At 34.3% G+C, this 72,089-nt stretch overlaps 2 protein-coding genes across 3 annotated transcripts; both read left to right on the top strand.

Moving 5' to 3' along the window:
* The first annotated feature begins 20,064 nt into the window (after positions 1–20,064).
* LOC139894669 (receptor-like protein kinase HERK 1) lies at positions 20,065–29,169 on the top strand. Of its 2 annotated transcripts, XM_071878072.1 has the most exons (4): positions 20,065–21,173; positions 21,266–21,319; positions 28,566–28,842; positions 29,044–29,169. In XM_071878072.1, coding segments are annotated over exons 1-4 (1,293 nt in total). In that variant the 5' UTR covers positions 20,065–20,213; the 3' UTR covers positions 29,046–29,169. The 2 variants fall into 2 exon arrangements, with proteins under 2 accessions (XP_071734173.1, XP_071734172.1); XM_071878071.1 differs by having other exon boundaries at positions 28,566–29,108.
* On the top strand, positions 28,967–46,693 carry LOC139894668 (uncharacterized). Its single transcript, XM_071878070.1, has 7 exons — positions 28,967–29,573; positions 43,262–44,161; positions 44,285–44,434; positions 44,677–44,783; positions 44,898–45,270; positions 45,804–45,919; positions 46,043–46,693. The coding sequence occupies exons 1-7, from the start codon at positions 29,109–29,111 to the stop codon at positions 46,443–46,445; spliced, it is 2,514 nt and encodes an 837-aa protein (XP_071734171.1). The 5' UTR covers positions 28,967–29,108; the 3' UTR covers positions 46,446–46,693.
* Positions 46,694–72,089: the final 25,396 nt, after the last annotated feature.

Below are 72,089 nucleotides of genomic sequence, written 5' to 3'. Positions count from 1 at the left end.
AGCATAAACCCACGACAGGACTAGACGAATCACGAAACAAAAGACGGAACTACCCAAACACACCACGACAATATAACCAAAAAACTGACCTAAGATTTTCAAACAGACAACTACTAATGCTCGAAAAGAATCCCAAAAACAAGCCTACTATGTATCCGAGTCCGAGTCCGAGCATAAGCATGAGCAGTCTTCAAAATCCTCCTCGTCCACATCATGGTTTTTCATTAAATTATCGAGAATAGCCCGATCAAGCCAAACAATTTTCTCACGACATGTTTTACGTTTCAATTTTTTTCTTCCTATAATGAAATTAATAAAATGGTGTTTAATTAGAGGCCTAAAAATCCTTTTCTTACATCGAAAATGATACACAGAGCTAGGCCCAAATTAATTGGACTCTGTGACGACCGAGCCCAGGGAACACCTGGGTGCAACAGTCCAGCCACCCCGTAGCATGATATTGTCCGCTTTGCCCGCAGGCGCATGGATTTTTCTTGGTGACCAAACACGATGAGAACTTTTCCAGGAGGTCACCCATCCCGGTAGTGCTCTCGCCTGAGCACGCGTAACTGCAGAGTTCTCATAGGATATGCTGCGCTTGTGGTCCCAAAACGCGTCATGCTAGGAAAGGTCTCCACACTCTTATAAGGCATGCTTCGTTCCCCTCTCCAACCGATGTGGAACAGATGTAACACGGATGTTACATTCCTCCCCCTAATGGGACACAGGTCCTCGCTGTGCACGTTGGTCCGGGTCCTGGCTCTGATACCATCTGTGACTCAGTTGGGGACAACCACCGTCCCACCCAGTGCCTTAACTATCCGGCTACCACTGAGTGTACCTCAGATACTGATTTTAGGGCCCGCCTCTCGGATTCTTCCAACCCTCGTAATGGATGGTAAGGAGTAAGAGCCAATGCTTCGTCACAGGTCACACTGTGAGAACCTCCTTTACGACTAACCCGCACCAACAGAATTAAACCAGCTCTGATACCAACTGTAGGGGACCGTCCAAATCCACCTGGAGGAATACAATAACATCTGGTCTCATTGCAAGGTATTGACCTCTATATGATACGTTTTACAAACATTGCATTCTTTTAAAAGACAAACTCATTTCAAAATATAACCTTTCAATACAAATGATATATGATACCCATAATATGAATGACTAATCTGTCATAACAGTCTCTTTGAACTCAAACGACTTGAATGCAATGTCTTTTAAAATATGCATGAACGACTCCATGTAATATCTTTAAAATGAGCAAATGCACAGCGGAAACTTTCTTTAATACCTGAGAATAAACATGTTTAAAAGTGTCAACCAAAAGGTTGGTGAGTTCATAAGTTTATCATAAATAATAAAATTCGGTAATTTTGATAGACCACATGGTTTAAATGCAATGGCACAAATGGGTCCGTACCCTATACCCTCCTGTAAGTTACCTTGCGATTTTTAAATACAGTACACCTATCTCGTGTACACAACCATTTTTCATAATGCTTAGCAGAGGAGGGACGTACCCTTTTCTCCCCCGTAGGTTGCCTCACAAATTTTAAATAACCATATACCTATCTCGTGTACAAAAACATAAGCAGGAACACTCATTTGCTAAAATCATTCTCTCTGTATAACATTGCCTGGTAACAGACCTTAACATATAAAGCGCATCATGAATATCCCCAAAATAAACAGAACTCGTCTGTAATACAGTTAATCTCATCTGTATATATATAAATAAATCTCGAAGTACTAAAGCATCCGTAACCCGGATGAAGCTGGTCAGTACCCATAGATCTACCTTTAGGATTCGCGTCAATTAGGGTGTCGTTCCCTAATTTTTAGGTTACCAACCTATAATAAGCAGGGGTGATATTGAAATGTCCCATTCTTATTGATTAAAAACGTTCCATATTAATTGATTTCGTTGCGAGGTTTTGACCTCTATATGAGACGTTTTTCAAAGACTGCATTCATTTATAAAACAAACCATAACCTTTATTTCATAAATAAAGGTTTAAAAAGCTTTACGTAGATTAAATGATAATCTAAAATATCCTGTTTACACACGACCATTACATAATGGTTTACAATACAAATATGTTACATCGAAATCAGTTTCTTGAATGCAGTTTTTACACAATATCATACAAACATGGACTCCAAATCTTGTCCTTATTTTAGTATGCAACAGCGGAAGCTCTTAGTATTCACCTGAGAATAAACATGCTTTAAACGTCAACAAAAATGTTAGTAAGTTATAGGTTTAACCTATATATATCAAATCGTAACAATAGACCACAAGATTTCATATTTCAATACACATCCCATACATAGAGATAAAAATCATTCATATGGTGAACACCTGGTAACCGACATTAACAAGATGCATATATAAGAATATCCCCATCATTCCGGGACACCCTTCGGATATGATATAAATTTCGAAGTACTAAAGCATCCGGTACTTTGGATGGGGTTTGTTAGGCCCAATAGATCTATCTTTAGGATTCGCGTCAATTAGGGTGTCTGTTCCCTAATTCTTAGATTACCAGACTTAATAAAAAGGGGCATATTCGATTTCGATAATTCAACCATAGAATGTAGTTTCACGTACTTGTGTCTATTTTGTAAATCATTTATAAAACCTGCATGTATTCTCATCCCAAAAATATTAGATTTTAAAAGTGGGACTATAACTCACTTTCACAGATTTTTACTTCGTCGAGAAGTAAGACTTGGCCACTGGTTGATTCACGAACCTATAACAATATATACATATATATCAAAGTATGTTCAAAATATATTTACAACACTTTTAATATATTTTGATGTTTTAAGTTTATTAAGTCAGCTGTCCTCGTTAGTAACCTACAACTAGTTGTCCACAGTTAGATGTATAGAAATAAATCGATAAATATTATCTTGAATCAATCCACGACCCAGTGTATACGTATCTCAGTATTGATCACAACTCAAACTATATATATTTTGGAATCAACCTCAACCCTGTATAGCTAACTCCAACATTCACATATAGAGTGTCTATGGTTGTTCCGAAATATATATAGATGTGTCGACATGATAGGTCAAAACATTGTATACGTGTCTATGGTATCTCAAGATTACATAATATACAATACAAGTTGATTAAGTTATGGTTGGAATAGATTTGTTACCAATTTTCACGTAGCTAAAATGAGAAAAATTATCCAATCTTGTTTTACCCATAACTTCTTCATTTTAAATCCGTTTTGAGTGAATTAAATTGCTATGTTTCATATTGAACTCTATTTTATGAATCTAAACAGAAAAAGTATAGGTTTATAGTCAAAAATATAAGTTACAAGTCATTTTTGTAAAGGTAGTCATTTCAGTCGAAAGAACGACGTCTAGATGACCGTTTTAGAAAACATATTTCCACTTTGAGTTTAACCATGATTTTTGGATATAGTTTCATGTTCATAAGAAAAATCATTTTCCCATAATAATAACTTTTAAATCAAAGTTTATCATAGTTTTTAATTAACTAACCCAAAACAGCCCGCGGTGTTACTACGACGGCGTAAATCCGGTTTTACGGTGTTTTTCGTGTTTCCAGTTTTTAAATCATTAAGTTAGCATATCATATAGATATAGAACATGTGTTTAGTTGATTTTAAAAGTCAAGTTAAAAGGATTAACTTTTATTTGCGAACAAGTTTAGAATTAACTAAACTATGTTCTAGTGATTACAAGTTTAAACCTTCGAATAAGATAGCTTTATATGTATGAATCGAATGATGTTATGAACATCATTACTACCTCAAGTTCCTTGGATAAACCTAATGGAAATGAGAAAAATAGATCTAGCTTCAAAGGATCCTTGGATGGCTTGAAAGTTCTTGTAGCAGAATCATGACACGAAAACAATTTCAAGTAAGATTTCCACTCGAAATAAGATTGTTATAGTTATAGAAATTGAATTAAAGTTTGAATATGATTATTACCTTGTATTAGAAAGATAACCTACTGTAAGTAACAAAGGTTTCTTGATCTTGGATGATTACTTGGAATGGATTTAGAAAACTTGGAAGTAAACTTGCAATCTTGGAAGTATTCTTGATTTTATGAAACTAGAACTTTTGGAATTTATGAAGAACACTTAGAACTTGAAGATAGAACTTGAGAGAGATCAATTAGATGAAGAAAATTGAAGAATGAAAGTGTTTGTAGGTGTTTTTGGTCGTTGGTGTATGGATTAGATATAAAGGATATGTAATTTTGTTTTCATGTAAATAAGTCATGAATGATTACTCATATTTTTGTAATTTTATGAGATATTTCATGCTAGTTTCCAAATGATGGTTCCCACATGTGTTAGGTGACTCACATGGGCTGCTAAGAGCTAATTATTGGAGTGTATATACCAATAGTACATACATCTAAAAGCTGTGTATTGTACGAGTACGAATGCGGGTGCATACGAGTAGAATTGTTGATGAAACTGAACGAGGATGTAATTGTAAGCAATTTTGTTAAGTAGAAGTATTTTGATAAGTGTCTTGAAGTCTTTCAAAAGTGTATGAATACATATTAAAACACTACATGTATATACATTTTAACTGAGTCGTTAAGTCATCGTTAGTCGTTACATGTAAATGTTGTTTTGAAACCTTTAGGTTAACGATCTTGTTGAATGTTGTTAACCCATTGTTTATTATAACAAATGAGATGTTAAATTGTTATATTATCATGATATTATGATATATAATATATCTTAGTATGATGTATATATACAGTTAAATGTCGTTACAACGATAATCGTTACATATATGTCTCGTTTCGAAATCATTAAGTTAGTAGTCTTATTTTTACATATGTATTTCATTGTTAATACACTTAATAATATATTTACTTATCATTTAACATAATTAACCAAGTGTATCAATATCTTAATATGATTCATATGTACCTAGTAAGACGTTGTTATAACGATAATCGTTATATATATCGTTTTCGAGTTTCTTAAATTAATAGTCTCATTTTTTATGTATATAACTCATTGTTAAAATACCTAATGAGATACATACTTATAATAAAATCATGTTAACTATATATATAACCATATATATGTCATCGTATAGTTTTTACAAGTTTTAACGTTCGTGAATCACCGGTCAACTTGGGTGGTCAATTGTCTATATGAAACCTATTTCAATTAATCAAGTCTTAACAAGTTTGATTGCTTAACATGTTGGAAACACTTAATCATGTAAATAACAATTTCATTTAATATATATATAAACATGGAAAAGTTCGGGTCACTACAGTACCTACCCGTTAAATAAATTTCGTCCCGAAATTTTAAGCAGTTGGAGGTGTTGACGTATCTTCTGGAAATAAATGCGGGTATTTCTTCTTCATCTGATCTTCTCGTTCCCAGGTGAACTCGGGTCCTCTACGAGCATTCCATCGAACCTTAACAATTGGTATCTTGTTTTGCTTAAGTCTTTTAACCTCACGATCCATTATTTCGACGGGTTCTTCGATAAATTGAAGTTTTTCGTTGATTTAGATTTCATCTAACGGAATAGTGAGATCTTCTTTAGTAAAACATTTCTTCAAATTCGAGACGTGGAAAGTGTTATGTACAGCCGCGAGTTGTTGAGGTAACTCAAGTCGGTAAGCTACTGGTCCGACACGATCAATAATCTTGAATGGTCCAATATACCTTGGATTTAATTTCCCTCGTTTACCAAATCGAACAACGCCTTTCCAAGGTGCAACTTTAAGCATGACCATCTCTCCAATTTCAAATTCTATATCTTTTCTTTTAATGTCAGCGTAGCTCTTTTGTCGACTTTGGGCAGTTTTCAACCGTTGTTGAATTTGGATGATCTTCTCGGTAGTTTCTTGTATTATCTCTGGACCCGTAATCTGTCTATCCCCCACTTCACTCCAACAAATCGGAGACCTACACTTTCTACCATAAAGTGCTTCAAACGGCGCCATCTCAATGCTTGAATGGTAGCTGTTGTTGTAGGAAAATTCTGCTAACGGTAGATGTCGATCCCAACTGTTTCCGAAATCAATAACACATGCTCGTAGCATGTCTTCAAGCGTTTGTATCATCCTTTCACTCTGCCCATCAGTTTGTGGATGATAGGCAGTACTCATGTCTAGACGAGTTCCTAATGCTTGCTGTAATGTCTGCCAGAATCTTGAAATAAATCTGCCATCCCTATCAGAGATAATAAAGATTGGTATTCCATGTCTGGAGATGACTTCCTTCAAATAGTCGTGCTAACTTCTCCATCTTGTCATCTTCTCTTATTGGCAGGAAGTGTGCTGATTTGGTGAGACGATCAACTATTACCCAAATAGTATCAAAACCACTTGCAGTCCTTGGCAGTTTAGTGATGAAATCCATGGTAATGTTTTACCATTTCCATTCCGGGATTTCGGGTTGTTGAAGTAGACCTGATGGTTTCTGATGCTCAGCTTTGACCTTAGAACACGTCAAACATTCTCCTACATATTTAGCAACATCGGGTTCCATACCCAGCCACCAAAAATGTTTCTTGAGATCCTTGTACATCTTCCCCGTTCCAGGATGTATTGAGTATCTGGTTTTATGAGCTTCTCTAAGTACCATTTCTCTCATATCTCCAAATTTTGGTACCCAAATCCTTTCAGCCCTATACCGGGTTCCGTCTTCTCGAATATTAAGATGCTTCTCCGATCCTTTGGGTATTTCATCCTTTAAATTTCTCTCTTTTAAAACTCCTTGTTGCGCCTCCTTTATTTGAGTAGTAAGGTTATTGTGAATCATTATATTCATAGATTTTACTCGAATGGGTTCTCTGTCCTTCCTGATCAAGGCGTCGGCTACCACATTTGCCTTCCCCGGGTGGTAACGAATCTCAAAGTCGTAATCATTCAACAATTCAATCCACCTACGCTGCCTCATATTCAGTTGTTTCTGATTAAATATGTGTTGAAGACTTTTGTGGTCGGTATATATAATACTTTTGACCCCATATAAGTAGTGCCTCCAAGTCTTTAATGCAAAAACAACCGCGCCTAATTCCAAATTATGCGTCGTATAATTTTGTTCGTGAATCTTCAATTGTCTAGACGCATAAGCAATCACCTTTGTTCGTTGCATTAATACACAACCGAGACCTTGCTTTGATGTGTCACAATAAATCACAAAATCATCATTCCCTTCAGGCAATGACAATATAGGTGCCGTAGTTAGCTTTTTCTTCAATAACTGAAACGCTTTCTCTTGTTCATCCTTCCATTCAAATTTCTTCCCTTTATGCGTTAATGTAGTCAAGGGTTTTGCTATTCTGGAAAAGTCTTGGATGAACCTTCTGTAGTAACCAGCTAGTCCTAAAAACTGGCGTATGTGTTTCAGAATTTTCGGGGTTTCCCACTTTTCAACAGTTTCTATCTTTGCCGGATCCACCTTAATACCTTTTTTGTTCACTATGTAACCGAGGAATTAAACTTCTTCCAACCAAAATGCACACTTTGAAAACTTAGCGTACAGTTCTTCCTTCCTCAATACTTCTAACACCTTTCTCAAATGTTCACCGTGTTCTTGGTCATTCTTTGAGTAAATAAGTATGTCATCAATGAAAACAATGACAAACTTGTCAAGGTATGGTCCACACACTCGGTTCATAAGGTCCATGAACACAGCTGGTGCGTTAGTCAATCCAAACGGCATAACCATAAACTCGTAATGACCATAACGCGTCCTAAAAGCAGTCTTTGGAATATCATCTTCTTTCACCCGCATTTGATGATACCCGAAACGTAAGTCAATCTTTGAATAAACAGTCGAGCCTTGTAGTTGATCAAATAAGTCTTCGATTCTCGGTAGTGGGTAGCGGTTCTTGATGGTAAGTTTTTTCAACTCTCGGTAGTCGATACACAACCTGAATGTACCATCTTTCTTCTTGACAAACAAAACAGGAGCTCCCCACGGTGATGTGCTTGGTCGAATGAAACCACGCTCTAAAAGTTCTTGTAATTGGCTTTGCAGTTCTTTCATCTCGCTGGGTGCGAGTCTGTAAGGAGCACGAGCTATTGGTGCAGCTCCTGGTACAAGATCTATTTGAAATTCAACGGATCGATGTGGGGGTAATCCCGGTAATTCTTTCGGAAATACATCGGGAAATTCTTTTGCGACGGGAACATCATTGATGCTCTTTTCTTCAGTTTGTACTTTCTCGACGTGTGCTAGAATAGCATAGCAACCTTTTCTTATTAGTTTTTGTGCCTTCAAATTACTAATAAGATGTAGCTTTGTGTTGCCCTTTTCTCCGTACACCATTAAGGGTTTTCCTTTTTCTCGTATAATGCGAATTGCATTTTTGTAACAAACGATCTCTGCTTTCACTTCTTTCAACCAGTCCATACCGATTATCACATCAAAACTCCCTAACTCTACTGGTATCAAGTCAATCTTAAATGTTTCGCTAACCAGTTTAATTTCTCGATTCCGACATATATTATCTGCTGAAATTAATTTACCATTTGCTAATTCGAGTAAAAATTTACTATCCAATGGCGTCAATGGACAACTTAATTTAGCACAAAAATCTCTACTCATATAGCTTCTATCCGCACCCGAATCAAATAAAACGTAAGCAGATTTATTATCAATAAGAAACGTACCTGTAACAAGCTCCGGGTCTTCCTGTGCCTCTGCCGCTTTAATATTGAAAACTCTTCCGCGGCCTTGTCCATTCGTGTTCTCCTGGTTCGGGCAATTTCTAATAATGTGGCCCAGTTTTCCACATTTATAACAAACTACATTGGCATAACTTGCTCCGACACTACTTGCTCCGCCATTACTCGTTCTGACACCATTTGTTCCTTTCGTTCTGTTAACCCCTGGTCCGTAGACCTCACACTTCGCCGCGCTATGACCATTTCTTTTACACTTGTTGCAAAATTTGGTACAGAACCCCGAGTGATGCTTTTCACACCTTTGACATAGTTGCTTCTGATTGTTGTTGTTGTTGTTGCGGTTATTATTATTGTTGGGATGATTGTTGTAGTTGCTGTTGTTGTTGTTGTTGTTGTTGTTGTTGTTGTTGTTGTTGTTGTTGTTGTTGTTGTTGTTGTTGTTGTTGGGCCGTTTGTTGTAGTTGCGATTGATGTTGCGATTGTTGGGATAATTGTTGCGATTATTATTGTAATTGTGTTGTTGTTGTATTAGTGATTCTTATCACCGTTTTCCTCCCACTTTCTTTTGACTTGCTTCACATTGGCCTCTTCAGCCGTCTGTTCTTTAATTCTTTCCTCAATCTGGTTCACTAGTCTGTGAGCCATTCTACATGCCTGTTGTATAGAGGCGGGCTCATGTGAACTTATATCTTCTAAGATTCTTTCCGGTAATCCTTTCACAAACGCGTCGATCTTCTCTTCCTCATCTTCGAACGCTCCCGGACACAATAAGCAGAATTCTGTGAATCGTCTTTCGTACGTGGTAATATCAAATCCTTGGGTTCGTAACCCTCTATGTTCTGTCTTGAGCTTATTGACCTCGGTTCTGGGACGGTACTTCTCGTTCATCGAGTGCTTGAATGCTGACCACGGTAGTGCGTAGGCATCATCTTGTCCCACTTGCTCTAGATAGGTATTCCACCATGTTAACGCAGAACCTGTGAAGGTATGTGTAGCGTACTTCACTTTGTCCTCTTCAGTACACTTACTTATGGCAAACACTGATTCGACCTTCTCGGTCCACCGTTTCAATCCGATCGGTCCTTCGGTTCCATCAAATTCCAAAGGTTTGCAGGCAGTGAATTCTTTGTAGGTGCATCCTACATGATTTCCTGTACTGCTAGATCCAAGGTTATTGTTGGTATGTAGCGCAGCCTGTACTGCGGCTATGTTTGAAGCAAGAAAGGCACGAAATTCCTCTTCACTCATATTCAAGGTGTGTCGAGTAGTCGGTGCCATTTCCTTCAAAATAGTCAAATGAAACGAGTTAATCATATAGAATATCAAGAGTAGTCAATAGTATTTCGTAGCGTAATATGAACAGATTTATAAAAGCTCTTTCTTCATATTAGCATTTTATACTCTTTAATTCGGGTAGTACCTACCCCTTAAGTTCATACTTAGTAGCTAACATACCATTTCAACTACTACAATTCTATATGAAAAACTAATCACAAAAAAAAATATATATATATATATATATATATATATATATATATATATCATATTCAAACCTTTATACAATAACTTGCAAACTTACAATACCGCTATTTTACATATAGCATGAAATATAGCACATAAAACTTTGATACAAAGTAGTTGCGAAGATAATTCTAGTTAATAAATAAGGCGTTCAGCAAAGGCAACAAATACACGTAATTCATACGTCCAGAAACAAGTCATGCATTCTGGTTTTACTAGGACTACTTCCCATCCTTGGTCTTGTGGAACATAACCATTATGGCCGTTGGTAAGACAGCGTGTTGTAACGTCGTCAAAGGGACGAGGGTTACGTAATGACTAACAGTCTCGTAATAACCTAAAAACCTCATTTCTTACCCCAATTACCGACTCCGTCACTTGTGGGAACGTTTTGTTTAATAGTTGTAGCCCGATGCTCTTTTTCTCACTTTGGTGAGAAGCGAACATTACTAACCTGTAAGCATAGCATGCTTCTTTATGTTGCATGTTAGCCGCTTTTTCTAAATCATGAAGTCCTATATTCGGATACATTGAGTCAAAATAATTTCTTAACCCGTTGCGTAAAATAGCATTTGGGTTCCCCGCAATATATGCGTCAAAGTAAACACATCGTAACTTATGGGTTTCCCAATGTGATATCCCCCATCTTTCAAACGAAAGTCTCTTATAAACCAAGACATTTTTGGAACGTTCTTCGAATGTCTTACAAACTGATTTTGCCATAAATAGTTGTGCCGAGGAATTCTGACCGACTCTAGACAAGATTTCATCAATCATGTCTCCGGATAAGTCTTCTAAAATATTGGGTTGTCTATCCATTTTGTGTTTTTATACTGTAAAATAGACAAGAGTTAGATTCATAAAAGATACTTATTAATACAAGCAATTTTTACATATATCGTAAAGCATAAGCACACTATATTACATATATTACACCGCACATATACAACTATCTTATTCCGACTCACTCGTTTCTTATTTTACGAACTTGGTTCTTTTTGCTAAGTTTTTAGGGATATATGATGTTCCCCTAATACGAGCCGTCGTTTTCCACATTGGTCTAGAAAAACCTGATGGTTTAGAGGTTCCCGGGTCATTGTTACAACTTAAGGACTTCGGGGGTTGACGATACATATAAAGTTCATTGGGGTTGGAATTAGATTTCTCTATTTTTATGCCCTTTCCCTTATTATTTTCTTTTGCTTTTTTAAATTCAGTTGGGGTAATTTCTATAACATCATCGGAATTCTCGTCGGAATCCGATTCATCGGAGAATTGATAATCCTCCCAATATTTTGCTTCCTTGGCGGAAACACCATTGACCATAATTAACCTTGGTCGGTTGGTTGAGGATTTTCTTTTACTTAACCGTTTTATTATTTCCCCCACCGGTTCTATTTCCTCCTCCGGTTCCTCCTCTCCCGGTTCTGATTCTTCTTCCGGTTCTGATTCTTCTTCCGGTTCCTCTTCGGGAACTTGTGAATCAGTCCAATATATATTCGACTCTTCGTTATTATTAGGTGAGTCAATGGGATTTGTGCTAGAGGTATACATCTATAACACAATATCAAACATGTTAAGAGATTAATATATCACATAATATATACATGTTAATAATATATAGTTTCCAACAAAAATGTTAAGCAATCATTTTTAAAGAAAACACGGTCGAAGTCCAGACTCACTAATGCATCCTAACAAACTCGATAAGACACACTAATGCAAATTTTCTGGTTCTCTAAGACCAACGCTCGGATACGAACTGAAATGTCTCATTCTTATTGATTAAAAACGTTCCATATTAATTGATTTCGTTGCGAGCTTTTGACCTCTATATGAGACGTTTTTCAAAGACTGCATTCATTTTTAAAACAAACCATAACCTTTATTTCATAAATAAAGGTTTAAAAAGCTTTACGTAGATTAAATGATAATCTAAAATATCCTGTTTACACACGACCATTACATAATGGTTTACAATACAAATATGTTACATCGAAATCAGTTTCTTGAATGCAGTTTTTACACAATATCATACAAACATGGACTCCAAATCTTGTGCTTATTTTAGTATGCAACAGCGGAAGCTCTTAGTATTCACCTGAGAATAAACATGCTTTAAACGTCAACAAAAATGTTGGTGAGTTATAGGTTTAACCTATATATATCAAATCGTAACAATAGACCACAAGATTTCATATTTCAATACACATCCCATACATAGAGATAAAAATCATTCATATGGTGAACACCTGGTAACCGACATTAACAAGATGCATATATAAGAATATCCCCATCATTCCGGGACACCCTTCGGATATGATATAAATTTCGAAGTACTAAAGCATCCGGTACTTTGGATGGGGTTTGTTAGGCCCAATAGATCTATCTTTAGGATTCGCGTCAATTAGGGTGTCTGTTCCCTAATTCTTAGATTACCAGACTTAATAAAAAGGGGCATATTCGATTTCGATAATTCAACCATAGAATGTAGTTTCACGTACTTGTGTCTATTTTGTAAATCATTTATAAAACCTGCATGTATTCTCATCCCAAAAATATTAGATTTTAAAAGTGGGACTATAACTCACTTTCACAGATTTTTACTTCGTCGGGAAGTAAGACTTGGCCACTGGTTGATTCACGAACCTATAACAATGTATACATATATATCAAAGTATGTTCAAAATATATTTACAACACTTTTAATATATTTTGATGTTTTAAGTTTATTAAGTCAGCTGTCCTCGTTAGTAACCTACAACTAGTTGTCAACAGTTAGATGTACAGAAATAAATCGATAAATATTATCTTGAATTAATCCACGACCCAGTGTATACATATCTCAGTATTGATCACAACTCAAACTATATATATTTTGGAATCAACCTCAACCCTGTATAGTTAACTCCAACATTCACATATAGAGTGTCTATGGTTGTTCCGAAATATATATAGATGTGTCGACATGATAGGTCGAAACATTGTATACGTGTCTATGGTATCTCAAGATTACATAATATACAATACAAGTTGATTAAGTTATGGTTGGAATAGATTTGTTACCAATTTTCACGTAGCTAAAATGAGAAAAATTATCCAATCTTGTTTTACCCGTAACTTCTTCATTTTAAATCCGTTTTGAGTGAATCAAATTGCTATGGTTTCATATTGAACTCTATTTTATGAATCTAAACATAAAAAGTATTGGTTTATAGTCAGAAATATAAGTTACAAGTCATTTTTGTAAAGGTAGTCATTTCAGTCGAAAGAACGACTTCTAGATGATCGTTTTAGAAAACATATTTCCACTTTGAGTTTAGCCATGATTTTTGGATATAGTTTCATGTTCATAAGAAAAATCATTTTCCCAGAATAATAACTTTTAAATCAAAGTTTATCATAGTTTTTAATTAACTAACCCAAAACAGCCCGCGGTGTTACTACGACGGCGTAAATCCGGTTTTACGGTGTTTTTCGTGTTTCCAGTTTTTAAATCATTAAGTTAGCATATCATATAGATATAGAACATGTGTTTAGTTGATTTTAAAAGTCAAGTTAAAAGGATTAACTTTTATTTGCGAACAAGTTTAGAATTAACTAAACTATGTTCTAGTGATTACAAGTTTAAACCTTCGAATAAGATAGCTTTATATGTATGAATCGAATGATGTTATGAACATCATTACTACCTCAAGTTCCTTGGATAAACTTAATGGAAATGAGAAAAATAGATCTAGCTTCAAAGGATCCTTGGATGGCTTGAAAGTTCTTGTAGCAGAATCATGACACGAAAACAATTTCAAGTAAGATTTCCACTCGAAATAAGATTGTTATAGTTATAGAAATTGAATTAAAGTTTGAATATGATTATTACCTTGTATTAGAAAGATAACCTACTGTAAGTAACAAAGGTTTCTTGATCTTGGATGATTACTTGGAATGGATTTAGAAAACTTGGAAGTAAACTTGCAATCTTGGAAGTATTCTTGATTTTATGAAACTAGAACTTTTGGAATTTATGAAGAACACTTAGAACTTGAAGATAGAACTTGAGAGAGATCAATTAGATGAAGAAAATTGAAGAATTAAAGTGTTTGTAGGTGTTTTTGGTCGTTGGTGTATGGATTAGATATAAAGGATATGTAATTTTGTTTTCATGTAAATAAGTCATGAATGATTACTCATATTTTTGTAATTTTATGAGATATTTCATGCTAGTTGCCAAATGATGGTTCCCACATGTGTTAGGTGACTCACATGGGCTGCTAAGAGCTGATTATTGGAGTGTATATACCAATAGTACATACATCTAAAAGCTGTGTATTGTACGAGTACAAATACGGGTGCATACGAGTAGAATTGTTGATGAAACTGAACGAGGATGTAATTGTAAGCAATTTTGTTAAGTAGAAGTATTTTGATAAGTGTCTTGAAGTCTTTCAAAAGTGTATGAATACATATTAAAACACTACATGTATATACATTTTAACTGAGTCGTTAAGTCATCGTTAGTCGTTACATGTAAATGTTGTTTTGAAACCTTTAGGTTAACGATCTTGTTGAATGTTGTTAACCCATTGTTTATTATAACAAATGAGATGTTAAATTGTTATATTATCATGATATTATGATATATAATATATCTTAGTATGATGTATATACAGTTAAATGTCGTTACAACGATAATCGTTACATATATGTCTCGTTTCGAAATCATTAAGTTAGTAGTCTTATTTTTACATATGTATTTCATTGTTAATACACTTAATAATATATTTACTTATCATTTAACATAATTAACCAAGTGTATCAATATCTTAATATGATTCATATGTACCTAGTAAGACGTTGTTATAACGATAATCGTTATATATATCGTTTTCGAGTTTCTTAAATTAATAGTCTCATTTTTTATGTATATAACTCATTGTTAAAATACCTAATGAGATACATACTTATAATAAAATCATGTTAACTATATATATAACCATATATATGTCATCGTATAGTTTTTACAAGTTTTAACGTTCGTGAATCACCGGTCAACTTGGGTGGTCAATTGTCTATATGAAACCTATTTCAATTAATCAAGTCTTAACAAGTTTGATTGCTTAACATGTTGGAAACACTTAATCATGTAAATAACAATTTCATTTAATATATATATATAAACATGGAAAAGTTCGGGTCACTACAGATATTCGGTATAACAATTTCATTCGAAGAATGTTTTACTTGTGTCTATCGCGTCAAACATTTATAAAAGCATTTCATGTATTCTTAGTCCCAAAAATATAGATTGTAAAAAGTAAGTAAAAAGGAAGCAAATGAAACTCACGATACAATATTTTGTAGTAAAAATATGCATACGATGATACTGAACAATGCAGAGTTGGCCTCGGATTCACGAACCTATATCATTTTTATATATATTAACACATATAATCGTAATTGAACAATTTCATATATTATATCTTAAATTATATATTATATATATTTAATTTGTGTATATATTTAAAATGATTAATATTTATATAGGTATATTAATATATATATATATATATATATATATATATATATATATATATATATATATATATATATATATATATATGATTAGTATTATATAGGTATATTAATATATATATATATATATATATATATATATATATATATATATATATATATATATATATATATATATATATATATATATATATGATTAGTATTATATTAAAAATACCTAATTTTTTATATATGAATATTTATATAGAAATGTTAATATGATTAATACATACTTATCTGTAATATTACTATAAGTATATTTTTATATACATAATATTTATTTGGTAAAATAATATTAATAATAGTAATAAAAGTTGTATTTGATTATAATGATAATGATAATATTAATAATAAAAATACTAATAATGATAATCATATTAATGATAATATTAATAATAATACTTATGTTAATAAAGATAATAATAATAATAATACTATTAATTATAAAATGATACTAATACTAATAATAATGATAATAATAATAAATTCTTTATTTTCAATAATAATAATAATAATAATAATAATAATAATAATAATAATAATAATAATAATAATAATAATAATAATAATAATAATAATAATCATAATAATAATAATAATAATAATCATAATAATGATCATAATACCTATATTAATAATAAAATGATAAAATTAATAATAATAATAATAATAATAATAATAATACTAATACTTAATGATAATACTTAATAATAATAATAACAATAATGATAATAATATTAATTATGTTAATGATGGTAATAATCATAATTAACTTATCACTAATAACAATAATTAATAATAATAATAATAATAAAAATGATAATAATAATAATAATAATAATAATAATAATAATAATAATAATAATAATAATAATAATAATAATAATAAAAACTACCTTTAAAAGGTTAAATGAGCTTTCTGTAAAAAAATTGCCATAGCCCGGACTCGAACCCGAGCCCTCTCGTTAGAAACCTGAACAGGAACAAAAACATGAGTGTGTGTGAGTGATGGAGTTGATGTTGAAAAGAACCCATAACCGAAACAGTAGCCATTCAATACAATAGTTTCAAGGTGCGTGATGATGATTTTGGGTGATAGAATTGAAGGAAGCCGATGGTGTCTTCGGTTACAAGGATTAAGAGAGGGAGAAGGAAGATGAGTGAGATAGAGAGAGAGAGAGAGGATGTTGCTGTGATGATTGTTTTGTGTAGGTTGTGGTTTTATGTATCTGTATATGATTATATATATATATATATATATATATATATATATATATATATATATATATATATATATATATATATATATATATATATATATATATATATATATATATTCAACTAGTGGAAGAGAAGTGTCAATTAAGCATAGTAATATCATGTGAATGTGAATGTGAATGATATTGATTGTTATATGAAACGGAATTTAATCATGCAATTGTAAAGTAGATATATAATATTATGTAAAGTAATAATAATATAATAATAATATTTAATATTCAATTGACACTAAAACGTGTTCTACCAGATTGATTAAACAGAAATCTCAATTGTTAATATATGCCGACAGTTTTCTCGAATTGCTATATCGTGTCCCGTTGATAATCAGTGGCGGATAAAAGCATTCGGAAAACTATTATTTTATAAAAACGGTCATTAATTGTTTAAATTTTATTAAATAAAAATTAAATTAATTATTAGCGTTCGATCCCGGGTTAAATATAAAAAGTGTTAAAATTTAACAAATAGCTCCTAAATATACTTTTAATAAGCCTATAATTTATATAACTCATTTTCGGATCACCGTTTATTTTTAACATCATATAAGTTTGAATTTAACTTGCTTAAATAACCATTGAATGATGAACGAGTGCTACAATCGTTTACTAAATGAATTCGAAACCAAATATATATATTCAATATACTTATATATATATATATATATATATATATATATATATATATATATATATATATATATATATATATATATATATATATATATATATATATATATATATATATATATTTATTTATTTTAATAATAAATTTTATTTATTACTTATATCATTTTTCATATTTAATTCTAACAATTAAGTTGTATATTATTTCTAATTATATTTTAAATTATTATATATATATATATGTATATATTTAAATATATATGTATCTATTTACAAATAGTTGCTCGCGAATCGTCGAGAACAGTCGAAGGTCAAATGAATGTATAAAAATAGTTCAAAAATTTTGAGACTCAACATTACAGACTTTGCTTATCGTGTCAGAATTATGAAATCATTTATAGATTCGAGTTAAAAATAAGTCAAAATTTTCCGGGTCGTTACAGACTCCTTCTAATTAACAAAACCCGCCTCTGGAATACATCACTAGGCCCAAATGAATTGGACTCCTCATTAACAAGCCCACCATCAAAAGGGGAAAAAGGGGTTCATGGATCATCCCTTTCTTCATGAGGCCCCACTGGATTATAATTATCAATATTGTTATTTAATCCGTTCATATCCCCAACTCGATTTTGAAAACCAAAAGGACCCCTCAAATCAGCTGCACACGTGCTATCTTTAACCTTGGGAGCCACATGGCCGTCATTGGAATTCGCGTCATTAATGCTTGCATTGGAACCATTCAACTTTTGGATTGCCTTCATCTTCTTACCATCGTCATGAGACAACACCGGAGAAGAGGCCAATACCGGCGAATCGATACCAATACTATCGACGGCCGTCCGAACTTTGATCTCGTTATCAATTTGGTTCCGATTTCCTTCCAACACAAATGATCCCGTGGTTGAATCCATAATATTATTCATGTCAGACACTAATTTGGGTGCCGGAATAAACTCACCTTCTTCATAATCATTCGTCGGAGAAGAAGTCATCGAGACATTAGGTACTTTTTCCATATTCACTTCATCGCTGGAACATTTGTTCTCGACTAAATTTGTCGATTTATTGGTCGTCGTTGTTATGTCATTAACATAGTCTAAATGACTCTCGAACAAAACATCACCGGAGGTGTTGTGTGAATCCTCGTGGCAGAAGGATTGTTCCGGTATGATTTTAGCCTTAGATTCAAACTCGACATCTTTGTGTAAACCTTGTTTATCATCGATCTCAAAGGACTTACAGTCCACCTCTATCAAGGTCCAATATAAACTCTCTTTGCTATAACTAAAAACAAGTTTTTGATTGTTCAACGAATCAGGTAGATTAAACATGAGATGTTTACCACCGACCTTAAGTTCGATACGATTAGTCACCGGAAACTGAAACTCCTTGGTGTCTTGATTGTTACCTGTGAGCGTATCTGCATAAGATCTTTCCTCCCATTTTGTTGGTTTAAATGAAACATGGTTCCATGGAGGAGTTGGGAAGTCCACATATCTATCAGCATTCAAGGAGCTTATTCCATCATAGCACTCTGAACGATTAGCAGCTCCTTGCTTTCTCTCCAACGCTTTGAAAGCTCGAATCCTCTTTTCGTTTATTTGAATGGTATTTAAGACCTTAGAGAAGCTTTCATCATCACTAATGTCCTCGAATCTTACGTATATGAAGCGTTGGCCGCTCGATAATCTCTTACGAGCTAGATACACGTCTGCAAGAACACCATATTCTTCGAAAACTCCCCGGCAATCGGCTCTAGGCCAAGTCTCCGAGAAGTTGAAAATCCTAAACGATGAAATACGATTATCACGCGACTTGGTACACGAATAGCCATTCGACTTTGGAATAAATGACACCGTTTTGTCCTTCCGCTTGTCCATCTGGATCTCAGACCTCACATTCTATGATAAAGTATGAGCTGATGAATGTGGCAAAATGAGATAAAAATGGGTATTTTTTTTGCAAGATTGTTATAACTGCCTTACATTCACTTAATATCTACAATATATATATAATATATATATATATATATATATATATATATATATATATATATATATATATATATATATATATATCGTGAATCCATGAATCATTTGACTAGTAAAAAAAAAAAAATATCACATACAGAGTTGAGCAACAAACGTCCAACGCCTTACCTAAGCTCTTACCTCACTATGGATCATAATTAAAGTCCACAAGTGGGGTTAATAGATCCAAATGCTATTATAATTAAACAGGGTATGGCATAAAATACGGAGACATAACATGGGAATTAGTCAACGTTGGACGCAGTTGAATTTATATAGTTGAATTAGTCAACATTGTACATATATACCCAACCAAGAAATATATCAGTCAATCAAAACAAGATTGAACAAACCTTTTGTTCAATGCTTTCTAATGCATTTGATCATCATCATAAATTTAGCTCATTACTAACCTACACCCGATAATTAATATCAATATCTTCAATTTAATTCCTGCAATTTCACCTTTATCCATTAATCTACTAACAGATCGAAGATGGATGAATACCTTGCTAGTATAACAATCCCGTATGAAGAGATAGCAGAAGCCACTAACAATTTTGCTGATGAAAATATCATCTCACAAAGAACAAGTGGTGTAAAGCTTTACAAAGGACAACTAATTTCTGAATCGGGACAGTTGATCAATATCGTGGCAGGAGTATATCCAGTTTTAAAAATTGCAATCAACGAGCTGAAAATTTCTTTCTGTGCTTATCTCAAAAACAGAGTCAACAACATTCACTCTGTTTTTAAGGTGTCTGAATATAGTGATGATGTAATACTTATAAGCAAGCATCTAACCAACGGAAGTCTCAACAAACATTTAAGTGACTCCCAAACACTCACATGGATGCAAAGACTGCATATATGTGTTGGTGTTGCACATGCTTTGAATGTCCTACATGTTGATGATGATGATGATTATGATTATGACGATGATGATCCTTATAGCTTTATACATGGTAATATTAAAAGCTCCAAAATTTTACTAGATGAACACTGGGAACCCAAGTTATCTGGCTTTGGTTATTCCATGACAGTTAAAAGGGGTGAAGCTCACCGACCTACTGAATATTGGGACAAATCGGGGTATAGGGATCCCGCATATAACGATACTAAATGTTTGAGCACTAAGTCAGATGTGTTCTCGTTTGGAGTTGTTCTGTTTGAAGTCTTGTTTGGGTTGGAAGCATCAACATATACCCCACCTAACCAGGATGAGGATCACTGGAATTTTGCTAAAGTGGCAAGACAACATTATGAAGAGAAAAGATTGGATTATATGATCGATCCAGATCTAAGAAAACAAATGAACCTACAATCGTTGACCGTCTTCTCAGAAACAGCACACTTTTGCTTAAAGGAGGTGCGATCACAACGTCCATATATAGATCAGGTGGTCAGAAAACTTGAAAAAGCTTTGCAACTTCAACAAAAACATGATCAAAATCAAGTAAGCCCAATATCACTCCCTTGTAATTTCTTAATTTGGTCATATATAACTAATTAATTAACCTACACGATGGTATTTTGCGATTTATATAGAAGGAACAATTTAAAGCTACAGAAGTTGAGAGCAGAATATCCAGGCACTTGAAGGTAACTATTCTACCATTTATACATTATATGCTGCACAAATATGTTTATATCAAATTATTAAGTTTATTAAAAAAAGAGGACGTTAAACTGTTCATCTGTTCAATAAGAACATGTATCAAAACTATAATAAATGTATAAATATATAAATATAAATGACAAATAGCCCACAAAAATACTCTTTCCGTTATGTATCAAATTAATTGTCAATTTACATATAAATAGATAATTTTTTTTTTTTGAAAAGCAAGATATATATATATATATATATATATATATATATATATATATATATATATATATATATATATATATATATATATAAAATAAAAGACGAAGACAACGGCCGTACAAGAAGGGACCGTGTCACAAAGGTTCACACACAAAAACTAGGATGCAAAGAACGCATCCGACATGACATGTACATACTAATCTAATCTAAATAGACATAAGGGTTTACAAGCCAAGTGAGCCAATCGATGTGTTTTCCTTTGATTCTTCCTGAGATCCATTCGTATGATTTTACTTAAATTTCGCTAATAAGTACCGAGGCGCCGAACGGATTATTTTGAAAAGTCTTCATGTTACGATTCTTCCATAAGTAATATACACAAACCCATTCCACCGCTTGCCAAATTTGTTTTCCAAGCGCGGATTTGGCAAGTGTGGAATTCCCATGAAGAGTCTCAGATACACAAGATGATGAGAAGGCACCAAAATTCCACCATTTATAGACTCGGTTCCAAACATCTAAAGCAAAACTACAATTGACGAGAATATGATCAACCGATTCGAGATCTCCATCACAAACGGGGCATCGGATACTATGGAGATCGATGCCCCTTTTGTCAAGTTCCACTCGAACCGGAATTCTCATTTTCAATGATCTCCACACAAAAATCTCAATTTTTTTTTGGCACCAGGTTGTTTTTCAAAGTTTTATCTGAAGAATGATTGGTACCTCGAAGGATTACCGTATCAAGGAGAGATGATAACCTCTTGACCGAAAATTCTCCATTACTTGCGAGTGACCACTTCCATGTTTCACGAGCACTAAAGTCTAGCTGTATGGATCGAATGAGATTTTCTATTTCTAACAGCTCATCATGCGTTCTTCCAGATGGGTCACGGGCCCAAGCCCATTTAAAGTGGGTGTGCTGGAAACGTTCAGAAGGTATACGAGCTGTAACAGAAGGCATCACTTCTGAATTTTGGACCGAGGCTTCTGCAGATTGAACCACCACTCGAAACTGACCTAAAAATGATCCTGGATGGGCTGTTGCTGTCGTGGAAACTGACTGAGATGGGGACCCAGAGCATGGAACAGAAGCTGGGCCGAAAACTGTAGCAGAAACAGCAACACGATTGAAAACCGAAGCACTTTTATTTGTTTCAAACATGTATAATCTAGGAAATAAGATCCTGAAACACTCTGAACCGCACCAGATGTCATCCCAGAATGAGGTAGATTTCCCGTCTCCGATTGATTTCTTAAAGGAATTCTTGAAAGGAACTTGAAGATCTTCGATGATATTACCTGCAAAGATTATATTATTCCAAATACCCGAGTTTGGGTGATGAGCAAGCCCATCCCCCGCCCTCAAGCCACAGTCAATTCCATAAATGCTTCTAATGATTTTGGTCCACAAACAATTGGTTTCGGTTTTAAACCTCCACCACCACTTACCCAAAAGAGCAAGATTTTTTGCTTTTAAGGACCCAATATTTAAGCCCCCTCCCCGTAAGAAAGACAAGTGTTCGCCCATTTGACCCAAGTAATTTTAGAACCCGAAAGATCCCCGCCCCAAAAGAACGTACGTCTCACACTCTCAAGCAATTTAAGCACACAAGGCGGGGCACGAAAGAGCGCGAAATAATACAATGGGAGACTATTGAGAACCGACTTTAGAAGAACTAATCGACCACCAAAAGACAACGTCCTCATTTTCCAATCCGATAGTCTTTTCTTAAACTTTTCGATAACCGGAGACCAATCATTGATTTTTTTTTTCATCTTTGCACCGATAGGGAGACCAAGGTAGATGAATGGGAATTTACCGGCCTGGCATCCCATACGACTAGCTAGATCCTCAATGCCCACCGAATCAATACCAACACCATACAAACAACTTTTATGAAAATTAACCTTTAGGCCCGATGCTAGCTCAAAACATTTTAAAATGTTGATAGGATTACGTGCATTCGACTTCGACCATTCACCAAAGAACATGGTGTCATCCGCATATTGCAAATGAGATATCAACACATTATCCCTCCCTATTTGAACTCCTTTAAAAAGTTCTCGATCAACCGCGACTTTAGTTAGAATGTTAAGACCTTCCGCGGCAAGAATGAAAAGAAACAGGGACAAGGGATATCCTTGCCTAACGCCTCTACCCATAGAGAACTCCCGGATTGGGGAACCATTGATAAGAATAGAGATGGTGGCCGACTTTAGGCAAGCGAGGATCCACTTACACCATTTACTACCAAAACCCATACTCGTCATGACTTCTAATAGAAAATCACAATTTAAACTATCAAACGCTTTCTCGAAGTCAACTTTAAAAATGAAACTTTTTTTCTTGTGGTTCCTCAAAAAATCAATCGATTCGTTTGCAATAAGAACCCCGTCCAAAATGTATCTCTCTTTTAAGAACGCACTTTGTTCCGAGCCTATGAGACTGGGAATGACCTTTCTTAATCTATTGGATAACATTTTCGCCACGATCTTATAGACGCTCCCGATGAGGCTAATGGGATGATAGTCACTAAGGTTGATGGGATCTTTCTTTTTAGGGATTAAGGTAACAAACGAGGCGTTGCAACCTTTTGAGAATTCACCTTTCTCCCAAAACCATGTGATAGCACTGATAACATCAACCTTAATAATGTCCCAAAATTTCTTATAAAATCTCAAGTTAAAACCATCCGGTCCCGGTGCCTTTGAACTACCACAATCATGTATGGCTTCAACAATCTCCGCTTCACTAAAGGGGACTTCTAACTGGTTAGCTTCATCACTTGACAATGTAGGATATACAAGATCTACCAGGCTCGGTCTACTACCCGTATGCTCCTCAAAACGGCTCTTAAAGTGATTAAAAGCCGCCTCTTTGATGTCACTTGGTTTTTCACACCAAATGCCATTAATGGAGAGGCCTCGAATATTGTTCTTGTTGTATCCCCTTTTGGTAACTGAATGGAAGTAACTAGTGTTTTCATCACCTTCAAGAATCAACGTACACGGGCTTTTTGTTTTAGCATACTGACTTTGATTTTTTCCCTTTGAAACCATTCTTTTCTAGCCTCCAACCATTGCTTCCTTTCGTCATCCGTGATCAGCCCCTTCTCGGCTTCAAGTTCAAGCGAATTTACGATTGATTTAAAAAATTCGATTTCACCCTCTAGATTACCAAATTTTTGGGTACTTGCAGATTTTAAGGCGAGTTTGGTATTATTCAGCTTGTTTCTTAACCGGCAGTCCATCCGCAACCCCCCCCCCCCAGTCCTCATCCCAAACCTTTTTGATAACCTGATCAATATCTTCAATATCAAGCCAATCATCGAAGATTTTTATAGGTTTCGGGCCAAAGTTCCTGTCATCATCTTCGAGTATAATAGGGCAGTGATCCGATTTATCCCGAGCCAAAGCAACCACCGATAAACATCTAAAAAGATTCTGAAAAGTCTCGCTTACAAGGTACCGGTCTTGCTTGTTGAATTTGAGTCCATCATCACTTACCCTGGTGAATAATCGGCCCCCCATAGGTATATCAATTAGCTTCGCATTATCGATGAATTCATTGAATAACTTTGCTCTGTTAGCAATAAATTGAGAATTGAAACGTTCATCCTCAGACCTAACTTCATTAAAGTCACCGCACACAATCCACGCTCCATTTATATCAGTGAGAACTAACTTGAGTAGTTGATCCCAAAATCTTTGTTTGTTGGGATCATCATGGGGGCCATAAACGTTGATAATACAAAATTCCACCCCGGTACTCTTCCAAATACCTCGAATACCAATGAAAAAATCAAACACGAATGAGTTAGTAACATCAAAGCAACTTGTATCCCAAACGATTAATTGACCCCCGGATTTACCGACCATCTCTTTCTGAAGAAAATTAATGTCATGGTTTCCCCATAAGCCCCGAACCCACTGTGAGTCAACCCTATGAAATTTTGTTTCTTGTAAAATAAGGAAATTTAACTTTTTGGATCGACACAGACCCTTCAACCAACCAACTTTGCTTTCTTTACCCACCCCAAAACTCCTGATATTGAGTGATAAAAACTTCATAATGACAGAAAAGTTAAACGAAAAAAGGAGACAGACCAGATGGACTTACTGGGTGGATTTCTCCACTCACCTTAACCCTAATTGATCTCCAAATTCTTTCAAACCATGATTCGAGACAGAGAAGGATGAATTACACGAAGAAGAAACTTGCCTATTATTAGTCGAGGTAGTACGAGATGTGGTAGGTTTGTTGGCACAGGAGGTACACGTCGATCTGATAGGACCCTTGCTCGATTGATCTTTCGTAGTTACACTTTTCACATTCAAGAACCTTGAGGATGTGTTCCATTTATGAAGCGTGGAGAAACAACAATCCTTTTTAATCGGCTCTTTATTTTTCTTGGAAATTGATTTGCGAACAGAGGGGTTTGGCTTCCTGGCATTGACGACATCACCTGACTTAGATGGGATAACATTGGGTTCGTATTCCTCCTTATTGTAGTTAGAGTCCAAATCCCCAATATTTATGGCCTGCACATCATCGTTGACAGCCTCTTTTGGATCAGGTTGCACGGGCCCAACATGCTCCAGAACAGGCCCAGCCGAGTCAGTGGGCTTACGTGTTGGTATTGGGACAGGAGAGCCTGCCTCGCCAAGCTTTAACTCACCCACTCTAATCGGGCTGAAACAATCATCATGACATTGGGCTGGCCCAACACCATGATCTTGGGCTAAATCCAAATTATCTTCCTTACTGCAGTTATTATTCGATAGAGTATCCCTAACCCTAGAGGGACGATTCTCATTGGAAGCTGGATTTTGAACAGACTCACCATCGAGATGACTTTTTGGGGAACCAGCCATATTACACTTTTTCACCCACGCGTTATCTTGGATACACCCGCCATCATTACTTTTGCCTAGGGACCTGTCAACACATTTATTGCAACTTGACTCTTCATCTTCAGCAACTTCAACGCTGATAGGAGTTTTCCGGTTAGGAGATTTCCGGTCAGAAGCTACCGGAGTCACCTTAATATTTTCGTTACCACCGTTTTGATGCACATCGCCAGGACAAATTGATTCATCATCAGACGAATCAAAGGTGTCGTCTACAAATTCGTCGTCTGAAAGATGATTATCTTCTACTCTAATATTGTCGCCACGATCTTTAGTATCGACCCACTTGTTAGTAGCTAATTCTGGTTCAAGTTGTATTGATCGATCCCTGTTCTCGGATACGGTAGCATGGAGATACACTAGATTATCAATAATCAGCTTAGCCGAACCATAAACAAAAGCCAAGTCCGTGTTGTGAATCAACACATGCCCAATAACTAGGTTTTGGTTTTGGTCTGTGATCGAGCAGTTTTCCATTTGGATAACCGTTCCCCATTTACCTGTAATTTCCCTAAACACATCTTCGTTCCAACAAGTGACTGGCACCCCCCTAATATCAAGCCAGACATATCTTCCAATACTATTCCAATAGTTAAGTCGTAACCGTTCCACTTTATTCCACCATTTTTTGATGGCATGTCCCTCCGTATCAATGATGTTGTCCACCAATCCTTTCGAGCAACAATGGATCAAAAGGTCCAAACCTCCCAAATACTTGATGGTGAAGTCTTCCAAACCCACCGCCTTACATAGTGGTTCGAATTGGTTAAGAAGATCAATGTTCTTGAGTTGGACAACAATACTTCTGTCCAAGAAAGAACCATCAATACAATCTACTTTCCTAATGTTGACCACCCTTTCATCTAACTCTTCTTCCACTTGTCGATGTGCACTTTTTTTCCTATTATTGTCCAGTTTCACTCTCGCATCTTCTTTGTTGTTGTTGATTTTGTATCTTAGGTCATTGCTAGGTGAACCGATGACCTCATTGAACCTTCTACCATTCGTGAAAGCATTAGAGCGAATAGATTTATTTCCCAGTCTATCTTCACCTCCCTGTTGATAGGGCTTGCTGGAGTCCTTTCTATCATAAGCTCTAAATACCCTAATCGGGTTTCCGTCGAATCTGATGGTTTCAAGTGAGGTAAGAAGTCTGCTTGTGTTAGTCACGTCACCAAACCTCACGAAAGCAAACCTTTTACCATTCTTGAGTCGCTTGTTGACCATGTAGATATCCTTTAAATTTCCATGGTGTTTGAAAACTCTCCACAAATCCTCCATATTCCAACAATCGGGATAATTGAAGAACATGAATGAAGTCCATTGATTCTTGATTAGTCTTGGAAAGTCGTTGTTGTATAGTCTCCCATTGAATCTTTCTTGCTTGAAATCGTTACCCGCCTTGTAGCTTGCATGCCTTGCACTCTCTCTCCTCACACTCTCTCACACACACCCCATTTTCATATAAATAGATAATTACAATAAAATTCTCTATACACTTAATTTATACTTATAACATAAAAATATAGGTAAAAAATAAATAGTAAAACTTTAAAGTATACAGAGTAATATAAAGTAAAGATAATCAATAATACTTTCATTTCACTCAAATTGAATTACACTGACGGTTATTACAAGAATATATACATTATTTCGCAACCAAACTAACTTCTAACAAACTACTAACCATAGTTAGTTAAGTTATAGAAAAGCCCCTCCTAGATCATCTATTTACACTGCAGTCCCTTAACTTTGTTAACTTTGGCATTCACTTGAGTTGATTGCTATAACAAAAGATCTCTTGTTTAGATTAGCTAGGTAAAAATTAAATTATCATATTGGTTTTGGAGTTTCTTAATGTCAGCGACGGAGCTTATGTAGGGCGGGGGTGCCATGGTCCCCCCAAAAAAATATGTCCTTAATAGCAAATTATATAGTTTTAGGGACTAGACATGGTAAATTTAAGTATTGGCTCCACCAACCTCGCTAGCATACTGCATACGATTTTGATTAAATTATTATGGCCCCCTCATTGTTGATGTTCAAGCTCCGTCGCTGCTTAATGTACATGTCTTCATAAACTGCATGGGTTTGTTGCAGGGAAAAAACATGGATCACTTGAAAATTCAATTGAGTGATATAGAGTTGGCCACCCAAATTTTTTCCGAGGTATGTAAAATTGGGTCAGGTGGATACGGTGCCGTATACAAAGCAGAGCTATATCATTTTGATGGAACAAGTTCATCCACAATCGAAGCTAAGATTGAAGATGAATTTCCTAAGAAACGTAGCACTGTAGCTATTAAACGCATCTTTCAGAGAGAAGACATGCAAGGTGAACAAGGGTTCTTAAGAGAAATTGAACTGCTTAGTAAGTGTAAGCATCCAAACATAGTCTCTCTTCTTGGTTATTGTGACAAAGATACTGAAATGATCCTCATTTATGAATTTGCTTCTAATGGAAGCCTTGAAAGTTATTTGGGAAACCCTAATAACCTGACAAATCTTAGTTGGGCTCAACGTATTCAAATAAGTATTGATATTGCACATGGATTGAGTTACTTACATACAAATGCAGAGGAAAAAGAAATCATAATACATCGTGATATGAAGAGTGCAAATGTTCTCTTGGATGGGAATTGAATGGCAAAGATTGCAGACTTTGGGCTCTCCAAGTTACGTGATGCAAATCAACAAGGTAGCACTGTCGTCACCGATCATGTTGCCGGGACAAGTTTGTACTTGGATCCAGAATATAACAAAACCGGTAAGCTGAAAAAAGCATCAGATATCTACTCTTTTGGTGTAGTCCTTTTTGAATTGCTATGTGGGAGATTGGCATATGATTCAATTTACTATGCCAACAATCGGACTGGGCTTCCATCAGTAATAGTAGGTCAATCCTTCGATATGGAAAGACTAAAGAAAATGGTGGATCCTAAAATAATGGAAGCTGATGCAAACATTTTAAAGATAACTGGTGGCGTCAATCAAGATTCTCTAGAAACGTTTATAACAATAGCGTACAAGTGTTTGGCAGAAACTCAAGCTCAGCGTCCACTAATGGAATTCGTTATAAAAGAACTTGAGAAATCACTCGAATATCAGGTAAGTTAACTATTATCAATATTAAAATTTAAATTTTATTTGTCTCCTCATATCAATAATCGCTAATCACTAGTAACTAGCTAGTATATCCAATGACGCAAATTAAGCATTTTATTTATGTGGTTGGAATCGTTATCGCATATAGAATGTAGTCATCATTTTTAACACATATATACATCACTATCATTTACCATTAAAATAATTATAATATAGAACCATAAATAATAAATAAATATAATAATACAAATAAATAATAATAAATAATAGGGATTATATACCAGGAGTCTACCCAAGTTTATCTTTGTATTTCTAGGCCACCTATCTTTAAAAATGGTTTTATAGGTCACCCAAGTTTATTTTTTCATGTTTATAGGTCACACGTATTTGAAAGCGATTATGCAGGTCATTCAAATTCGTATATTGTTGCGTACGTACCAAATATGGATAAAAGCTCATCAGAAAAATATAGAAAGTAACACAATTAACAAAGTTTTTCTTAGTTAACATTATTTATATTATTTATATGACGGTGAGTCGTTACCAAATACACAAGTATCCGTGTTTTTAATATTTTTCCAAAGAGTTTTTGATCGAATTTAGTATATATGTAACAACATACGAATTTGGATGACCTGCATAATCACATTCAAATATGGGTGGCTTACAAACACGAAAAGATAAACTTGGTTGGCCTACAAAATCATTTTCAAATATGGGTGGCCTAGAAACACAAAACGATAAACTTTGGTGGGCCTCCCAATACATGATCCCTATAAAAGAAGATAAACTAGATATCAAATTGATTACATTAATTGCACCTTAACTCTTTTTTCCCCCACTTAACTCTATAACCTCTTATGCATATAAACTCATCAATCAATTATAGATTTTAAATCAAATGTTTAGATAAAAGGGGTTTTACTTATTTAGTAGTATATGTTTTATCATTATACTCCACTATGTGTTAATTTTAGTGGACTATAGCTTTCACATGGTGGGGCCCAGTATCAAAGGTACGGGTATCACTGAGCTACTAGCTCATTGAGAACTCGAGAGCTACTAGCCTAGCGGTATCAAGGAAACTCATCTACTTCGAAGTTATGAGTCCGAGTCCCATCGTGGACAAAAAAGGTGTGTGTGTGTGTGTGTGTGTGCTGTTAAAAAAATAGTACTATCATTTAACAACAAAACGAATGTTGGAGAAAATTAAACTAGAGATTAGGATTTAGCTATGATACCATGAAAGTTACGGAGTATTATGTTTCCGTTATGACTTTGTTCGATAATGTAAGTAGTGTATATATAGAATTAACTACAAAACCCGAAGCCCAATTGACTAGTGGGTTGAGCCTACTACTCCTATACACATATTAGTAGTTAATTACAACATCTTATTACTCAACCAATATGTTGTCCATGTCAAAATGTACAATGTCCAATAAGGAAACAAGCCAAACTACAAAGAAAGAAAGTGATATAATACATAACTACAATCATAATCAAAACATATATGATCTCAATATACTACCAAAATACAAAGGAATAGAACAAAACAGACTCACTCTCATGTCACAAATTCACATAAGTTCTGTCGGTTCTCTCCTTAAATTAGTTATGTCTAGATCCTATCACTATATATATATATATATATATATATATATATATATATATATATATATATATATGGTAAGGTTCAATACAGAACCAAAAAGCTACAGAACTAACTAATGTGCACGGATTTACACTTGTGCACATTAAAAAAGTTCTGTATTGAACTTTTGGCTATATATATATATATATATAATGTATAGCTGAAGATGATAGTGATATGGCCGAAACGGACGGTTTAGTTTATGCGGTGTCGTTAGGTCGCAAGGCGTCAGAACCGGCTTATCAAGAGAGAGCAATTGTTTTAAATTTATATTTAGCGGGGCCTAAATCGTACTACTCCTTATTATGAGTAAGGGAAGTATGACCTAGAGTCGTATTTTTGAGATATCAGTAGAATCGAACCTATAAGTAAAGCTTAAGATAATCCTAAAGTAAAGGAGTAGTGGTTGTTACCTAATTTTGGGTTTTCTAATTTATAAGATAAAATAAAGTAAATGCGATAAAATTTGTAATTTAGATAAGGTTAAAACAAGTGCATACTATGATTTCATCAGTTACGTTGCCGAGATTATGGAATGCTGGCTCATGAATAGGTAGTGACCTTTTAATCATTACACTAGTCCTAAATGCCCCTGTCATAAGACATGTCACTGGGTAATGCGTTAGGCTTGAAGATTCTGAATAGACAGCAACGTCCCTTACCCCCGACGCCCATGCAGTCTGACTATAGGCGTACACGTTCAGACGGCTCATCCAATTGAGTGACTCGGTTGGGTGTCGTCTTAACATTCCATAAAGGTCTAAACTTTCTTAAGCATAATAGAATACAGGGTTTGCCATATCCGAGAGACTTGAAGTGTTTTGATGCTTTCGTTAATGATTGGGTTTAAAAGAGAGTTAGACCTTAAAAGAGTTCAACCATAAAGAACACCATGGCCAAGTCGGGTTTGACTTCCATGAACACATTATGGTGCAGTGTACTAATCAACACTAACCGGGTTCCATGGCCTTACTTAGCAGTTCCTTAATTAACTAAGAATCCCTCAAGCGGTGTGCAATGCTCGAGACTGCGTTATGGTGCAGTGTACTAATCAACACTAACCGGGTTCCACGACCTTACTTAGCAGAGGTACAGCTTACAACAACCGTTGTGCTACAGCGTGCACGTACGAAGTTTATATGCTTGGTGACTACACTAGCATGGTCTAGGATCGACAATGTACTATGGGTCAAGTCAGATGTTTCACTACGAAAGAGTCCTCAGTCGAAATCCAAGGCTCGGTGGACTTACTACAACCGGTGTGCCTCAGTCAAACTTACGATGTATCCGATAGACTTCTCTTACCAAGGGGTGACACATATAGTGTACTCTGAATCGGGGTTAGCGACTTCCCAATAACAGAGCGGATAACTACGTTCTATTAGTTGGAAAAGCGATTGAGTTTAAAGCATAATCAGAAAACATCTCGACAGCATACACAAACCATAACATTATTCAGGCATTATAACTGACTACATCATAGCATACACTAAAGATAACTACTCGCTAATCATGGCCACAATATCACAAAGCATAATAATGAAAAACATTATATAAAGACAAAAGATAGAAGTACCAATAGATTAAACGAGTTCTGAATACAAAAGTGACAACTTCAAACTCCATACCGCTCCTAATACAATCTTCGGCGTTCTTCTCCGGGTACTAGGTTTCTCGCACGGAGTCGAAGACCTTGAAAGTATGACTAATATTGTAGAAAGAGAGAAAAAGAAGTGAATTGAAGTGTGTGTTAGAATGGATGACAAAGACCCTTTAAATAGAAGTGAAATTGGCCTGCAAACGGCTGGCTGGCCGTTTGGCAGGCCGTTTGCCTAGTGGCCCGTTTCTTATGCCCGTTTGCCTTGGCCGTGTGGCAAGCCATTTTCCATAGTGGCAGGCCGTTTGGCAAGCCGTTTGGCCTGCACTGGTTTGCTGAATTCACTGGATCGTAACTTGATTTCCTTGATCGTAGCTTGGTTTCTTGTCTTTCACCGTTTTTGCTATAGAATCTTCGTTTTAGCTCCGATTCTCTTGATTCTTTTTGCACTGTATTTGTAATCACTTCAACTTCAATTTTAACTGATAAAGCGGGTATTTTGGCGATAAAGCTTGGAACTTTGTTGTTCTTTGCGCCTCAATACCGAGGTGAAAACGTGACTTTTTAGCCGATATCAAATATCCCACACTTAGACTTTGCTTGTCCTCAAGAAAACTCCTCGTTTTTACTTTAAGAAATCTTTTCGGAGTTTCTTTTCTAATAGCCTAAGCGGTTTGCTTTTATTATAAGAGCGAAAAATAAGGTGAGTCATTCCATGTTAGGGTTGAAACTATATCTGAAAGAATGCGAGGAGGTTACATGACTTAGGCTGGCTTTCACGGGTCACTCATATCACACAAGTGTTTAGGGTTTCCTACAGATCTAAGAAATGAATTCACTCATAGCCAGTCATGTTGCACCCATTGTCATAGGCTTGATAAAGACTCAAATCCTTGCTACTAATGTGAAAACGGTAGTATCCATAGCTTCTAGGTCATTTGTCATTGATGGAAAGGAATTTTGGAGTGGTGGTGAAGTTGTTTTAAGGGGGTGAGAAAGGGTAATACAGTCTTTTAAAGACTTTTATTCGGGATTTCAGAAAACATAAGATAAATAGGAGTGCTGATACTTTTTGAGAAGCACTCTTGAACTTTTTCTCCTTTGGAGTGATAGGCGTTTGTGGTCGAGTTCTTCTTCGGCGTTTCTCTTTATAAGTTCTGCTCATTTTCTTATAACTTTGAAAATACATTGTTTTTTTTTTTGGGAGATTTTATCTCGAGAAACTTTCTGCCGGTAAACTTTTTCAAGACCTTTGCCGTGATACTTGAGAGGTTTATAACATCGGGTTTTCGGAAGAAATCTCATTTTCTGGATTTTTCGAGTGATAATAAAGATGATGTGGATGAATTGGTGTGGTAGAAGTGGTGGTGGTGTGGAAGGCTTATTTTGACAAATGGCTAGCTCTTCTGATTATACACGAATCACATTTCGTTACTTGGAAATGCAGATCTAGAGCAAGTTCTGATTCTGAGCACAGACATCGGCACTCTCAACGGAAAATAGCGAAGCATTAAAGATGAATGCTGGTCTTATTTGGGTGCCTCACCATAATCAATTTAGGTAGATAATGCCTAGTCATGCAATGCTCTATTAGAGATTCGGTTCATCCCAACAAGATTTCTACCTTACTTAAGCCTTATTTTTATTTACAAACGTTTTAGGTTTTCGAAAATACTTTTTCGGAAAGGTTTTCTCTTGTTAAAAATTTGAAATTTGGCTTAAGAGTTCGGAATCTTTGTAATGGGTTATTTTAATATAGCATAAAAAGATTATACCAACATCACACACTTCGACGAACATTGTCCCCAATGTTCCTAGTGCATCCCACACTTAGTGATAAGCTAGGATGTGGCATAATTGAAATTTGAGCTAGTAACGGGAAGAAAGGAGTACCCCTAGCGGATGAAGACATGTCTTTTCAACAATCTTGGAAGTTACGTCCTTTATTGATCGGCTCATTTGTCATCCTTTATTCTTCTACTCTACTTTATTGCACGGGTTACCTCCTGATAAGCGCTTTTGTTTAAGGTCGTTGGCTCGACCGTAATGATGCCTAAAAAGCAGACATTTCCCTCTGGTAGTTGTAATCGTGGTCTTCTCGAGGGAATGTGAGTCTTGGTGGATAAATCCTGAGAAAGTGTCGGACCAAAAGTGGTAGTAGATCCGGTATTTTTCTTGAAGATCTTCTGAAAAATAGGTAATGTGCGGTTTCGGCTCGTGACAAATCCTGAAGTCCGATGAGAATATGATCCATGGCTCTGCTGATTGACCCATGAATGTCAATCATCGAGGCAGTGCTGGTGGTGATTATCTCTCTGATAGGATGTTCATTTCGGAGGTCTTCAAATAATGTCAGAAATTGTATCTTCAGTATCTCAAAATCTTCTGACCGGTGTTCTCCACAGTAGGAGTAGGAATCTGTAGCCTTGCACAAATTTGTCAAGAGGCGAATCTGAAAAGAAGTGAAAAGCAGCCCTGACCCAAGCATTAATGTCACCGTCTTTGAGTATATCTCCCGACATCCAGCTTTGAATGTGAAACTAGGATCCGTGGATTCGTGGAAGATACGTGTTATCTGCTTCGTAACGTAGGTGGCAATGTTGACTCGGTCTGGTGCAAGGTGTGAGAATGGATTGTTGCGTCTCCCTTCTTGTGCTACTACGTCTTGCAACTCTTTGATAATCAGATCAGCGTGGTGATCAATTATTACGTAGATCACTAGCCTCTCTGGTGTGCTTTTGAAATTATCTCTTTCTAAAAGAGCGAAGAGGCTGTGAATATCTTCGATCATTTGCAAATCAGAGTGATAAGTTGAGCGTCCGGTGAAAAGATCCATATGCTTCCGGATGAGAGTCAGTAGTGCTCGTTGATTTGCTGAGAACGGAAGTGCAGATCCGGCTAAGGCGTTGTAAACCTTAGAGTAAATGATCTTATGATCTCTACAAAATCTTGTCTCGAGAATAGTGTGAACCACTGAATTGTGCTCTCGTTGCCTTTCTTCGTGGTAGATATGATCGTGAAGAGTATTGATAATGAAATGTCCCGTTCTTATTGATTAAAAACGTTCCATATTAATTGATTTCGTTGCGAGGTTTTGACCTCTATATGAGACGTTTTTCAAAGACTGCATTCATTTTAAAACAAACCATAACCTTTATTTCATCAATAAAGGTTTAAAAAGCTTTACGTAGATTATCAAATAATGATAATCTAAAATATCCTGTTTACACACGACCATTACATAATGGTTTACAATACAAATAAGTTACAACAAAATAAGTTTCTTGAATGCAGTTTTTACACAATATCATACAAGCATGGACTCCAAATCTCGTCCTTATTTAAGTATGCGACAGCGGAAGCTCTTAATAATCACGAAGTCCAATATTCGGATATATTGAGTCAAAATAATTTCTTAACCCATTGCGTAAAATAGCATTTGGGTTTCCCGCAATATATGCGTCAAAGTAAACACATCGTAACTTATGGATTTCCCAATGTGATATCCCCCATCTTTCGAATGAAAGCCTTTTATAAACCAAGGCATTCTTGGAACGTTCTTCGAATGTCTTACAAACTGATCTCGCCTTAAATAGTTGTGCCGAAGAATTCTGACCGACTCTAGACAAGATTTCATCAATCATGTCTCCGGGTAGGTCTCTTAAAATATTGGGTTGTCTATCCATTTTGTGTTTTTATACTGTAAAATAGACAAGAGTTAGATTCATAAAAAAATACTTATTAATACAAGCAATTTTTACATATATCATAAAGCATAAGCACACTATATTACATATATTACACCACACGAATACAACTATCTTATTCCGACTCGCTCGTTTCTTCTTCTTCGGTTTTGGTTCGTTTTGCCAAGTTTCTAGGGATATATGATGTTCCCCTAATACGATCCGTCGTTTTCCACATTGGTTTAGAAAAACCTGGTGGTTTAGAGGTTCCCGGGTCATTGTTACAACTTAAGGACTTCGGGGGTTGACGATACATATAAAGTTCATCGGAGTTGGAATTAGATTTCTCTATTTTTATGCCCTTTCCCTTATTATTTTCTTTTGCCTTTTTAAATTCAGTTGGGGTAATTTCTATAACATCATCGGAATTCTCGTCGGAATCCGATTCATCGGAGAATTGGTAATCCTCCCAATATTTTGCTTCCTTGGCGGAAACACCATTGACCATAATTAACCTTGGTCGGTTGGTTGAGGATTTTCTTTTACTTAACCGTTTTATTATTTCCCCCACCGGTTCTATTTCTTCATCCGGTTCCGATTCTTCTTCCGGTTCCGACTCTTCTTCCGGTTCCTCTTCGGGAACTTGTGAATCAGTCCACGAATCATTCCAATTTACATTTGACTCTTCATTATTATTAGGTGAGTCAATGGGACTTGTTCTAGAGGTAGACATCTATCACACAATATCAAACATGTTAAGAGATTAATATATCACATAATATATACATGTTAATAATATATAGTTTCCAACAAAAATGTTAAGCAATCATTTTTAAAGAAAACACGGTCGAAGTCCAGACTCACTAATGCATCCTAACAAACTCGATAAGACACACTAATGCAAATTTTCTGGTTCTCTAAGACCAACGCTCGGATACCAACTGAAATGTCCCGTTCTTATTGATTAAAAACGTTCCATATTAATTGATTTCGTTGCGAGGTTTTGACCTCTATATGAGACGTTTTTCAAAGACTGCATTCATTTTAAAACAAACCATAACCTTTATTTCATCAATAAAGTTTTAAAAAGCTTTACGTAGATTATCAAATAATGATAATCTAAAATATCCTGTTTACACACGACCATTACATAATGGTTTACAATACAAATATGTTACAACAAAATAAGTTTCTTGAATGCAGTTTTTACACAATATCATACAAGCATGGACTCCAAATCTCGTCCTTATTTAAGTATGCGACAGCGGAAGCTCTTAATAATCACCTGAGAATAAACATGCTTAAAACGTCAACAAAAATGTTGGTGAGTTATAGGTTTAACCTATATATATCAAATCATAATAATAGACCACAAGATTTCATATTTCAATACACATCCCATACATAGAGATAAAAATCATTCATATGGTGAACACCTGGTAACCGACATTAACAAGATGCATATATAAGAATATCCCCATCATTCCGGGACACCCTTCGGATATGATATAAATTTCGAAGTACTAAAGCATCCGGTACTTTGGATGGGGTTTGTTAGGCCCAATAGATCTATCTTTAGGATTCGCGTCAATTAGGGTGTCTGTTCCCTAATTCTTAGATTACCAGACTTAATAAAAAGGGGCATATTCGATTTCGGTAATTCAACCATAGAATGTAGTTTCACGTACTTGTGTCTATTTTGTAAATCATTTATAAAACCTGCATGTATTCTCATCCCAAAAATATTAGATTTTAAAAGTGGGAATATAACTCACTTTCACAGATTTTTACTTCGTCGGGAAGTAATACTTGGCCACTGGTTGATTCACGAACCTATAACAATATATACATATATATCAAAGTATGTTCAAAATATATTTACAATACTTTTAATACATTTTGATGTTTTAAGTTTATTAAGTCAGCTGTCCTCGTTAGTAACCTACAACTAGTTTCCACAGTTAGATGTACAGAAATAAATCGATAAATATTATCTTGAATCAATCCACGACCCAGTGTATACGTATCTCAGTATTGATCACAACTCAAACTATATATATTTTGGAATCAACCTCAACCCTGTATAGCTAACTCCAACATTCACATATAGAGTGTCTATGGTTGTTCCGAAATATATATAGATGTGTCGACATGATAGGTCGAAATATTGTATACGTGTCTATGGTATCTCAAGATTACATAATATACAATACAAGTTGATTAAGTTATGGTTGGAATAGATTTGTTACCAATTTTCACGTAGCTAAAATGAGAAAAATTATCCAATCTTGTTTTACCCATAACTTCTTCATTTTAAATCCGTTTTGAATGAATCAAATTGCTATGGTTTCATATTGAACTCTATTTTATGAATCTAAACAGAAAAAAGTATAGGTTTATAGTCGGAAAAATAAGTTACAAGTCGTTTTTGTAAAGGTAGTCATTTCAGTCGAAAGAACGACGTCTAGATGACCATTTTAGAAAACATACTTCCACTTTGAGTTTAACCATAATTTTTGGATATAGTTTCATGTTCATAATAAAAATCATTTTCCTAGAATAACAACTTTTAAATCAAATTTTATCATAGTTTTTAATTAACTAACCCAAAACAGCCCGCGGTGTTACTACGACGGCGTATATCCAGTTTTATGGTGTTTATCGTGTTTCCAGGTTTTAAATCATTAAGTTAGCATATCATATAGATATAGAACATGTGTTTAGTTGATTTTAAAAGTAAAGTTAGAAGGATTAACTTTTGTTTGCGAACAAGTTTAGAATTAACTAAACTATGTTCTAGTGATTACAAGTTTAAACCTTCGAATAAGATAGCTTTATATGTATGAATCGAATGATGTTATGAACATCATTACTACCTTAAGTTCCTTGGATAAACCTACTGGAAAAGAGAAAAATGGATCTAGCTTCAACGGATCCTTGGATGGCTCGAAGTTCTTGAAGCAGAATCATGACACGAAAACAAGTTCAAGTAAGATCATCACTTGAAATAAGATTGTTATAGTTATAGAAATTGAACCAAAGTTTGAATATGATTATTACCTTGTATTAGAATAATAACCTACTGTAAGAAACAAAGATTTCTTGAGGTTGGATGATCACCTTACAAGATTGAAAGTGAGCTAGCAAACTTGAAAGTATTCTTGATTTTATGTAACTAGAACTTGTAGAATTTATGAAGAATACTTAGAACTTGAAGATAGAACTTGAGAGAGATCAATTAGATGAAGAAAATTGAAGAATGAAAGTGTTTGTAGGTGTTTTTGGTCGTTGGTGTATGGATTAGATATAAAGGATATGTAATTTTGTATTCATGTAAATAAGTCATGAATGATTACTCATATTTTGTAATTTTATGAGATTTCATGCTAGTTGCCAAATGATGGTTCCCACATGTGTTAGGTGACTCACATGGGCTGCTAAGAGTTGATCATTGGAGTGTATATACCAATAGTACATACATCTAAAAGCTGTGTATTGTACGAGTACGAATACGGGTGCATACGAGTAGAATTGTTGATGAAACTGAACGAGGATGTAATTGTAAGCATTTTTGTTAAGTAGAAGTATTTTGATAAGTGTCTTGAAGTCTTTCAAAAGTGTATGAATACATATTAAAACACTACATGTATATACATTTTAACTGAGTCGTTAAGTCATCGTTAGTCGTTACATGTAAATGTTGTTTTGAAACCTTTAGGTTAACGATCTTGTTGAATGTTGTTAACCCATTGTTTATTATAACAAATGAGATGTTAAATTGTTATATTATCATGATATTATGATATATAATATATCTTAGTATGATATATATACAGTTAAATGTCGTTACAACGATAATCGTTACATATATGTCTCGTTTCGAAATCATTAAGTTAGTAGTCTTATTTTTAAATATGTATTTCATTGTTAATACACTTAATAATATATTTACTTATCATTTAACATAATTAACCAAGTGTATCAATATCTTAATATGATTCATATGTACCTAGTAAGACGTTGTTATAACGATAATCGTTATATATATCGTTTTCGAGTTTCTTAAATTAATAGTCTCATTTTTATGTATATAACTCATTGTTAAAATACCTAATGAGATACACACTTATAATAAAATCATGTTAACTATATATATAACCATATATATGTCATCGTATAGTTTGTACAAGTTTTAACGTTCGTGAATCACCAGTCAACTTGGGTGGTCAATTGTCTATATGAAACCTATTTCAATTAATCAAGTCTTAACAAGTTTGATTGCTTAACATGTTGGAAACATTTAATCATGTAAATATCAATCTCAATTAATATATATAAACATGGAAAAGTTCGGGTCACTACAGATAAAGTCTTGAATGCGCCCTTCTAAGATTTCAACATTATCGTCTTCTCTCTGTAGATAGAGGTTGTAACTGTAGTGACCCGAACTTTTCCATGTTTATATATATTAATTGAGATTGATATTTACATGATTAAATGTTTCCAACATGTTAAGCAATCAAACTTGTTAAGACTTGATTAATTGAAATATGTTTCATATAGACAATTGACCACCCAAGTTGACCGGTGATTCACGAACGTTAAAACTTGTAAAAACTATATGATGACATATATATGATGACATATTAGAGTGTTAAATTAACCCAGGGTTCCCTTGATCAAACAAACACAATAATCAATTGAGAGCAAACATGTAAACATGAACAAGCATGGATCTTTTAATCAAAACCAAATTAACATGGATAAAATCCTTGATAAATCAAATAAACATCCAAAACCTCGGTTATTAGTCTAGACAAACATTAAATAATTAGCCAACAATCATGGCTATTACCAAAATCACAATCAAAATAAAAGATGAATTCATTGTTTGAAACAAAGAGATAAACCTAATAGATGAGTGAATCTTGAGTGATGAATGAATCGAAGCACGTTCCCGTAATGATTGAAGCATTAGAATGATTTTGGGATTCCCCAAAAAACACCTTTTTTCGTCTAAAAGCTGCTGCAATTCGTCTGGGAATAAGATATGACCATTAGGGTAAAAATTCGTGCTTTAAATACCCAAATTCTGAAGCCGGCTGAAGATGGAGCGGCGCTCCAAATGTTGAGCGGCGCTCAATGTGCCAAAGACCTGATCTGTGGAACTTTTAAAACTCTCGACCTAATTTTCACGCCTAATGGAGCGGCGCTCCATGTTTCTGAGCGGCGCTCCAAGCCTCATTTGCTGAATCTGAAGCTGAAAACTCACTAATTCCAACCGAACTCGAACCGAACCAACATCTTTCACTCGTTTGCATAGAAAATCACTAAAACCATCACATAACTTCAAATTTCATCTTCTTGGTCTTATAACTCGAACTTTCATAACATTATCAAAATAAATGCCAAATCGTATCCGAAAGGACTAAAATGTGATCGATATCGCTAAGGAAAATGTGTATAAAATATGCGATATCAAACACGTTCGGTTATCCTAACGGTCGAATCCTTTATACGTCTAAACAAACAGTTCCTTAATTAACTAAGAATCACTCAAGCGGGGTGCAATGCTCGAGACCGCGTTATGGTGCAGTGTACTAATCAACATTAACCGGGTTCCATGGCCTTACTTAGCAGAGGTACAGCTTACAACAACCGTTGTGCTTCAGCATGCACGTACAAATTTTATATGCTTGGTGACTACACTAGCATAGTCTAGGATCGACAATGTACTAGGGGTCAAGTCAGATGTTTCACTACGAAAGAGTCCTCAGTCAGAATCCAAGGCTCGGTGGACTTACTACAACCGGTGTGCCTTAGTCAAACTTACGTTGTATCCGATAGACTTCTCTTACCAAGGAGTGACACAGATAGTGTACTCTGAATCAAGGTTCGCGACTTCCCAATAACAGAGCCGATAACTACGTTCTATTAGTTGGAAAATCGATTGAGTTTAAAGCATAATCGGAAAACATCTCAACAACATACACAAACCATAACATTATTCAGGCATTATAAGTGACTACATCATAGCATACACTAAAGATAACTACTCGCTAATCATGACAACAATATCACAAAGCATAATAATGGAAAACATTATATAAAGACAAAGGATAGAAGTACTAGTAGATTAAACGAGTTCCGAATACAAAAGTGACAACTTCAAACTCCAGACCGCTCCTAATACAATCTTCGGCGTTCTTCTCCGGGTATTAGGTTTCCCGAACGGAGTCGAAGACCTTGAACGTATGACTAATATTGTAGAAAGAGAGAGAAAGAATAATTTCAAGTGTGTGTTGGAATGGATGACAAAGACCCTTTAAATAGAAGTGAAATTGGCCTGCAAACGGCTGGCAGGCCGTTTGGCAGGCCGTTTGCCTGGTGGCCCGTTTCTTGTGCCCGTTTGCCTTGGCCGTGTGGCAAGCCGTTTTCCATAGTGGCAGGCCGTTTGGCAAGCCGTTTGGCCTGTCCTGGTTTGCTGAATTCACTGGGTCGTAACTCGATTTCCTTGATCGTAGCTTGGTTTCTTGTCTTTCACAGTTTTTGCTCTAGAATCTTCGTTTTAGCTCCGATTCTCTTGATTCTTTTTGCACCGTCTTTGTAATCACTTGATCTTCAATTTTAAGCGACAAAGCTGGTATTTTGGCGATAAAGCTTGGAACTCTGTTGTTCTTTGGGCCTCAATACCGGGGTGAAAACGTGACTTTTTAACCGATATCAAATAGTTTAACGAAAACATTATTTACAGAAAAGCAGTAAGGACAACTTCCAAATGTCCTTTAATGAGATAATATCAGCCACCAAAAACTTCAGTGAATACAATTGCCTTGGATCTGGAAGATGTTGGAAGTTATACGAAGGAAAAGCTTTTGGTGATGATGGATGCAGCACCATTTTGGTAAAGCGGTGGAATAACAAATACGATCCAAAGCATCATAATGAGTTTTTGACAGAGCTTGAAGTTTTTTTCAAGTATAAGCAAGAATCTATCATCGGTCTTGGAGGCTATTGTAACGAAATGGATGAAAAAATCATTGTTTATGAGCACGGATATAATAGAAGACTCAACAAGCATTTGGATGATGTCAATCTTACATGGACAAAACGCCTAAAGATAGGCATAGATGTTGCAAAAGGACTGGATTCTTTACATACAGGTTGTGCAAAGAAAAATCATGTGATGATACATAGAGACATAAAAAGTGCCAGTATTTTATTAAATAGTGATTTCAGGGCTAAAATTGCTAATTTGGAGCTGTGCATAAAATTTTGGGAATATGAGAAAGTTGAAAGTTACAAGGGAGATCATGCTTACAGCTCAGTGGGTTATAATGACCCACAAATTAATGGTTATTTAGATAAAGATTCAGATATATATTCATTAGGTGTTGTTCTAATAGAGATGATGTGCGGCAGATTGGCATTTGCTAAACGTCATAAGCAGTCTTTAGGTCCTTTGTCAAAACTTCACTATGTTGAAAAAGGAAACCTTGACGCTATGATTTTTGAAGGTATAAAAGAACAAATTATGTCAGAGTCACTTATCACTTTTCAAGCGATCGCCCTTCAATGCTTAAATTCTGATGGAAAGACTCGGCCATCAGCAAATGAGGTGGTGGTACAGCTTAATAAGGCACTCGAATTCCAAGTAAGTTTTCATTTATGTATTTATTATGTATATAACAAATAAAAAAAAACAAAATTCAGTTGATCAATCATATTGAATTGTAGTTATTCGATTAATCATCAACCATTAATCATACATATATAGGAGGATATTGAAATATGGGGACTCAAGCTGCCCAAAGATTATAAGGAAATAATAAAGATGTCAACAACCCCTGATATATACTCTACCAAAACGAGGAAGGAGCTTTATCAGATTTTCCACAAAGGAATTCTTCTTCAACAAGGCAAACTGGTAACTGATATATCTCATGCTCATATTATTAATCTCATTAAACCTTAATTATCCATAGAGTGTCATCCAACTGGTAGCCCACAAAATCGGGTCTGACTGTTTTGGTGTCATGTGAGATTTGATACAAAGATGTTCCCGCCCCATATTAAAACTAAAAGATGTAAAAACAATGTTTACATTTAAGTACTCTAAGCGATAATGAAGTTCCATTTGATATAATCTGTTTTCTCTTTTGTGCACAGTGGTTTTTTCTAAGCGATAATGAAGAAAGAAATGAAATCGTATCCGCAAGAATGTTTTCTTATAAAAATCATAAATTGCATAAGTGGAGATCTGTTCACAAGTCAAGGTTCCTCTCTCTCTTTTTTTCGACAACTTTCTCATAAAAAGTGTCGTTAGAACACCTTATCCTAACTAGCACATCGATCTCTAAAATGAGACTTTTAACGTTATTTACTTGCAGGTTTCAAAGAGTCGTGAAGATGTTCGATGTTTCACATCTAAATATTCAAATCAAAATAAAACCTCAATTCTTATCCCAGAATGTTATTTATGGAGCTTCTCTCGTATTCAAATATTATGATCCAAGAATAATTTCATTTCAACCAATGTATGTGAACCTTAAGTACAAAATGGGGGGCAAAACCTTGAATGCATATTTTGCAACATGGAGAAAGGATGAATGGATGATGATAGAACTTAGTCGTTTCTTATATGACGACAAATATACTGATTTTGAAGTTCAGTTGGACAGCTTTTCGCGATGTTATTGTTTGAGTGGTGCAATCATTATTGAAGGCATCGAGTTTCGAGCCATCAATGATGTGAGTTTTAAGGTACTAACCTCTTTCTTGTCTCTTGATTTTTTGTCGTAGTTACCGTGACATACATAGAAATTACTTTCCTCGATCCCAAATTTTGAGTTGTTTGTCTATTTATAATAAAATGAGTTAAAGTTCCTTTATACCGTTAATGTATTCAGGTAAGACAATATGATAGATAAAAAGTAAGGGGCAAAACAAAAAAGTAAATAATTACACATATTATTTAAATTGTCTGTTTTGTTGACAATTAGATTGGAACGGATGGGGCATATTGTTTAGGTCTCTTTTGATCATTAGACATCCATTACGACTTAAATAATCAAGATTGTATTATAATCTCTCTATACAACATATTTCGCTCTTTTGTTGGTTTGATTTTTTTGAATTTTTACATTATGAGTATGTCGGGTGGATGATAATAAGTAGATGAACAAATCTTTTAACACCTACTACGATGACTTAAGAATAAAATTATAATGTGTTTATGGAAGTAAAAAACGACTCCTTGTTGTACCACAATGATAAGTCAATCTTTAAATGTACAGTTGTTTGCACAAAGCGAAGCCAAATTGAAGAAATCGCACACGCTTCCAGCAAAGAAAGTTTTGTTGGATTCTGCTGATGTGAAGTGTTTCACATGGAAATCTCTTTCCGAATCCAGGTTAAATATGCTTTATTAAACAAACTGATGAGAAGGCGACATTTTTAATCTCATATTCTTAAAGTCAAAAGGTTGTCGTATAGAGGTTTATGCTCACTGTAACTTAATTATGATTATGTGTAGATTTACAGAGGTGGCTGAGCTTCTATCAAACCAAGTCTTTCGGATTAAATGCAAGTTTGAAAATCAAGCATTGTCGCCAAACACAACTTACACATGTTATCTCATTTTCACGCTTGCAGAAAAATGTCAGGGCCTGCAGTGTCCAGTGAGAATACGTGACGTACTCCTAGTGAAAAACAAGGAGACCAAGTTTGTGTATTTCAGAACCCCAACGTCAGTAAATTTACACGATATTACAAAGATTCCACAGCAGAGAGATGATGGACTGAGCGAAGTTATTGTGTGGGAATTCAACTCGAACAAGGTAAAAGGTGATCACATTCCTATGCATTTGAAACTGATATCTTATGAAGGAAATATGCGTGGTCTTAATGTATATGGAATCGAGTTTCGACCTGTATGAGCTATCGCCAGCAAACTCATATTTTATCATGTTCATAAGATTCAACATTAGTGATGAGAGCTATATATATGTAATCCTGCATCTCTTGTATATATGCTTATAGTTCACCAGAACCTTAAATTGCTGCCACACAAACAGTTCGCACGTGTGTAGAACAAGGGCGTTACATTTTATACTGTGAATTAGGATGGTATGCAGTAACCACAAATTATTATCAATAGTTATTTATATTTATAAGTATATTTCTAAAGGTGGAGCCCTAATATGATTAGTAAACTTCTAATTCGGATTTCGTGTGTCTAGAATAAGGGCATCGTCAATAGCACCTATCACCTATCACCTATGATCATAAAATGTCTTGATCTTCTGATTCCGTTTTTTAAAGCATTTTGACCTTCGATTCTTCCATGGCAGATGATTGTTTAAGTAACATGTCATCAACATACAACAATAAGATTATGTAAGAAGACTTGAATTTCTTCAAGTAGCAACAGTGATCCGCTTCACATATTAAGAAACCAATCTTCTTCATAAACTCGTCAAACTTCAAGTACCATTGCCGAGGTGCTTGCTTCAACCCATACAAACTTTTCTTTAGCTTACAAACCCACTTCTCTTTACCCTTTACCTCAAAGCCCTCGGGTTGCTTCATGTAGATCTCTTCAACAAGATCACCATGTAAGAATGCAGTTTTTACATCTAGTTGCTCAAGATGTAAGTCTTCGGATGCAACCATAGAAAGTACCAAACGGATAGTAGTCATTTTAACTACCGGTGAAAATATCTCTTTGTAGTCAACCCCTTCCTTTTGTTGAAAGCCTTTGACTACCAAACGAGCCTTGTACCTTTTCTTGCTATCCATCTCATTCTTGATTCTATATACCCATTTGCTTTGCAATGCCCTTTTATCATGAGGTAACTTCACTAGTGACCAAGTCTTGTTCTTCTCAAGTGATCCCATCTCTTCTTTCATGGCAAGTTCCCATTGTATGGATTCTTTTGTTTTTCTTGCCTCAAAGTAACTTTCGGGTTCACCATTCTCGGTATAGAGCAAGTAGTTTGATGATGGAGAATACCTAGGATTAGGTTTGGGCACTCTAGTCGAGCGTCTTGGTGTAGGAGTAACCGGAATGGTTGGACCGGTTTCATTTGTGTCCTCCTCATCACTAGAACTCGCACTATGTTCGGAATCATCACCGCTTTCCGAATCATCCCCATCATTAGCATTTTTCGACGCCTCACCGTTATTTGGCAATTCATTGTTCCCCGTACTCCCACTAGAACCTGCAAGATCATCAATAGAAACATCGTCAAAAGTAACTTGACTCGGTTTAGGACTCCCCGTTTCCGGTTTGCCATAGACCGAATCTTCATCAAAAGTAACATCTCGCGAACGAATTACTTTTCTAGCTTCGTTGTCCCAACAACGATAGCCCATTTCATCCGACCCGTAGCCTATGAAAGTACACTTCTTTGACTTAGCTTCAAGCTTGTCTTTATCCGCATCTTTGGTCTTCACATATGCATTACACCCAAAGATCCTAAGGTGACCATAACTCACCTTCTTACCTTGCCATTCTTCCTCGGGAATTCGTAAACCCAACGGTGTTGAGGGTCCCCTATTTATCAAATAAGCCGCCGTTTTAACCGCATCCGCCCAACACATTTTAGGCAAACCGGCATGTAGTCTCATACTCTTAGCCCTTTCATTTAACGTACGATTCATACGTTCGGCGACCCCATTGTGTTGCGGTGTCTCCGGTACCGTTTTCAACATTCTAATACCGAGCTTTGCACAATGGTCTTTAAACTCAAGACTACCATATTCCCCTCCATTATCCGACTTCAAGCTCTTGACTTTCAAGTTAGTTTCATTTTCTACCATAACTTTCCACTTCACAAAAGTATTAAATACATCGGATTTAGCTTTAAGAAAATAAACCCATACCTTTCGAGTGGAGTCGTCAATGAAGGTGACATAATAGCGAGAACCTCAATGTGATTCTACATTGGTTGGACCAAACACATCCGTATGAACGAGCTCCAATTTCTCCAACTTAGGTGCATTCCCTGATTTCCCAAAGGTCACCTTCTTTTGCTTCCCATATACACATGGTTCGCAAAACCCAAGTTCTACCTTTTTCAAATCCGGAATTCTCCCACTCGAAACAAGCATCTTCATACCCTTCTCACTCATATGCCCGAGTCTTCGGTACCATAGAGTTGATTCGGACACAACATTAATCGTAGCAACCACCGTGTCTTCATCAAACACTTCAACCATATAAAGAGTTCCCCTTTTATGTCCACGAGCCACAATACTACTACCCTTAACCACCTTCCATTGGCGGTTTTCAAAAGTAACTGCGTTACCTTCATCATCTAATTGACCAACCGAAATAAATTTCCTTTTCAATTTAGGAATGTACCTTACGTTCTTCAAAGTCCAATTAGAACCAAGAGTAGTCTTCAAAACAACATCTCCAATGCCCTCTATGTTGAGTTGCTTGTTGTCCGCCAATCTCACCTTGCCTTGATATGAACGAAAATTCTTCATCATGCTTTTGATATGAGTAGCATGAAACGAAGCTCCCGAATCCAAAATCCAAGACTCCATAGAATTTTCAACACTACACAAAAGTGCGTCATCACTTTCCCCTTCGGCTAAGTTTACACCTTTCGCGGAACCATTTTTGCAATTCCTTTGAAAGTGCCCCTTTTGATTGCAACCCCAACAAGTAACTTCACTTCTATCCTTCGATGAATTCCTCTTCTTAGACTTCTTCCTACCCTTCTTCTCACCGCGTTCAAATTTTCTACCACGGTTGTCGGTACTTAACAAAGAACCGGATGTCGATTCTCTCGAGTTTCTTCTACGAGTATCTTCACCAAGAATCAAATCACTTATAGCTTCAAACGCTAGCTTAGTAGTTCCCGTAGAGCTACTAACCGCGGTAACCGTACCCGACCAACTTTCCGGTAATGATGAAAGCAAGATAAGTGCTTTTAGTTCATCATCAAACTTAATCTCTACCGATTCAAGTCTTGAAACGATATTATTAAATTCATTGATATGATCCGTTGCACTCGTACCTTCCTTCATCTTAGTATTAAACAATTGACGCATGAGAAATACCTTATTTGCAGCTGTAGGTTTCTCATACATGTTAGAGAGTGCTTTCAAGCAAGCAAACGTCGTCTTCTCATTCACAACGTTGTATGCAACGTTCTTAGCAAGTGAAAGACGAATAGCACCCAAAGCTTGACGATCCAAAAGCGTCCAATCGGCATCGTCCATGCTTTCGGGTTTGGTCTCTAACAAGGGTTGGTGCAGCTTCTTTTGATACAAGTAATCTTCAATTTGCATCTTCCAAAAGCCAAAGTCTCTCCCATCGAATCGGTCGATTCTAAACTTCCCATCTTCGGCCATCGTTCCCTTAACGAAACCTTGTGCTCTAGATACCAGTTGTTAGGATATTAGGACCCAAACAACGCTAGTAATTCTACAAGACTACTAGCCGAGTAGTGATTCTATCAAGATCACTCAAACCCACTTAATGAACGAAAGATAATAAATGCGTAAATGTAAGAACGACACAAGATATAACGTGGTTATATGCAATCGGTGTGATTGCTTTAGTCCACGGACCAACTAGAGAGTGTTTATTACTGAGAATCTGTATTTGGTGTGTTACAATTGCATACAATGAGTTCTATATATAGGAGAAAACAAGAACACCATGACAACTAGCTAGGAATCTTCATCATGACAAGTAATCATCTTGTTTACCAACTAGCCATGCTTTCCACCTTGTAATGGCATGATCACAGCCCTAATTTTAGGTGTAAAGTGATTAACTTTGCACCTAAAGTGAAAGGAGGCCAAAGCATGCTCGGATGTAAAGGTTGCAACTTGCCAACTTGCTGCCAGACACCAGATGCGCCGCATCTGATGTGTGATGCGCCGCATCACTTGCTTTTCACGTTCCAGATTCATGTACCAGCACTCGATGCGCCGCATCGAGATGGTGATGCGCCGCATCTGACCCCTGATGCGCCATATCAGCTCAATGCTCCGCATCAATAAATCTCGGACTATTTTGCTCGATGAATGCGCCGCATCCATGTCAAGATGCGCCGCATTTGACTGCTTCACGCTTCCCGAAATCTGCAAAATCCGTGCAAGTGTTGGAACAGTTTTTTTTTTTTTTCTCGTTTTGTATAAATGTCTCCATAATCTAACAAATCTCCCACTTGGAGACTTTGAACAAAACTCCAATCATATCAATGAATTAACCAAGAACATTAAACCACCTTCGATTACCGCCAAATACCATTTGGGACACGCACGCTCAACACATTCTTCGGATGAGTAGACTTTCGATAAAAGGTCTTCAATACTACTTGTTAAACTTGTAACACCATTCAATATTTAGGATAGTTTCAATATTAAGAGTGTACTGTTCGTGATTAAGGGTATTATTGTGCGAGTGCAAGGGTGTTGTTATTGTAATTTTCTACCGTTTGAAGTTAATGAAAGTGAAGGTTTTCGTAAGTATATCCTATTAAAATTATCGTTATCAATTTTTATCGTTATTATTATGTTTGTATATTTATATTTTTATGTTTACCCTAGTATAATGAGTAGCTAAATTTCCATAGTGTTTGCTTAGATGTAGAGCCCCTAGTGAAATGGATTGTTATCATTTGTAAAAATTAAAATGTAACTTAAGTATTTTTAACATTGAGCCTAATTAAAAGAACCATTATTATGTATTTAGATATTTAACCCTTGTCACTTAATTTATTAGATTCAAATAACGAAAGTTATTTTATTTATATAAATTAAGCTTCAACACTAATAGTGATTTAGACGAACTTATGAATAATTTATTAACACTAAATTAGAAATAAAGTTCGGTGGTTTGGGTAATATTATTAGGTATATAATAGTGAAATTATAAAAAGGGAAACCGTTATGATTTGGGTTTTGGCGAAAGTCAAAACTAGATTGGGTCTCAATTTAAATGCTTGGGAATAGTAACTATCTAAATAAGATCAAATAAAAATTAGATTTAATTTAGCTAGTTGAAACTTTATATATTCGAAAGAAAAATATAAAGTTTTATACTAAAACATTTTAATAGGGCTTAATTTTAAAACAATCCATGGATCTAGAGGTGAAACATTTAAGTGAACACTACCATTTATATATTGCAAATATTTATTATTATTATTTTTACGTATTAATATTAAGCTGAAATTAAAATTATAACTCAAATATACTTCAGTTTAAATGTACTGATTTGTCACATTAAATATAACCTACGCGGATCGTGTACATTTCCACACGAAACGCGTATACTCAAATTATACGCGGGACGCGTACGTATAAAAATAACACTGTTATGAAATTAGTTAATTCCAAGTTTTAATTAAATCTTTTATTATTATTTTAAAGTAATTAATTTACAATTAGTTTAATTATTATAATTAGCTTTAATCCACCTTTAATTTAATTAAAACTTATTATTTAGTTAATTTAAGTTAATTTGTATTTTATTTTATTGTTTAAAATAAATTCTTAATCATTTAGTTTTATAAAAAAAATTATTGTTATACTTATTACCATTTAATAAAATATTTCTATCACAAATAATATAGTTCAATTAGTTCACTTTTAAGTTAATAATTATAAATCATGTAATCTTGTAATTTTAATTAATAAGTAGTTCAATTAAATTAAGATTAAGTTATATTTCATTATTATTATGCTAAATATAAATTCCTAATCCAAAACCCCCTTTAAATAAGTTTAACTTCAAAGACTATTAAAAACCATTAAACACTCCATCTCCCTGTGGAACGAATCAGATTTACCTATAAAACTAAACTACGCGGATAGGACTAGTTGCCTATATATGTGTGAAATCAACCTGAATTCATTAAAATACCACATATACAATAAAACAATTCGTGTAACAAAATAACTCAAATCCGTTCATAAATAAAGGTATAGTTTCATCACATCAACTTTTTGGCGCCGCTGCCGGGGAGTTGGCAGTTAAATAAATAGATAATTTTTTTGATTCGTAGTAGTAGTTGGATTTGTACGTGGACTGGGTTATTGGAGCCAAACAGTACTCAATTATATGGGGACCAAACGAATCCTGCCCCTCTGCTGCATCTTTTGGCTATTCGAAACGTGAGCAAAATCAGAAGGAAAATCTGTTTGTTTAAAGGTTTTTATCATTGTTTTTATGTTATTTGATCCTTTTAAGGAATTCAATTCTTAGAAAAACTTTTTCTGTTGTGATTTCATAATAGAAATTAATGCATGAATTTACGTTTTTCCAACACTGAATTAACTCCTTCATATCCTGAACCCGAAAGGGAATTTCACGAACGTTTAAGAGCTCAAGAAGTAGAGTCTCTCGCTAAGGATTTAGAATCACTTTCATTGGATTCTAAATCTGAACCAGTTATTCAACCAATCATAGAGCCAGTTATTAAAGAATAAGAAGAAGAGATGGCTGCTACAAATCAAACGATGGATGCATTAATGAAGGCAACAAGAACAGGTCAAGGTCACGCAATTATTCAACCTACGATGACTGATGGCTTTGAAATAAAAGGTCAATTCCTCCACATGGTGACTAATACATGCCAATTCGGTGGAGCTCCAAATGAGGATGCTAACGAGCATCTTCGTAAGTTTGTAAGCATTTGCAAGTTATTCAAAATCAAAGATGTCTCCGACGAAGTCGCATGTTTAAAAATCTTTCCATGGTCGTTAAAGGATGATGCAAGAGATTGGCTAGACTCATTACCAGAAGGTTATATCGAAGACTGGAATGATATGATGGAAAATTTTTGTCAGAATTCTTCCCTGCTTCAAAAGCAGCAAAATTGCAAAGTGATATAAATCACTTCAAGCAAAAGTCTAACGAGACTCTTTATGAAGCTTGGACCCGATTCAATAAAATGCTTAGGGTATGTCCTCAACACTGGTTGAATACATTCCAAAAGGTCCAAATATTCTATAAAGGAGTCAATGTGGCTACTCGAAAGGATATAGATGTTGCAGCAGGAGGATCAATCATGAAGAAAACGTCCGAAGAAGCCCACACAATCATTGCTGATATAGCAGCACATTCTCATAATTGGCATCAAGAGATGGAATTTTTTAGATCATCAACCGTTGCTAGTATTGAAGGCAACGATGAAATCGCTGCTTTAAAAGTTCAAATGGTAAATCAAGCAAGGCAAATTGAGAAGGTAACCAAGGAAATGCATGCTATTAGGGTAGGGTGTGAATTGTGTCAAGGTCCTCACCTTACTAGAGATTGTGATCAAACAACGATGGAAGAGCAAGCAAATTTCTTAGGTTACTTGCGAAAAGGTGAAATGAATTTCAACGATTTCCCGGCGGTTGAAGTAATGAACCAGAAATATCCTCCAATTAATAGCTACCAAGTAGGAGGACCTTCAGGTTTAAACAATAATTACCAAGGAGGAAATCCGGTTTACCAATATAACCGAAATTTCTCAAATCAAAATCAAAGAAGTGCACCACCGGGTTACAATCACCTAAACAACCGAAATCAACCTCAACGAAATTACCAAAATAATTTCTAACACAATCAACCACAAGCACCTATACAACCATAACCCGAGAAGAAAACCGGTTTAGAAGATCTTTTGGGAGATTTTATGGTTAAGCACGAGCAAACTACGGAACTTCAAACTCAGCAAATTCGAAATCAACAAGCTACGATACAGAATTTAGAAAGAGATGTTGAAAGGATCTCACAGTTACTATCAGAGAGACCACCAGGCACTCTCCCCTCAAATACTCAAGTGAATCCCAACAACAATCAAACAAGGAATCAGCATGTAAATGCTATAACTACTAGAAGTGGTTTAACTATTAACCCGAAAACTAGTAAGTCCTCAGAAGTTCCTTTGTCTCCTTCTATTTTACAAGTACCCGTTGATATAGATGAGCATGTTGAGAAAGAACAAGAGAAAGATGATCCACCGGAGATCATATCGAAGAAAAGTGAAGAACCACCAGTGAAGGTGCACAAGACACCTATTCCATACCCAAAGGCATTAAAGAAAGACAAGCTCGTTAGCCAATATCAGAAATTTGCAGATATGATCAAGCAAATTAGCATTAACATGCCACTCGCGGAAGTTCTTAGGGGTATGCCAAATTATGGAAGGTTTATCAAGGATCTCATAGCCGATAAAGGTAAATATGAAGAAGTTTCAACCAAATTCCTCAATGAGGAATGCTCAGCAATTTTGCAAAAGCAAAAGATACCACCGAAACTCGGAGATCCTGGTAGTTTCATTATTCCGTGTCTGATGGGAGATTCAGTAATGTACGATGCATTAGCTGACTTAGGCAAAAGTATCAATCTTATGCCACACTCCTTGTACTTAAAACTAAACCTAGGTGATCTAAAACCAACTAGGATGTGTATACGCCTAGCCGATAGAACTTTTAACTATCCTATTGGTATTGCCGAAAACCTACCAGTTAAAGTTAATCACTTAATCTTTCCTGCCGATTTTGTTGTCCTTGAAATGGAAGAAGATAGTAAGGTTCCCCTAATTCTAGGGTGACCTTTTCTAAATACCGCCGACGCGATTGTGCGTGTTAAAGATAAAAAAACTTAGTCTAGGTGTAGGGGAAGATAGAGTTACCTTAAACATAGATAAAGCTATGAAACAACCTATCTCCTCCGATGACGAATGTTATAAAGTAGACATTGTTGATTGTTGTGTTGAAAAAGAATTGCAAGAATTACTAAATGTAGACACCTCGAACTTCACCCCAATGAGTGAAAGTGATGAATTTGATGTAGAGCTTGAACTTGACGAATTGTTGAAAGTAGTCATCGATGAAGATGACGTTGAGGAAGAAATTCCTAAGGAAGATGAACCCTTTGAAGAAATTACCGATGGTAATAGGTTCCAGATAAAATCTTCCTTGGAAGAACCACCAACCTTGGAACTTAAAGAACTCCCGAAACATTTGGAGTATGCTTATCTCCAAGGTACATCAAAATTACCTGTTATAATTTCATCAAAACTATCCGATAACGAAAAGAGTAGGTTAATGTCCGTTTTAAAAACTCACAAGAAAGCAATTGCTTGGAAAACAGCCGATATTCCAGGGATTAACCCCGCTTATTGTACTCATAAGATTCTAATGGAAGAAGATTTTAAACCCGTGGTACAAAGACAACGAAGGTTAAACCCTAACATGAAAGAAGTTGTCAAAAAGGAGGTTATCAAGTTACTTGATGCCGGGTTAATATACCGTATATCCGATAGCCCATGGGTTAGTCCTGTTCAAGTAGTGTCCAAGAAAGGAGGTACAACTGTCGCCCTTAATGATAAGAATGAACTCGTTCCTACAAGAACAGTCACTGGCTGGAGAGTCAGTATAGACTACCGTCGTTTAAACGACGCCACAAGGAAAGATCATTTCCCACTTCCTTATATTGACCAAATGCTAATGTTTAGCGGGAAAAGAGTACTATTGTTTCCTTGATGGATTCTCCGGTTATTTTCAAATTCCCATTGATCCAAAAGACCAAGACAAGACAACTTTTACTTGTCCGTTTGGTACCTTCGCATACCGACGAATGCCGTTCGGATTATGCAACGCGCCAGGCACCTTTCAAAGGTGTATGATGGCAATCTTTCACGATATGATAGAAGGAAGTATGGAAGTCTTTATGGATGATTTCTCTGTTTTTGGAGACTCCTTCGATTCATGCCTTTCAAACCTCGAACGAATGTTAATTCGTTGTGAGGAATCAAATCTTGTTTTAAATTGGGAAAAATGCCACTTCATGGTGAAGGAAGGCATTGTTTTAGGACACAAGATTTCTCGAGATGGAATGGAAGTAGACAAAGCTAAGATCGATGTAATCTCAAAGCTTCCTCCTCCAACTAATGTTAAAGGAATTCGTAGTTTCTTAGGTCATGTGGGATTCTATCGACGATTCATAAAGGACTTTTCCAAAATCGCTCTACCCATGACTAAACTTCTTGAGAAAGATAGTACATTTGACTTCAATGACGAATGCTTACAAGCTTTCTCCATTATAAAAGATAAACTTACGAATGCACCTATCATAGTATCTCCCGATTGGTCCAAACCATTTGAACTAATGTGTGATGCTAGTGACTTTGCACTAGGATTCGTTTTAGGACAACGCCAAGATAACAAATTTCAACCAATATATTATGCAAGTAAAATATTAACAGGAGCATAATTCAACTATACGACTACAGAAAAAGAACTCCTTGCAATTGTATTTGCTTTTGATAAGTTTAGATCATATCTTGTGTTATCCAAAAAGATTGTTTTCACCGATCATTCAGCCCTAAAGTACTTGTTCAAGAAACAAGATGCAAAACCTAGATTGATACGTTGGATTCTTCTCTTACAAGAATTTGATATAGAAATCAAGGATAAAAAGGGTGCTGAAAATCTCGCTGCTGATCACTTGTCTCGTCTTGAGAATCCCGACCTAGAAAAACTAGATGAGTCAGTTATTCATGACACTTTTCCCGATGAGTTTCTAATGAGAATAGAAACCGAATTTGAAATTCCATGGTTTGCAGATTTTGCAAACTACCTCGCTGCAGGAGTATTAATTAAAAACCAAACGTACCAGCAAAAGAAGAAATTCTTTGCTGACTTAAAGTTTTACTTCTGGGAAAACCCTAATCTTTTTCAAATAGGAGCGGATCAAGTTATCCGCCGATGCGTATATGGTAAAGAAGCTCAACAAATATTGGAGCACTGTCATCAAGGCCCAGATGGTGGTCATTTCGGACCAAGCTATACAGCTAAGAAGGTCTTTGACTCAGGTTTTTATTGGCCAACCATTTTCAAAGATGCACACCACATGGTTAAAACATGTGATGCATGTCAAAGATCTGGTAACATCTCAAAAAGGGACGAAATGCCACAAAAAGGCATTCTTGTGTGTGAAGTATTATTTGGGGTATTGACTTCATGGGTCCATTTCCCGCATCGAATAAATGCAAATACATCCTTGTGGCAGTTGACTACATTTCTAAATTGGCCGAAGCAAAAGCTTTACCCACAAATGATGCCCATGTTATTGTGAACTTCCTAAAAAACCTATTTTCACGTTTTGGGATTCCAAAAGCATTAATCAGTGATCGTGGAACCCATTTTACAAATTAATTACTCGAGAAAGTACTTAAAAAGTACGGAGTTAATCATCGTTTCTCAACTTCTTACCACCCTCAAACGAGTGGCCAAGTTGAAAACACAAATCGAGGTCTTAAACGAATTTTAGAAAGAACGGTTAAAAATAATCCTAAAATCTGGCATCGAAAGTTAGATGATGCGCTTTGGGCATTTAGAACTGCATTCAAAACGCCCATTGGTACTACACCTTTCCGATTAATTTATGGTAAGGCGTGTCATCTACCTGTCGAAGTTGAACACAAGGCATATTGGGCTCTAAGAGAATGTAACACCGACCTTGTGGAAGCCTGAGAGAACCGATTCTTACAACTTAATGAATTAGACGTTAAGACTACAAGCTTATGAAAACTCTAAAACATACAAAGAGAAAACTAAGAGATGGCACGATGCACGATTAAAAGAAAGAAAAGAATTCGAACAAGGGGATAAAGTATTAGTTTTCCAATCACGTTTTAAGTTTTCACCTGGGAAACTTAGATCCCGGTGGACTGGACCATATATAATAAAACAGGTTTTTCCATCTGGATATGCAGAGTTATATAGCAAAGACGGTGGAACTTTCAAGGTGAACGGTCATCGACTCAAGTTATACTTTGACGGAATCAACACTACGGAAAGAGATGAAATCACATTCTACCCTAAGGACAAGTAAATTTGGGGTAACTTTAAGGTTTTCAACTCCATTCTCGATCTTTAGTTTTATCTTTAAGAGTGGGGTTTGTTCGGTCTTTCCCTAGCAGACACTAAAGAACTAGTCTTCTCCCTCCATTCTACCTTTTTATTTTTCTTTTCGTTTTTATTTATTGTTTATTTTCAAGATGCGCAATCAATATGTCTACAACCACTTCTTTTTGATGTGCGATAATATTTTACCGAGAGATGTGGTATTAGATATAAAGAGAAGATGCGATCAGGCGAGAAAAGAAATAAGACAAGAACTTAATGAGAAAAATTATGCAAAAGGCAAATCAAAATTAGCTAAGAAGCGTCGAGCGCATCATTTGGGCAAGTGAGTAAAATGTGGAAAACCGACTCATTACGGAAATTGCCCAAAGAACCAAACGGACTCTAATTACGAGTACGTAACTTTGTGCCGAGAAGGGCCTTTTAAATATTCAAGGGAAAACCTCTTAAACCAACGAGGTTATGCCTACGAAGCCATGGGGGCGAAATGGTACGACTCTATTATGAGGCGAGTCAACGCGGTTTCACCATCTAAATCTTTTTCTCGCCAATTGTGTTTGTGCATTTATTTTTGTGTGTTTATGTTTTGGTGTGTTTTAGTTTATTTTTGTTTGATGTGTGTTTTAAAAGGTATACCATTTAAAATTGATAAACCTTGAGTTTAACCTGTTTTCATTGAAAACGATAATGTTAAGTGTAATAACTGAATTGTCGTTCTTCAAATTGCACGAAATTTATTGTTGGATTCATAAGATATCTTTTAAATAGTAAACCACAAAAACAAAAGAAAAATTATTTCTACTAAAAACTACTAAAAAAATATACTTTTTTATCAATAACCGTAAAAATATATAACTTATAAACTTTGTCGTGGGTAATGATAGGTGTAACAACCGAGATTATCTCTACCTAGTTGATAGGAAACAAAGTTTTAAGTTTGAAAATTAATTGGTTTGAAAGTATATATATATATATATATATATATATATATATATATATATATATATATATATATATATATAAAATAGAGTGTATTTTAAATTCATTTAATTTTTATTTTTCATGTACTTGTTTTAAAATTTTAAAATATTAATTTTCTTTTAATTTTAAAAATTGAAAAAGAAAAATAGAGTGTTTTGTTTTATTTCTAAGTTTTTTCAAAAAATATTAAAAACTTTAACTTTTAATGAATTAAATTTTATAAATTGAATTTAAAATTTATAAACGGATAAAGACTAGGTATAACAACCGAAATTTCCGTTACAACAAATATAAATTTATAAAAGATATTTTAAAATTTTGATTATTTATAAGTTGAAAAAAAAAAAACCTAACACTTACGCGAAACGTGTGGTAACCCACGAGAAACGCGTATAATTGAAAACTACGCAGAACGCGTAGTTCTACGCGAAACGCGTAACTAGAAAATCAGAAAATCATATATGATCGATCTCAGCTTTCCTCCACACTTTATTTTTTTTTTCTCTTCCTCTTTTCTGTTTGCTGTGGACGAAGGAGAAACCCAAAAACCACAAAAATCACTCCCAAAATTTAAATAAACACTCTCAATCTCCTCCAATTCATCCATCTTTCAACATGCCTAGATTGGTAAGGGTCCTAAACCCATTTTTACAACTTGTTCTTCAACTTTTTTATTAATTATTTTTATAGCTTTAATCCGAATTAATGCATGTTATTATTGAATTTTGCTTGATTATTGCTATATCTATGTTGTTAGTATGATATTAAACCCGATTAGCATGAGAATTTAATGTTTAATTGATTATTTTAAAGTTAGGGTTTATACATATTGGGGAAAATTGATCAATTGCTATTGAAGTGTGTTATTTTGATTATAATTAGCTATTTTTTTAACTGTTTTGATGGTAGTTAGAACCTTTGAACATGAGTTTGATTTTTTTCTGTGATTTTTATTTTTAGTCTAAATTTGATAATTTTTGTTATTGACATGAATCAAGTATAAATTGTAATGATGCTAAGGATTATTTGGAGGTTGAAATGCACGCAATGTGATTGAATTGAATTATATATGCTTAGTTCATTGAATGTTTCCACCTGTGAATTAAACTTTGTTTATGAAACTTGATTTATGATTATGAATTTTTTAGTTTATTTGTGTTTGTTTTAATTTTTAGAAGTAATACTTTAACTGTTGTTGAAATATTGGTTCTTGTGGTGTTGAAAACAAGCTTGTATGTTGAATATGGATTCCTTGCTAATATTAACATACCCAATTGGGACGACTTTCTTGTTTTAAAATGTTATGCAGGGATTATTTAGAATGAGAGCTGTAAACCAACAGCAAGAAGAGGAACAAGTAACACCACAAATGGAACAACAACTCCAAACCTTACACCCGAACCTGAGATTCCCTAATGATTTACCTCAACGGGTGTAAAATGTTAAGGACTTACTTTCTCTGATCCATAGAAACACCTCTCCGGTATATGTTGTGGACTGGGCTCCCTTAGGACACCCAGTCAACTTAGATACACAAATAAGGGAATTTTAAACCAAAGTTTCACAAACGAATTTGGGGTGAATTTAGTTTTTAATGATTTTGAGAGATTGTTTAGTTTAAATAGTCCTGTATATAGAGAATGGTGCTTAGAATTCTATTCTACTGTTAGAATGAGCATACACCCAGAAACTATCGATGATACTAATTTTCTACAGTTTAGGCTGGGTGGGGTAGATAGAAGAATGTCCCTAAGCAACGTGACTAACGCGTTGGGGATTTACACCATCGAGGAGATGTTGACTCTCGGTTTTAGGGAGTATATTTTTACTGTGGCTAGGTATACAGGTAATTATGATTCTGGGAGAGTTTGGCAATCTTTTACCCGTAGAAATAGATATGAGGCTGGCCAAGAATCATACCTAAAGATCACTGATGTTCGGTTTAGAATAATTCATAAATTTATAGCGAACATAATAAACCAAAGGTCATTTGGTAATACAGATAAAATTAATTATATTGACCTTTGGTATTTAGATGTGATCAGAGATAGGGATACTTTTGTTAGTATACCCTATGGAGTTGCCTACTTCTTAGCTCATGTAGGTAAGGTGCTAGAGGATCAAGTGACATGCTGGGGGGTCACTATATCACTTGTTTAGGAAATTGGTTCGGACTCGACCCGAGTGAATCAGAACCTCCAATCATACCGGTAGATCAATCCGTTAGAACTTTAGGATTGGATGTATTTAAAACTGCAAAGCTATACAAGTGAGGGGTGGGGTAATTAGTTTAAGACGACAAGAAGTTGTTGCTCCCGCTCCTATGGAGGAAGATGATGAACCTGAGCGAGATACTAGGAGAAGACGAAGACATAGTTCATCTAATGTAGGTACTTCTGATTTCGATATGTTACAAAATTCGTTTAATTCATTGAGTTTAGATGTAAGGAACTCGTATGAAAATTGGGGACAGAGATCAGAAAACCAGTACACTAGTTTGTCTCGGAAATTAGGGGACATTAGGGGTAGCCAACTAGCTCAGGGTAATATTTTAGAAAACATCCGATATGATCAAAGGGGCCAGGGAGCACTGTGACAACCCGGAAATTTCCGACCAAATTTAAACTTAATCTTTATATTAATTCCGACATGATAAGTAAAGTCTGTAATATTGAATCTCAAAAACTTGGAACGGCGTTCATATAAACAATTACCCTTTTGACTGTGCCCGACGATTCACGAACACTCGTTTATAAATAAATATGTAAATATATAAATATATATATATATATATATATATATATGTGTGTGTGTGTGTGTGTGTGTGTGTGTGTGTTTGTGTGTGTGTGTGTGTGTGTATATGAATTTGTATTAATGTAATATTAATTAATCCTGTGATTTAAAGATGTAAAGTAATTTACAAAATAATAAGATATTATTAAAATATATGTATATATATATATATACATATATATATATATATATATATACATATACATATATATATATATATATATATACATATATACACACACACACACACACACACATATATATATATATATATATATATATATATATATATATATATATATATATATATATATATATATATATATGAATTCTGTACACAATTAATAATATATGTATGTGTAATATATCTAATGTATATAAAAATCAAATATTCAAATGTGTTATTATAAAGTATTACATAACTAATAAAATGTAATATTATTATATTAAATTTAATTATGAGTTAGAATATAATTATTATATCACTTCCATTATTAATATTGATACCAGTATTACCAATAGTAGTAATTTAATATATAGTGTATATATATATATATATGAGATTTGATAGGAATAAATTGTTATATCAATATTAATATTATTACTTTCATTATTATTATTAATATTATTAATTGTATTATTAATATTATTATATAAAAATGGAAACATGTAACATGTTAATATTAGTATTATTATTAGATATTATCAATTAGAATTAGTATTATAAGTTATCAATATTATCATCATTATTAGTATAAAATAATAATAATATGATTTATAATTATTATCATTAATAACATTCTTATTAACAATTATTGTTATCATTATTATTATTAATATTATTATTAGTATGATAATATTAATAGTATTATTATTTATTATATCATTTTCATGTAGATTATATCATTATTATTAGTATTCTGAATATTAATAATATATAATTATATCTATAAATAAATACATATTTATATAACAGCTAGTAATTATATAACAGATAAATAAATAAACTCAGATGTATTACTTACTGATATATACGATATTGGTACAGCAAGTAATAGGTAAACATCACAATCAATTTAGCCTAATTGCTGTTCCTAATTGGTATTATATCTCCTACAGATTCGAATTCCATACAGCTAAACAACAAATTCTGTTAACAATTGTTATCGACTCTTATTTTTATTTTATTTTTATGTACGAGCGATTTCAATTGGACATAAATCAATCCCATTACAAATGATAAGTAATTCACTCACTCTGTACTTCTTCAATATATCCAAACTATCAATTCTACAGCTTTGATTCAGGGAATTGTTAACAGAAAAATCGAAGTTTCAGTCGCCATTTTTGTTTTTTTTATAAATTCACCAAAACCTTGAATTCGAACCTCATTTCAAATTCTATAAATGCAAAGATGTTAGAAAGCTTTCACTTAAACTCTGTAAAAGTTCAGTTGCCAATTTTTCTTATTGATTACAAATTTTCGAAGTCAAACTTAAATTTCAAAAGTCAACCGTCATGTTCTCAAAGAAATTTGAATTAATGTTTGTGTTCCAGGTTAAATTGACGATTCCAGTAGATTCTATGAATGATTTTAAACTTAATTCGTGTTGTAACAATTGTCTAAAACTTCCTTAAAATCGAAATCAATTTTTTATTTTTATTTTTACCCATCGACGAACAGTAGGTAGTGTTCCTGTCTATTTTTCTTTTATTTTTTTACGAACTGCAACAGCAGTTTTGTTTTAATTTTTTTTGTATTTGTTTTCATTATCCAGTTAAGTTTATTTATTTCTGATTATGGTTAAGAATCAAAATCTTTAATTTTGATGTTTGATTTGATTTTAGTCAAATGAAATTTTGTTGAAAAAGATGAAGGGGTTCAAACTAAGTAATACGGGTTATCTAAATTAGTCTAGGGAAATAAGTTAGGAAAACGGATACAGCAGGATGGTTAAGAGTGTTGATGAGTGAGCGAGAGGTCTCGGGTTCGAGCCCGGCTTGGTGCAATCTTTTTAAAACTGACTCCTAAGGTAGTTTTATACTTTTAAAAATTATTATTATTATTATTGTTATGTTATTATTGTTGTTGTTATTATTATGAGTATTATTATTAGTATTTCTAATATATGGTTGATATACTTAAGTAATATAGTTATAACTACTAATATTATCATAATTATAAGTATTAAAGTTATTATTATTATTATTTTTATAAGTGTGACTAATTACTAACGTCATTACTATTATTTTTATAATTTTAGTATTAATATCCTTATTATGATTACGATTATTATTATAATGAACCTAATAAAATTAATTACCATATTGATTAATATTAAAACTAGTATCATTATAAATATTAGAATTATCATTATAAACATAAGTATTATTAATAATATCATTAGTAGTAATAAAATGGTTAAAATTATTATTATTATTAAGTATTAAGTAGTATTATCAAAATGATTATTACCCTCATTACTAAATTTTTCATTTTATTAAAAACTAGACAAAATTGCACCGGGGGTCCCTGTGGTATGTTCGAAATAACAAGTGGAGTCCAAAAGAATTTTTTCACCTTGGGGGGTCACTGTGGTTTGCAATAGTTTCACCGGGGGTCCAACACTCTAACGTCTGTCTAAATCTAACGTTTTTGGACCTCACGTGACTTGCACATGAGGGTAATTTCGTCTTTTTAATTCTTGTTACCCTTTTTAAGTCTTACCTGCACCATTTCTTTTTCTCTCTTTCCAAAACCCCACAAAATCTTCATCTCTTCTCCCATCTCTCAAAATTGTTCCTCAATTCTTATAAAATTAAAATTCATGTCTTATATGAAATATATATTATAAATATAAATATAAATTCAGTAACATGGGTAGGGTTATGAATCATATTGCAAATGGAGAGTCATACTCCAATACATCCTCAAAGATCCGTAACACAAATGAAATTAAATCAAAGATTATTGATGGCTGTTAGAAAACAATCTATTCTTCTTCCTTTTTCCCTCATTTGTAGTCTCTCTACTCGGTTACCATGAACCTCAAATTCAGAAATCAACTGTAACTCGGAAGGGAACCGTTAACGGAATTTGTGAACGATGCGTGTGAGACGGCGTTTAGCGGCGGAGACAGAAGCAGTGGAGGTGGAGCTCGGGTGATTTACGAACAGAGCTCAGATCTATTTGCGAACAGAGCTTGGGTGATTAAAGTTTGTTTTGTTTTGATAATTACTCACCGCCATACATGATTGTGTGGAAAAAATCAATCTTTAGGTGAAGTATCAATCAAATCTATTTAGGTGAAGTATCAATCAGATTATAATGATTTTTACATTTAGATATTTGTATTCGTTGATGATGATGGAATTGTTGATTATTTTGTTATGTATTGTAGTTCATGTTTGTTAATGGTGTGCAATTTGTTTTGCAAAAGAAAATTAAAGAAAACAAAAGGTTTTATTGCCATCTTCTCAATTAAATCTACTGATGCTTTATTTGTGTGTAAGAGAGATAGGTGAGGTGAAATTGTCACAAAAAATGGTGGTGTTGGGGTAATTAATTAAAATATTGCAGGTGATGTTATTAAAAGGAGAATGAAGAAGATGTGAACATGATTTGCAAGAAGATAGTTAAGCAGGTTAATTACCATTTGTAAAACATTAATTAAAATATTGCAGGTGATGTTATTAGTGCAAGATTTTTTTATTTTATTTTTTTTTGTTTAAAGTAGAGAAAAGGATAAAAAGACGAAATTACCCTCATGTGCAAGTCATGTGAGGTCCAAAAACGTTAGATTTAGACAGATGTTAGAGTGTTGGACCCCCGGTGAAACTATTGCAAACCACAGTGACCCCTCAAGGTGAAAAAATTCTTTTGGACTCCACTTGTTATTTCGAACATACCACAGGGACCCCCGGTGCAATTTTGTCTAAAAACTACTATAATTATCATTATTATAAGATTTAGTATTAAAACTATCATTAACAGTAAAGATTAATATTTTTATAGTTATTATTATACCATTAGATTTACCCCTAAGATTAATAACATTATTTTTATTAGTAATAATAAGTATTAACATTTATACCATTACAAATATTAATTTAAGTATTATTATAATTACTAGTTTCAACAAACAAATGATATACATATAAAAATATATTTAACATACATAACTTAACTATATTAATGCTTTTTATATACAAAAAAAAATACACTTAATGAAATAATAATATAAAATATATATATATAAGTTAATAATATAAAAGTTAAATCACTAATAATAATATATATTTGTTCGATTACGATTATATGTTTTAATATATATAATTGATATAGGTTCGTGAATCGAAGGCCAACCCTGCATTGTTCAGCTGTTCAATATCGTCATGTGTATTTTTACTACAAAATACAGTATTGTGAGTTTCATTTGCTCCCCTTTTAAATGCTTTTGCTATATATATTTTTGGGACTGAGAATACATGCTCTGCTTTTATAAATATTTTACGAAATAGACACAAGTACTTAAAATTACATTCTATGGTTGGATTATTAAACCGAATATCGCCCTTCAAGTCTGGTAACCTAAGAATTTAGGGAAATGGCCCCTGATTGACGCGAATCCTAAAGATAGATCTATGGACCTTGACAAGTCCCATTCGGGGTACGAATGCTTTAGTACTTCGAGATTATTATACAGACGAGAGGTTCTGTTTTGGGGATATTCTATGCATTAAGTTAACGTCGGTTACCAGATGTTCAATCCATATGAATGATATTTTTGTCTCTATGCATGGGACGTATATTTATGAGAAATGAAAATGAAAATCTTGTGGTCTATTAAAATGATGGAAATGATTATTTATGTTAAACTAATGAACTAACCAACCTTTTGGTTGACACTTTAAAGCATGTTTATTCTCAGGTATGAAAGAAATCTTCCGCTGTGCATTTGCTCATATTAGAGATATTACTTGGAGTCATTCATGACATATTTCAAAAGACGTTGCATTCGAGTTGTTGAGTTCCTCAAGATTATTATTAAGTCAGTTATAGTTGAATATATTATGAAATAGTATGCATGCCGTCAACTTTCGATGTAATGAAAGTTTGTCTTTTAAAAACGAATGCAATGTTTGTAAAATGTATCATATAGAGGTCAAGTACCTCGCGATGTAACCAACTATTGTGAATCGTTTGTAATCGATATGGACTTCGTCCGGATGGATTAGGACGGGTCATGAAAGTTGGTATCAGAGCGGAGATCTTAGCGAACCAGGTCTTGCATTAGTGTGTCTAACTGATAGTCGTTATGATGCATTAGTGAGTCTGGACTTCGACCGTGTCTGCATGTCAAAAGTTTTGCTTACCATTTTTGTTGGAAATCATCTGCTTATCATCCTTAGGAAATTACCTGCTCATTATTCTTAGTCTAGATACGTTTTACTGCATTGACTGCATGAATAGTGTATAGACAAAATTCATATCTTAGCGTATCTGGCAATTCATATCTTAGCGTATCTGTTACTATAGACCTTGCTTGATATCTCTAGTAAATTTCTCCGTAATTTAAGGGATCCTGGTACTATATATATCTATGCATATTATGCATTGAGAATACCATCCAACTATCAATTGCTGTCACTAAACTCTTCATACCAAAAATCTTTCCTGAGATCGCGTAAGATGGCCTCTACGAATCGACCAAGTTCCTCTGACTCCGAAGACAGCGTGACAGGAGCACACCAACCAATCAACTACCGTGATTACTGGAGAAAATAGGGGTGGGTTCGCGACATACTCATCCTATGGAGAAGGGAAGAAGGTACTCCATATCATGAACCGAATCTACTACCTAACCTTGGAGTACTTGACCCGCTCACCGGCGAACCCGTTCGCAACACCGTTTATACCCTTTTTGCAAGAATTTTTTTTTTGTCTTGAGGCTACCATTAACGGAACTAGAGAAGATAGCCGACCTCTACCTCACACTGATAACCAACCAGGGTTAGTAGAAGAAGTTAGAGAACTCCGAGCTTGAGTATTAACTTTAGAGAGCACGGTACACAATTTACAAGCACCAGCAGTATCACCAACACCAGTAACATTACCAGCTTCAGCAACATCAATACTAGTACCACCAACAACCCAAGTTTCAACAATCCATGCCTCAACATCTCATTCTGTACCTCGAGTATAATCATCATTCTACGTATCGTTCTACATCAATTATCTTCGTTCTTCATGGCGATTAAGTAATCTCTAAATGTTTTAGAGATTATATATTCTAGTTCTAATGGTAAACCAAATGAGTTTAATATCATATTAACTCATTAAATCTATGATTACATCTAAAGAAAATATATATGTATATATACGTTTTCATAAAGATTGTAATTAAAAATTCTTTTGTACAAACTGTTAATGGTGAAAATATTTTAACGGGTAGGTAATACCTGAGGAATATTTAGATTTCACATTAATGAGTTACACTGTACATTCTTCAAATCTGATTTAATAGTCATTTACTATCCTACTTACATTCACAAATACACGTATCCGTTCATAATAACCATTTTTTATTCAATTTCATATTTGGATTTTGTCCTATCAGAATCCAACAAGTGGCATAATGAAGAAAACATTGGACAAAATAAAATTTATTAGAAACAAACAATTTAACTATGAGAAATTTTGTTAAGAATCCACGCTAACTGTTCCTAGCTAACTGTTCCTAGCTAACTGTTAATTCCGTATTACATTTTATTTTATCGCAATTTATTTATCGCAATTTAATCATCGCAATTTATTTATCGCATTTTATTTATCGCAATTTTAATTCTCACAATTTTATTTATCGTCATTTAATTTCAGTTATTTATTTTACGCACTTTAATTATCGGGACACGTATACAAGGTTTTGACATATCATATCGACGCATCTATATATATTATTTGGAAAAACCATATACACTCTATATGCAGTTATGATCGAGTTCTCTATATAGGGTTGAGGTTGATTCTCAAATAATATATATAATTTGAGTTGAGATCGAGTTTGAGACATGTACACGGGTCACGATACATATTAATTAATTCGAATATTATAAACTATATATGAATTATTTAGTTAGTGACTGTGGACTGCTAACTGTGGACTACCAAGATTGGACAATTAAAATGAATTAAAATATTGATTATAACATACGAAACTAAACAATTCTTCAAGTTTGCCACTTGATTTCATCTAAAACCTCATTTGTATCTTCACGATTACATTCTGCGTTCAAACCTTTCATGATTTTGAAAACACCTTAATCAAGAGGAGGAACCAACTGTACTTAATCTACGGAAGAAAAGATTGATGCATATAGTTATGCACCTGAAAAACTCTCAGAACCTGAGTAAACTTTTAACACGTATCTGCTCCTTTGGCGTTGTTATTACCAAAAATAACTTTGCAATTCCTTTTGAAATTAGCAAATTTTGTCACAGCTCCAACAAGTCACCATCGACCTTCATTCGAATAAGTCTTACTATAACTTTGACATATAAGTTGCCTTTCTTCATCGATACCAGAAAACCGTTTATATCTCACTACATTAGCAGTAAACTTACCAGCAACATCATTGATCTTTGACTTTATGAAAAGTTATTATATTCATTTAAATCCTATCATCTACTCATCTGCATCTGATAACGAGAATTGCCGTACCAAACACCGAGAATCAGCAATCAATATTTTGAAATCTCGCAGCATGTCTACATCAACATTTATCTCTTAGAATTATGACCTTCCATTCTGAAATTCTGAAAAGCACCCAGTCTACAAATCAATACCACAAATTCTGAAAAAGCTGAATACAGTGGCAAAAAAAACTGTACACGACCTTAACCGTCGAAAGTTTGATGATAAATAATGGAATATTGGAAACATTCAATAGAAAATTTAGTACCGAAAAGCGGATTATGCGAAACTATGAAGGAAGCCGTGGACAAATCACAAAGGATAAGTTTAACTTCAAAGAATCTAAATGATTTAATGCCTGCTAAAGTCTTTAGCGAATATCTTGCTCTTTACTCTAAACCCTTGCGGACAATAGTTTCTATCATCCTCTGATCTTAGATATTCCGAGATATTATCGTATCTTTCATTATAAATATCCTCGATATTTCTGAATATATTTTCATAACTAATCTTATCTGAAATCATTAATCTCTTCGTGCTATCAGTATTACATCATATAGAAACTGTTAGTTCCTATATTCTGTAAACTTTCGAGCTTAAAATATGAATGTTATTGAAGTAATGTTGGGAACTGGTGCATGAGTTAGTATAATATAATGACACTTGATCAACGTGATTATATTACATTAAGTTATGCTGAGTTTCTAAATGGAATGTGATGATTCACAGATCATAACGTCATCATGTGCCATGTTACACTCTCCTACGTTCTGTCTAATCTATAAACATATCAAGAACATATTATCTTGATAATCCTATATTTCCTTGAATTCTGGTAATTTGACAAGTCAAATTGTGCTATTATCGTTTCTTTCTTAGGACATTAACAATTTTCATTCTGAAACTTATATCTACGAATTCTGGACCATTACAAGAGATGCCCAATCGCAAGAAGAAGAAACGAAGGGACAAAGCTCCGAAATAGAAATTTGAGTATAAATCGTAGCAAATAGGGGGAGTATTAACTGGGGATGACAATGATTATAGAAAGAAGAAGCAAGGATTTCGAAGTATAAGGGAAGATATAAAGCCCGATAACAACACATAAACTACAAACCGTGTATATCAATGTTTATCGCAATATAAAGACACGAGAGAATTAAAAATACTATAACCCTAAGGGCGAGGTAGAAGAAAAACAGATTCCTCTGGTGGGAGTTGGAAACTTTAAGACGAAACTTTATTTGTTCATTTCACTCATTTGTGATAGCTTCATTCGTCCTCTTCGAATAATCAAATTGTTTTATCTATATTACTAAATAATGATAAAACTCTATTTATCAACTCATATTCGTCATGAAAACAATTTAATTGTTAACCATGACCACCTCACTCAAATTTCGGGACGAAATTTCTTTAACGGGTAGGTACTGTGACAACCCGAAAATTTCCGACCAAATTTAAACTTAATCTTTATATTAATTCTGACACAATAAGCAAAGTCTGTAATATTGAATCTCAAAAACTTGGAACGGCGTTCATATAAACAATTACCCTTTTGACTGTGCCCGACGATTCACGAACACTCGTTTATAAATAAATATGTAAATATATATATATAAATAAATATACATATATATGTGTGTGTGTGTGTGTGTGTGTGTGTGTATATGAATTTGTATTAATGTAATATTAATTAATCATGTGATTTAAACATGTAAAGTAATTTACAAAATAATAAGATATTATTAAAAAATATATATATATATATATATATATATATATATATATATATATATATATATATATATATATATATATATATATATATATATATATATATGAATTCTGTACACAATTAATAATATATGTATGTGTAATATATCTAATGTATATAAAAATCAAATATTCAAATGTGTTATTATAAAGTATTACATAACTAATAAAATGTAATATTATTATATTAAATTTAATTATGAGTTAGAATATAATTATTATATCATTTCCATTATTAATATTGATACCAGTATTACCAATAGTAGTAATTTAATATATATATATATATATATATATATATATATATATATATATATATATATATATATATATATATATATATATATTGATAGTAATAAATTGTTATATCAATATTAATATTATTACTTTCATTATTATTATTAATATTATTAATTGTATTATTAATATTATTATATAAAAATTGAA

This window comes from Rutidosis leptorrhynchoides, chromosome 2 (assembly GCF_046630445.1).
Source record: "Rutidosis leptorrhynchoides isolate AG116_Rl617_1_P2 chromosome 2, CSIRO_AGI_Rlap_v1, whole genome shotgun sequence".
NCBI classification, from domain to species: domain Eukaryota; kingdom Viridiplantae; phylum Streptophyta; class Magnoliopsida; order Asterales; family Asteraceae; genus Rutidosis; species Rutidosis leptorrhynchoides.
The sequence above is the reverse complement of the archived record's forward strand: the minus strand, read 5'-3'. Positions and strand labels throughout refer to the sequence as shown.

Coding starts and splice junctions, on each gene's coding strand:
- LOC139894669 (XM_071878071.1), top strand. CDS start 20,214: ATGGATGAATACCTTGCTAGTATAACAATCCCGTATGAAGAGATAGCA. Junction 21,174..21,265: donor AAAAACATGATCAAAATCAA/GTAAGCCCAATA, acceptor CGATTTATATAG/AAGGAACAATTTAAAGCTAC. Junction 21,320..28,565: donor GAATATCCAGGCACTTGAAG/GTAACTATTCTA, acceptor GGTTTGTTGCAG/GGAAAAAACATGGATCACTT.
- LOC139894668 (XM_071878070.1), top strand. CDS start 29,109: ATGGCAAAGATTGCAGACTTTGGGCTCTCCAAGTTACGTGATGCAAAT. Junction 44,784..44,897: donor AGATCTGTTCACAAGTCAAG/GTTCCTCTCTCT, acceptor ATTTACTTGCAG/GTTTCAAAGAGTCGTGAAGA. Junction 45,920..46,042: donor AAATCTCTTTCCGAATCCAG/GTTAAATATGCT, acceptor GATTATGTGTAG/ATTTACAGAGGTGGCTGAGC.